General features: G+C 45.9%; 1 protein-coding gene across 1 annotated transcript; it reads right to left on the reverse strand.

The window, feature by feature from the left end:
* Positions 1–3,396: 3,396 nt before the first annotated feature.
* On the reverse strand, positions 3,397–54,694 carry MYL3 (myosin light chain 3). Its single transcript, XM_088450787.1, has 7 exons — positions 54,474–54,694; positions 31,367–31,394; positions 15,739–15,888; positions 11,812–11,985; positions 9,031–9,108; positions 4,129–4,161; positions 3,397–3,569 (listed from the first exon to the last, which is right to left on the reverse strand). Exons 1-6 carry the CDS (start codon positions 54,591–54,593, stop codon positions 4,133–4,135), a joined length of 579 nt encoding a protein of 192 aa, XP_088306913.1. The 5' UTR covers positions 54,594–54,694; the 3' UTR covers positions 3,397–3,569; positions 4,129–4,132.
* Between the last annotated feature and the right edge of the window lie 17,395 nt (positions 54,695–72,089).

A 72,089-nucleotide genomic window follows, 5' to 3' on the forward strand; every position in this document is an offset into this window, starting at 1 on the left:
ACCCTGCTCCTCCCACTATATAACTCTCATTCTGTGTCTTCCTGCTGCCTCCATTCCCCTCCTCACATCATGTCACTGCCCCTGTCACATGCAGCCCTGTCCTCACTGACACATCACTAATCTCCTGATATACTCTGTGCTGCTGGAGACCCTGCTCCTCCCACTATATAACTCCCAGTCTGTGGCTTCCTGCTGCCTCCATTCCCCTCCTCACATAATGTCACTGCCCCTGTCACATGCAGCCCTGTCCTCACTGACACATCACTAATCTCCTGATATACTCTGTGCTGCTGGAGACCCTGCTCCTCCCACTATATAACTCTCAGTCTGTGGCTTCCTGCTGCCTCCATTCCCCTCCTCACATCCTGTCACTGCCCCTGTCACATGCAGCCCTGTCCTCACTAACACATCACCCATCTCCTGATATACTCTGTACTGCTGGGGGACCCTGCTCCTCCCACTATATAACTCCCAGTCTGTGGCTTCCTGCTGCCTCCATTCCCCTCCTCACATCATGTCACTGCCCCTGTCACATGCATCCCTGTCTTCACTAACACATCACCCATCTCCTGATATACTCTGTGCTGCTGGGGGACCCTGCTCCTCCCACTATATAACTCTCAGTCTGTGGCTTCCTGCTGCCTCCATTCCCCTCCTCACATCCTGTCACTGCCCCTGTCACATGCAGCCCTGTCCTCACTAACACATCACCCATCTCCTGATATACTCTGTGCTGCTGGGGGACCCTGCTCCTCCCACTATATAACTCTCAGTCTGTGGCTTCCTGCTGCCTCCATTCCCCTCCTCACATCATGTCACTGCCCCTGTCACATGCATCCCTGTCTTCACTAACACATCACCCATCTCCTGATATACTCTGTGCTGCTGGGGGACCCTGCTCCTCCCACTATATAACTCTCAGTCTGTGGCTTCCTGCTGCCTCCATTCCCCTCCTCACATCATGTCACTGCCCCTGTCACATGCAGCCCTGTCTTCACTGACACATCACCCATCTCCTGATATACTGTGTGCTGCTGGGGGACCCTGCTCCTCCTACTATATAACTCTCAGTCTGTGGCTTCCTGCTGCCTCCATTCCCCTCCTCACATCCTGTCACTGCCCCTGTCACATGCAGCCCTGTCCTCACTAACACATCACCCATCTCCTGATATACTCTGTGCTGCTGGGGGACCCTGCTCCTCCTACTATATAACTCCCAGTCTGTGGCTTCCTGCTGCCTCCATTCCCCTCCTCACATCATGTCACTGCCCCTGTCACATGCATCCCTGTCTTCACTAACACATCACCAATCTCCTGATATACTCTGTGCTGCTGGGGGACCCTGCTCCTCCCACTATATAACTCTCAGTCTGTGGCTTCCTGCTGCCTCCATTCCCCTCCTCACATCCTGTCACTGCCCCTGTCACATGCAGCCCTGTCCTCACTAACACATCACCCATCTCCTGATATACTCTGTGCTGCTGGGGGACCCTGCTCCTCCTACTATATAACTCCCAGTCTGTGGCTTCCTGCTGCCTCCATTCCCCTCCTCACATCATGTCACTGACCCTGTCACATGCATCCCTGTCTTCACTAACACATCACCCATCTCCTGATATACTCTGTGCTGCTGGGGGACCCTGCTCCTCCCACTATATAACTCTCATTCTGTGGCTTCCTGCTGCCTCCATTCCCCTCCTCACATCATGTCACTGCCCCTGTCACATGCAGCCCTGTCCTCACTAACACATCACCCATCTCCTGATATACTCTGTGCTGCTGGGGGACCCTACCTCCCACTATATAACTCTCATTCTGTGGCTTCCTGCTGCCTCCATTCCCCTCCTCACATCCTGTCACTGCCCCTGTCACATGCAGCCCTGTCTTCACTGACACATCACCCATCTCCTGATATACTCTGTGCTGCTGGGGACCCTGCTCCTCCCACTATATAACTCTAAGTCTGTGGCTTTCTGCTGCCTCCATTCCCCTCCTCATATCATGTCACTGCCCCTGTCACATGCAGCCCTGTCCTCACTAACACATCACTCATCTCCTGATATACTCTGTGCTGCTGGGGACCCTGCTCCTCCCACTATATAACTCTCATTCTGTGTCTTCCTGCTGCCTCCATTCCCCTCCTCACATCATGTCACTGCCCCTGTCACTTGCAGCCCTGTCCTCACTGACACATCACTAATCTCCTGATATACTCTGTGCTGCTGGGGGACCCTGCTCCTCCCACTATATAACTGTCAGTCTGTGGCTTCCTGCTGCCTCCATTCCCCTCCTCACATCCTGTCACTGCCCCTTTCACATGCAGCCCTGTCCTCACTAACACATCACCCATCTCCTGATATACTCTGTGCTGCTGGGGGACCCTGCTCCTCCCACTATATAACTCTCAGTCTGTGGCTTCCTGCTGCCTCCATTCCCCTCCTCACATCCTGTCACTGCCCCTGTCACATGCAGCCCTGTCCTCACTAACACATCACCCATCTCCTGATATACTCTGTGCTGCTGGGGGACCCTACCTCCCACTATATAACTCTCATTCTGTGGCTTCCTGCTGCCTCCATTCCCCTCCTCACATCCTGTCACTGCCCCTGTCACATGCAGCCCTGTCCTCACTAACACATCACTCATCTCCTGTTTGTTAACACCCCCTATCATACACCCCGCAAGACAAGCCCACCGGAAATACCATGTGCTGCTGTACATTCTGATGTTTGTTGCAGCCTATACGGAATGTACCTTTGTTTTGAATCACACAGAGAATATGAGAACCAGAACATAGGGCTGCCCATGGGAAACACTGGGGCCTGGTATGAATAATGCATGGCTATACCGTGTGAGGGCATGGCCGTGCCACAATTCTGAATTGCTGGCCCCCTTCTCTGTGCTACGGTATATCAGGCGAATCAGGTCCATTATACTTTGGGGATTGTCGATGATAGCATAACCATCGATGGTCTAAAACCATAAATGATTGATCCATCAATGGTGACCGGTTGCGCAGACCACGTCCACCAGCCGCCTTTTGACTCCCACAGCTGTCGATTACCATCAGTGAATATTGATTGATAGTAAAACAAGTTACCATCGGTGTCAGATCATCAATGGTTGCCAATCACATTGATAGTTGGTAGTCGTCAATGGCCATCTCAAATATACTTTGCCCCTTGTAGACATCTCCTCATATAACAGTTTGCACCAAACTGAGCATGTGACTTTGGAAAGTGACATCTGCCCTGGTTTATAAATAACCTTTACTGTCTATTATTGTGCTATTGAGCAATGTCCCATTAATCACTGGCCTGTGAGGTTGGACATACAGCCTGTAAGGAAATAAACACTCAGCACAACACACTGACTACAGAGATTTATTTACTCTCCTTTGTACAAAGTTGTTTGTTTCCCCAAACATTGCAGAATAAACTAATGTGACTGACGGAGATTCTCAGAGCCAGCAGGCGGCCCCCCGGCCCGGCACAGTTATCACGCTGAGGCTGGGAGAGAAGGGTCTTTCCAGCGACCAAGATGAAGACTGTTACTTGGTATTTTCATGTCTGTAACAAAGTAACACAGGAGGAATAAGCAGGAGGAATAAGCAGGAGCAATAAGCAGGAGGAATAAGCAGGAGGAATAAGCAGGAGGAATAAGCAGGAGGAATAAGCAGGAGCAATAAGCAGGAGGAATAAGCAGGAGCAATAAGCAGGAGGAATAAGCAGGAGGAATAAGCAGGAGGAATAAGCAGGAGGAATAAGTAGGAGGAATAAACAGACCGTTACAGAGAAGGAAATAATGTTTATGGGGCATATTCATTATATCACTTTATCGGGAAAGAACATCATAATATTTTGGTGGCTTTACTACTAATTATCCTGCTCAGTTCTAAATCAGCTGTGTCTTGTTAGTGAGGAAAGAATAATAACAGAATAAGGAGAGTCAGAAAGAAATAATGATGGAATAAGACATATATATATATTATATATATATATACATATATATAGTTTAAATGCCGGCGGTCGGGAGGCCGGTGCTCTAGGGGGGAGGGATGGATTTAGGCTGCGGGGGGGGGGGGGGGTTCAGCCTTTTCCTCATCCTGTTACAGGGGGTTAGCCTTACCCGCTCAGCTGGCCATAATGTGCTTGACAAAGGCTGAAAGCAGAAAAAACATATATGTCACAGAAATACTGTATACCATCCAGCTGCAAAACGATTTCACTATACCATGGGAAAACATTCTCACTTTGCATTGCAGATCTAGCCCAGCACCCAAAGTTATGCACCATCTTTTTTAAATAATGACCCCCACCCATGACATACCATGCACAGACTTCTTCAGTGGCTGAGGCAGCACAGATATTGGGGGGTGACCCATCAGCCACTGAGCTGGTGTCTATACTGTTCAATGTAGCTTTCCTCCCAGGCTATCTATACCTAATACCGTGTGTTTTCAATGGGATTCTTGGATCTTCCTCTATTGTAGGCTAGTTCTCTATCCAATAATGCAAACTGGTTACCTGCACGGCCGGTGCAAGGTGTCTCAGCTCCCAAGGCAAAACATCAGTGTACTGACCGGCCCCTGCACACCCACGGGATCGGTATGAATGTCCGACGGTTCGAATCCTGACGCCGGAAGACCGGCAGCAGTGAAGATCCCAACAGATAAGTAACCTAACTATACCTAACCCTCTTCCCCCCCCTAACCCTCCCTTGGGTGAGCCTAACCTTCCCCCTAGTGCCTAACCGTAACCCCCCCCCCGTAAGTGCCTAAACCCCCCGTCCCCGCAGTCTAAATCTTACCCTCCCTCCCTAGTGCCTAACTCTAACCTCCTCCCAGGGGTGCCTAACTCTAACCCCCCATTCCCTTTGCCTAACCCTCCCGGGGGGGTGCCTAACCATAAGTCCACCCCGGGAGCCCCTAACCTCCCCGCGCCTGCCGCCCGGCTTACCTACGTTCGATATGCCGGGCAACGGGCTCCCGGCGTAGGGATAATGAAAGGTGTCGGGATTTCGACGCCTTTCATTAGTCCCCTGTCGGGATTGCACAGTCGGGAAGCCGGCGGTCGGCATTTCGACCATCGGCTTCCTGACTGCATACCACTCCCCCACCGCCACCAAGACCCTGGTTACCTGCATATCTGCGTAGTTGGCACAAATCATGCCAATCTACTCACATTTCCTATTGCACTTTATACTGTACATACGGTAGTAACCATTTATTCCATCATTCTCATGGCTATATGGATATTATACTGAAACATCATTTTGTCACAATTGCTCAGGCTTTACGAACTGATAAAGTTTGTACAAATCAAAAATCCGAGTTCTTTCACTGTACTTATTTATTGATGTTTTACCGAGTACTGTATATATAAAAATTATAATGTAATTTCCTATCTGCCCGCTTCTGCAAGACATGCATTGATTACTATGAGCATCAGTAAAAGGTATTTATCAATATGAGAGGTGGTGCGTCAGTGACAGGCATCTTACATATGCTTGTGTTTATAGGGCAGCACAGACGGTGTAATGGTTAGTGTTACTGCCTCACAGCACTGAGGTCGTGGGTTCGATTCCCACCACGGCCCTAACTGTGTGGAGTTTGTATATTCTCCCTGTGCTTGCGTGGGTTTCCTCCGGGTACTCCGGTTTCCTCCCACACTCCAAAAATATACTGGTAGGTTAATTGGCTCCAAAACCTAAAAAAATTAACCCTAGTGTGTATGTGTGTGAGCATGTGATAGGGAACATAGATTGTAAGCTCCACTGGGGCAGGGACTGATGTGAAAGGCCAACTATTCTCTGTAAAGCGCTGCGGAATATGTGTGCGCTATATAAATAACTGGTAATAAATAAATAATAAATAGGGATCTACAGGTAGCTAAAAAAACAAGTCTGCAATATCAATAATGACCACTAGGTGGTGCTGTCTCCTTTAATTTCAATCATATTGTAAGCATTGTATAACGTAGTTTGTAAACTAAACTATGACAGGATTATTATATACCATAGTTGGTTGTATATTATTGTATGTGGCACAGAACCACATTTAGTGAAATCAAAAGGCGGGATAGCAGCCATGAGAATCCTGCTACTGCCCCTATGATAATTCTCATTCTAGTAAACCTTTTACATTTGGAAACACCCTGTAAAATCCTGCGCTTGTGCCACTGCAAACAACAAATGACTAACCCCTTTCCTCTGGGTGTTCTCATAGAACATTGTCTTCATATTACATTACATTGTAAACGAGCGTTTTCAGCTGACACAGCCGATGACAGGAATCTGTCTGCTCGTCTTACCGCCAATGTTTCTAATGAAAATGTCCAAGTTTTTCTGAACATTCTAAACTTGTCTTCGGCCCCTGGAGGTTTTTGCTTTATTTTGTTATTCTTTGGCTGCAGCAATGAGAAAAGTTTGTTCGCTGTTAATGACGTTTTGTGCTGGGGCAGAGAAATGTCCAGTGACTTAAACCAAAAAACACTCCAAGACTGAACTTTTTATTTTGGAAACAAATAATACTATGAGGCGAATGGAAATATTACAGCTATGTATTATCCGACTGGAACTAGGTATTGGCAGTGCAAGTGGGAGTCTTTTCCTGTAAGGGAGTTGTGGTATTTTCTAGCTAAATAAGCAATAACAGAAGGCATTTATTATTATCATTATTATTATCATCATTATTACTATTATTATTACTATAAATTTTATTTATATGGTGCCACAATAGGTCGGAAGTGCTGTATGTAGGGGATAGATCAACAAATTTTTATGGGCGGATATGTACTAAAGTGAAAAATGCTGTAAAACCCCGAAAATTCAATTTCTGAGGTTTTACCGCATTCCCCATATGTACAAAGCACCAGAATGCATGGTCCTGGTAGGTAATGCCATCTTCAGGTGGCATTACCCAATTGAAGCCTATGGGCTTCTTATCGGGACGCCTGCCCTGAGAGTGATCCAATCAGATCCCTCCCATGTCACCCGGGCGCCCTCGGCATTCTGAGAATGCACAGAAGGACTATACATGGACTCGTGGTTGTTAAACCCGGAATTCTCTCTATACTAGAGCATCACAAAGGACAGCTCTTATCGGGAGATCTGTCCTTTCCAATTTTCAGCACATTTCTAGGTACATACCGCGGTAATCAACCTCGGTATGTACTGGATGAGAGACGGAATGTACCGCATTGCGGATGCGATGCTTAGTACATTCCCCCTATGGGCGGGATGTACTAAAGGAAAAATGCACTAAAACCCCGTTTTCTGGGTTTTTACCGCATTTCTATATGTACTAAGCCCCGCCCATCCTTTTATCGGTGCGGAGGGTAACGTTACCCTATAGAAGCCTACTTACCGCACCCCGCACCCGCCGCTTAGTACTGGCCCCCATTCACCTGAGTCTCCTTATCGCCGGCCTGCGCTCCTCCGCCTCCTCCTAATCTTCTTCCGGGTGCAGGGAGGGTGAGGAGAAGCCCGGGAACTTCCTGCTGGTGACCTGTGCAGGAAGTTCCTGGGGCTCGGAGGGGGCGGGGTCCCACGGACACCCCTTACCTGGCATTGGCTGCTTCGCAAAGGGCAGCTCTTATCGCAAGACCTGTGATACTAATCGCATATGTTAGTACATATGCAATCAGTAAGGTTGCGGTGACTGGCGGGATGGTCACCGCAACCTTAGAACATCCCGCCCTATATGTGAACGCAAGTGACAAAATAAAATTAATGCAAACAACTATTTTACATAAATACATGACTGATCCACACAGATGACATAATTATCCTGGGAAAAAAAATGGGAGACAAGTCCCTGCTCATTAAAGCTTACATTCTAGACGGGTGGACGGACATAAGGAAAGCAGCACTGTGGGAGGCAGAGACTGGAGATTTAGGAGGAGGTACTGTAGGTTTGAGTGAAAACATGAGTTAAGGACACATTTGAAGCCCTGGAGCCTGGTATAACGTGGCATTGGGAGTGTGGAGCCATTTCATAGGTGAGGAGCAAAAGCAAGAGAGGAAAGTGAGGGGGGTAGTCATGTTGAGGATAGACTGAAGAGAGATGAGGACAACAAGAACTCGGAGTAGGTTACAGTAATCCAGGAGGGCAAGTGAGAGCTTCCGTGGCTTCCAGAGTGTAACAATGTCTGGTCCTGGAGATAGTACAGAAGAGGCAGGGTTTGGAGAGATATGGAATATAAGGGAAGATGGAGAGGGTAAAGTTATGACACCCAGACAGCGCACTTGAGGGACAGAGTATTGTCAACTGAGAGGATACAATTGAGGGGGTTCATAATTTGGTGGTCAATAGGCTCGAAAATAAAAACCAGATCTCGGGTTTTGGATAGCATGTTAACAGGTCCAAATGAAATGGCACATGGCACTACAGGAACCAGAACACCCTCCAAATGCTGATACCATCTATGCCTCTGTTCTGAGAGGCATGGATGGGACCAGCATTATGAGAGTGTGCTGGTTCCTTTAGTACCATTTGGAGGATTCTGAGATTCCTCCAGGTGGGTTGGCTCTCAACTTAGATATATTAATGTATGTGCTATTATCATGTGAAATAACAGTATGTAATTATATGACCCAAAGTAGGTGCTATTATCATGTAGCGTTAGGGACACCGTTACAGAGACGCTTTGAAGCGGCCCGGTGCTTACACATGTCTTTGCAAATTTGTGCAACAAAGATCTCTGGATTTCTATTATCATGTAGTATTAAAATCTTATTGCTGATCTATTACAGTGTGCTGGGGGACATGTTTAGCACCTAGTTTTATGGGTAAAATGTTACTTCAAAGTCCAACCTACTTCCATTTTAGTACCACACACTGCACAACCAAGGCACAATTGGCACCAGACCCCATGAAACCCTTTGTAAAAATGCCCACTTTCCATCCCACTGTTCCCACCTTTGGATGCTCCAGTTTTTTTGAGGACTGCCCTTCTGAAATCCAGACAGTAGAAAAGTACCACACCAGTCATTGTGGTGGAGTGAGGAATTGGAATTCTCAGTAATTACCTTCATAGTTGATGCAACCATTGGCATCTTCTTGTCCGGACATCAGCTTGTCTACTTCTTCTTCTGTCATCCGTTCACCTAGGCATCAAACATCTCTCATCACAACCAAATATGCAAAAATAGACCCATCTACTGTACTATGGATAGAGGACACACTTATATTTTACTTCTATGGAGTATTATTGGTATTGGTAAGGGCTGTCATCAAAGGAGAGGGGAAGGAAGATCAAAGGGAAACTTAAATAGTAATATTGTTATGAATTATTTACTAGTCTAGAGAAGCATTCAGAGCTGCAGACTCTAATCTGTCTGACAGGGATGTGCATAAGAGCGGCAGGGGATACAATGTAATATTGAAAGCTGATGTAGTTAAACAACTACAAAGTATAAGCAGCGGCCAACCTGCAACATTGTCGCTTTTTATTAGGCACACGGTGTCAAAAGATCTTCAATTTATTTTGAGCTGCTTAGCCCTAATGTATCAAGAATAGTCACCTATTGCAGTGTAATACCTACCACTTCAGCCCGTATGTGTAGGCAGCATTTGCTCATTGTAGCAGGATACTAAGAAATTTGGCTACTAAACAAGAGGGTTGTTGTCAGTGGTAACTGGTATAACAATCAGCTGTGGTGGTTAGGATTTCACAGATGGGAATACACTATCAGATCTAGTGATAGGCAGGTGGTGGGACTTATATAGCCAATATACTGGAGTTCAATACTTTGCAGGGTCATGACCAACCAGTCATTATGACAGAGAATTTGCACCCATGATAAATTCACCCCAATGACATAAGTTCCCATATGGTTGGATAGGGATTCTGGGCCTGATTCAGACCCACTCGCGAGCGGCTGTCCGCTCGCAAGTGGGTCGATGTTATGGACTGAGCATGCGCACGACGGAGGGAGCTCCGTCGTGCGCATGCGCCAGATGCGACGAGCGAAGGAAAGTCCTTCGCTCGTTGTGTCCGATCAAAGGGGGCGTGCTGTCAATGTTGATTGACAGCACGCCCCCTTTGGTGGGCGTGCCTCCCTGACGGGGGCGTTCCCACGGGAACGCCTCCCGTCAGAAGCCGGCCCACTGACATCACTAGTGATGTCAGTGGGAGTGATTTTGGCTCTGATAGAGTCAAAATCACTCCGGAGCTTGTGGTTGAAAACCTCAACCGCAGGCTCCGGCTCGCAATTTCGATGGTCGCGATGGTCTCGACCATCGCGACCATCACAATGCACGCTCGTATAGCCTGTGGGTGGTGACCCACAGCTATACGAGCGTCCAGGAGGACGCTCCATGAAAATGGAGCCCGGCCCTCATTCAGAGCGTGCGCTCTGCTCAGAGCGTACAGCTCTGAATGAGGGCCTCTATGTATAAGGGTGTTCATGATATATATTAGGTTATCATTTATCCTTAATATATTTACCTGCCATTATACCACACTGCCAATTAACTGTTCACATTGGAACCCTATATTAATTATACAGTAATAATATATACAGTGGGACCTTCATTTTATTTCACCTTTTTTATCATTTTTTTTTTGTGTAATCACTATTATATGTATGTGTGTCTGGTATGAGTTTTAATATTTCAACTAAATAGTATTTTATATTAAAATCAATAAAAGTACATTTTTATTCTTAGTGTGTGCCACCTAGGACAACCCCTAGTTTTCTTTTTTTGTGATAGAGCTGCAGGACAGACTGACAATTCATATGACCTACTGTGTGTATTAGAGCCACAGCCATACAATCAGATGTATCATGGAATATACAGTAGAAGCACAAGACTGCTGAATCCTCATGTGGTCTCTTATCTATAATCTACAGTTAGGGCTCTATTGTTCATTCTTATAATGGGATTGTAAAAGTGTGTCTCATACTGCACACAGAAGTCAGGATGTCACTAATTATAAAAAATATAATCTACAGTAGACTGTTCATAGTGTTTCATTCACTCATATTTATTTTTCATTTACTGTAAATAAAAGTCAGGACACCAAAGTCTCCACAATGTTGGGCACACGACTCCAGTTGTCCAGCAATGAAAACACTCTATGTTCCCTATAGTGAAACGCGTGGTGATCTGGTTGCTAACACATACTTGTGTGGGGAACAGGGTTGGAGCTGCCTTACAGGGCTATACATGGAAATAGGGCCTGATTCAGAGCCGGACGCTCTGACCAGAGCGCTCGCTCTGAATCAGGGCCCTCCTCCATGAAAATGGAGCGGCCTCCTGGCCACTCGTATAGCTGTGGGTGACCACCCACAGCATATGCGAGCGGCCAAAAAGATGGTCGCAATGGTCTTGACCATCGGACTTGCGACGGAGACCCTGCGGTAGGGTCTCCCTGCCACAAGCCCTGGAGTGATTTTGGCTCTATCAGAGCCAAAATCACTCCCACTAACATCACTAGTGATGTCAGTGGGGCCGGCTTCAGACGGGAACGCCATGGGAACGCCTCCGTCTGGCCGTCACACCCCCGGCACGCCCACCAAAGGGGGCATGCTGTCAATCAACATCGACAGCACGCCCCCTTTGGTGCGAGACCCGGAGCGATGGAAAGCCCGTCACTCCCCGGGTCTCGCGCATGCACATGATGGAGCTCCCTCCATCATGCGCATGCGCAGTGGGGAACATCGACCCGCTTGCGAGCATACTGCCACTCGCGAGCGGGTCTGAATGACCCCCATAGTCATTAAAAGAAGGGTTTTGCCACAGGGAAAGGCAGCTTTAAATATCGCTAACATCATTTCAAGAAGTTACAATGCTTGTTGAAATACCTAGAGTAGCCAGTACGTGGCGTATTTCAGCACCCATGACAGTGCCGTTGCCTTCTTTGTCAAAGACACGTAGACCCTCCACAAAGTCCTCGTATGTTCCCTTCTCCTTGGACTTGGATATATGTTGTAACATCGGCAGGAATGTATCGAAATCCATCAGTTTTGTGTTGAGTTCTGTGAACAAACATCACAAAGGTTCAACTGATACTTCAGGACATAAGAAGAGTATTATCTGTGCAGCAGAATGTACATGATAAGGGATGGGGATGGCATCCGTGGCTCTGAGATGGACAGCCTGCGTTTGGTATTGGATTCTACCTACAGTCTTTGGGGTACAGCAGGAAGGTTAAGGAGAAATCAATCGTGAATTCTGGGGGAGATTTATCAAATCTTGGAGAGAGATATAAGCTGATTGGTTGCTTTGGTAAACTTCTCCACTTTAACTGTCATTTATACAGTCTGTGCTAGATTAATGACTGAAGCACATTGGGTTGCTATGAGCAACTTCTCCACTTTTTCTCTCTTCAAGATTTGAACTTTTTGTAAGCCCCATGTATCATGTCTGGCTTGTATAATACTATGTAGTTATCTTTGTATTGATTGTATGATTCCTAAGCCCATGTATAGTGAACAGCATGGTACTCCGTCACACTGTCAGGTCATCACAAGTCTTATGAGGGCCAACGCGTTTCTCCTGTCTGCTCTGATTATCCTGGTTACAGTAGTTCACTCCAATGGAAAAAGGCCAGCAGCAAAGTCACTATTGCACAGAAAGAGCAGGAAGGACATTTTCTTTGTTATACTTGAAAAGTTTCTAGTGTTTTCTAGTGATCAAAGTTACAAAGGAAAATGTAAGTAAATAGAATTAGTTTGAAACTAAAATTAAAACTAAACAGTATTTACCTATTAGTGATAATATATATTTGATAAATGCTACCTAGAAGCTGATGAGTTGCTAAGGGCAATTTCTCCACTTTCCAGAAGGTTTCATGCATGTTCCCAATAAGCCATAAAGTCACCGCACTGGGGACAGTGGGGGTGTTGCCATACACCAGCAAACTTTGATAACTGCTGCATATATTGAAATTATTTATATGGGTTTGAGTACTGCTTGCTTACCCTTTAGTCTCTCTCTCTCTCTTAACTACAGTATCAACCCATCAATGAAGTTTGGGCTCCCCTGAGTTAACTCAGGGGAGTGCTTATACCTTGCTGTGCTATCGCCTGCCTTGACGTCACTTAGCCGAATTTGCATATGCTGAGAACGAGCATACGCATCTAGCGACCGGGTCCTAAGTTTTGTATACAATAACTGGAGCATCATTACGGCCCCAGTGGGAGCTTAGTCAAAACACTGATTTGGACCCCTTCTGCCTCCTCAATATGTCAAAATACACAAATAAAAATAGGTTAGAGTAGTGGTTCTCAAACACGGTCCTCAAGATACCCTCACACTAAAGGTTTTAAGGATATCTATGCTTAGGCACAGATAATGTACTTAGGGCGTGATAATTTCAGACCCGCTCTCGAGCGCTGAGCGCTCGTAAGCGGGTCGATGGTGCCCTAGTGCGCATGCGCACGATGGAGGGAGCTCCGTCGTGTGCATGCGCGAGACCCAGGGAGCGACGGGGATGCCGTCGCTCCAGATCTCGCACCAAAGGGGGCGTGCTGTCGATGTTGATTGACAGCACGCCCCCTTTGGTGGGTGTGCCGGGGGCGTGGCTGCCAGACAGAGGCGTTCCCATGGGAATGCCTATCGTCTGGGTCCGGCCCCACTGACATCACTAGTGATGTCAGTGGGAGTGATTTTGGCTCTGATAGAGCCAAAATCACTCCAGGGCTTGCGGTCACAGAGACCCTACCGCAGGGTCTCGTCGCAAGCCCGATGGTCGCGATGGTCTTGACCAACGCGACCATCTTTTTGGCCGCTCGCATATGCTGTGGGTGGTCACCCACAGCTATGTGAGTGGCCAGGAGGCCACTCCAAGTTTAGGTAGGAGGGCCCTGATTCAGAGCGAGCGCTCTGGTCAGAGCGTCCGGCTCTGAATCAGGCCCTTAGTACCTCAGTGAGGGGCATAATTGGCAAAAAAAACATTTTCACTTAAATAATGTAATAAAAGGGTGTTTTCACAACTTTTTCACATTATTTAAGTATCACACAAATGTATGAAAGGGCAATTGAAGGATGATTCGCAAAATTCTCCTCCAAATCCTTGAATTCACATTTTGTTTTTAAGCAAATCACATTTTCTATACCTGTAAAGTGAAATGTGATCTGTTGAAATTTACTAAAGTAAAATGTGAAAAAAAAATACCAGGTGTGAGTCCTGCGGTAATAACGCTATCTGGAGATCAGGCTTCCCTCCATATCACCTACTCCAGCTCAGCCTTCCCTGCCTGCTGACAGGAGAGCAGAGCCCGAAATAGACTTCTATGATCAGCCTGTGTGGCTGATGGACCACAGGCTGATGACAGTGGAAAAAAAAAATAAACTCCCCTCCATTCCCTATCGGTGATCTGGTGAGCGCCTTGATGAACTAGTTATCTGATCACTGTGCCCTGGTCATCTGTTCTGTAAACTGAGATGCTGTGAAGTCCCAGCGGCATCCTGAGTTCACTTCAGGGATTAGATGACCAGGGTCACGCACAGCCATCAATGACCAGATCACCGAGGAGCACACCAGGCCACCGATCACCTGAACGGAGGTAAGTGTAAGCTGAGCAAAGGGATGGGAGGGCTGGCGGCGAAGACGCAGACACAGTCTCAGGGTATTTTTTTTTTACGCAAATACCCGGAGAAGAGCGGGGAGAGTATTTGCATGGACAGAGCATTCTCGCAAGCTCTGTCCCTACATGCAATATTTGATACATCCTTGCGATCTGAGATGCGGGTTGGGATAAATATGCCCCTTAATGTGATAATACCATCTGTGCCCAAGCATGGATATATTTAAAACCTGGACTGTTAGGCCACCTTGGGGACCTAGGGCCTGATTCAGAGCCGCTCGCTATTTGCGAGCGTACGCTCTGAATCAGGGCGGGGAGAATTATTCCTTCGGGAACGCCTCCGTTTGTTCAGCCACCCCCCTACCCGCCTACAAAACGGGGCGAGCTGTCGATCAACAAAGACAGCCGCCCCATTTTGCTGCGAGCTCCGGAGCAAGTGAAGGTCTCACTCACTACGGGGTGAGCGCACGTGCATTGCGCACGCCGCACGTGCGCACTGGGCAACCATCGACCCGCTTGCGAGCGGGTCTGAATCAGGCCCCTAATTTGAGAACCACTGAGATAGAGTAATGCAAGCCCCTGAATGGACACTGGGCCTGATTCAGACCCGCTCGTGAGTGCTGAGCGCTCGCAAGCGGGTTGATGGTGGCCTAGTGCGCATGCGCACGATGGAGCCGGCTCCGTTGTGCGCATGCGCGAGACCCGGATAGCGACGGGCAAGCCGTCGCTCCGGGTCTCGTACCAAAGGGGGCGTGCTGTCGATGGTGAGTGACAGCACGCCCCCTTTGGACGGCGGGCCGGGGGTGTGAATGCCCAGACGGAGGCGTTCCCATGGGAACACCTACCGTCTGGGGCCGGCTTGGGCTTGCGGCAACGAGACCGTACCACAAGGGTCTCTTCGCAAGCCCGATGATTGCGATGGTCTTGACCATCGCGACCATCTTCCTGCCCGCTCGCTATAGCTGTGGGTGGTCACCCACAGCTATGCGAGCGGGCAGGAGGCCGCTCTAAAAATCAGGAAGGCCAGCCCTGATTCAGAGCAATAGCTTAGGATACCTAATGGATGTTCGGATCTGTGTGTGATACAATTCGCTTTCCTACAAATATTTTTCTCCTTTCCTCTGAGAACTGGATCTGACAGGAGAGGAAAAACAAAGTCTGCTAGTAAAACATCAGAGAGAAGGGACATTACACACTTACCTTCTGGCTTTGGTCTGCCAAGAACTTTTAAAACTTCCGCGTTGGTTGGATTCTGTCCTAATGCCCTCAAAACATCTCCGCATTGTCCGTAGGTGATTTTCAGCTCACAGTTAGGGGTCCGATCAAACAGGGAAAAGGCTTCCTTAAATTCTGCCAAGGAAAAGAGTAATATTAGCATCTGTATCTTTGCCTATTTCTGCAATGGTTACTTTTTTGGTTATTATCCTAAATCTGAGCAAATATTTGGTTTGGTGGGACTATACACGTTACAATCACCCACATCATTTTTTATTATTAACTTGGTTTCCTGGAACTGCGCTCCCAACGCTAGTGTGGTCAGCCATCTGCAGAGTTAGGTGACCGCAGACTGGTGTGCTCAGGCCAAAACCTGCATGATGACTGGCGTTGGAAACAGCGCAAAGTAACGAGGATGACATGACAGCTCCAATGAAAAGCTCAGGAGAATCACCTGCTGGGAGAACGTTACTTTTCTAACAATCATTTCAAATAGGATCTGAGCACGTGAGCTGGAGATTGCACACAGCTTTGTGATAAACAACCTAAAGGAGTTTTACCCTTTTGGGGTTTGGCCACCCAGGACAGACCCAACAGATAACCACCCTCGTACCTGAATAGTACAGACTCATTACCCTCACAGCTGATGAGCTTGGACCTTCACATACAAAGGTTATTACACTACTGCAGCTGTGACAGCGTCTTTCACCGCAGTGTGACTGCGTGTTTCTGCTAATGCCGACGGGCTTCTTACAGAGATAATCTCCGGCTGCGGCAATAATCTGCCGCTGTTTGGGCGCCATCGGTTGCACATCAGTCGCACCCTTAGGGATTGCTCCAGCCCTATGCAGGCGCAGAATCTCTGTCTGAACATGGCCGCCGGTGGCAAAAGATGCCGTTGCTGATTGCGAAACACCCACGTCTGTGGGGCCACCCACCTGATACCACCCAGAAACGCCCCCTGAAATTGCCTCTCTCTGATTCCAAGTTTGTTCTGCTGCTTCCGGCGGTAATAATCGGGTGGCAGGAGCAGGGCGACTCAGACGTATGCGCTGACAAAAAAACATTGGCCACTTGCGTACGGCATTGACACCGCGTACACCTCTGAATCGGGCGCAGAAAGGTTCTGATGTGCAGATCTTAATGTAGCGTCATTTTGTACCGGTATAATAAGCGCATTTCCAGAGAAATGGAATAATAAGTTTTGCGTACAGGGACTTTGTTTTTTTTTTTAAAATTTCCTGATTTCTGATCACACTCATGATTAGGGGGCTGATTTCAGTATGGATGCAAACGGCGGTGTTTGCGCGATGCTGCGGAAGCCTGATTTACTACAGTGTGCTAATGCCAGTTTTCGTAGGGATAATGTGAAGATCCGTGCGGCATCCAGAGGGAGATGCTCCGCCCACTGTTTTTATTAGAGATGTGGGCAGAACCTCATGTTTTGGTTTTGAATCTGGATTCATCTTCATGTTGTGGTTTTGGATCTGGATTTATTTTTTAAGTTGATAAAAAGCTTTTAAAAGCAGCTAAGATCATGTCAATTTTGCAATCCAAAACCCGAAATTCGGATTTAAACAACAAGTTCCAAACCGCGGGAAGATCAGAACCGCCACTCGGATCTGTCCGGACTCATGATATTTGGGTGGATTTGGATTTCTGGAGAACCGAACCGCACATCTCTATTTTTTATGTCATCATTAGTATCGTCACTTGCACCTGCCCGAAGTACCCACCTGATCTATGTGCCTACCTGCCCTATGTGTCCACCTGCCCTATATGTCAAGAGATATATAAGAAACTGTCCTCCCTACGCCATACGCATGATTCTCCCGCAAAGCAGAACAGTTCCGTGCCATTGCATTGTCAATGCCCAGATTCTGCCCCAAAATGCCCATTGCATGCATAGACAGATCCAGCTAATATCCGTCTGACTCAGAATAGGATAAAGAGTTTTTATGTTTGTCATTGTGCACCAATGGCTTGTGCTCTTTTCCATGGACAAGGAATGTTTATATGGGATGTCTGCACACTATTTTTTTGTTACTTCTTTAAAAAAAAAAAAAAAGATTATAAAAAAAATAGGATAAAGATTTATAAAAATTTGTAAATTAGCTTCTGCACATGTGATAAATGCTGAAATGATTTGCATCTGTGCAAAGACACCCGTGATAGAACCCTGGAGAGTGAGAAAATCAAGGAGGGGAGAGTGAGTGAACCCTGGAAGAGGAGAGTTAGATAACCCTGGAGGGGAGAGTGAGAGAACCCTGAAGGGGAGAGTGAGAACACCCTGGAGGAGGAGAGTGAAAGAACCCTGGAGGGGAGAGTGAGAAAACCAAGAAGGGGAGAGTGAGAGAACCCTGAAAGGGAGAGTGAGAGAACCCTGGAGGGGAGAGTGAGAGAACCCTGAAGGGGAGAGTGAGAACACCCTGGAGGAGGAGAGTGAAAGAACCCTGGAGGAGGAGAGGGAAAGAACCCTGGAGGAGGAGAGTAAGAGAACCCTGAAAGGGGGAGTGACAGAACCCTGAAGAGGAGAGTGAGAAAACCAAGGAGGGGAGAGTAAGAGAACCCTGAAGTGGAGAATGAGAGAACCCTGGATGAGGAAAGTAAGATAACCCTGGAGGGGAGGAATGGGAGAACCCTGAAGAGGAGAGTGAGATAATCCTTAAGGGGAGAGTGAGATAATCCTGAAGAGGAGAGTGAGAGAACCCTGAAAGGAAAGTGAGATACACCTGAAGGGGAGAGAGAGAGAACCCTGGTGAGGAAAGACAGAACCCAAAAGGGGAGAGTGAGAGAACCCTGAATGAGGAGATTGAGAGAAACCTGAAGGGGAGAGTAAGAGAACCCTGCAAGAGGAGAGTGAGAGAACCATGCAGGGGAGAGTGAGAAACCCCTGGAAAAGGAGAGTGAGAAAACCTAAAGGGGAGAGTGAGAGAACCCTGAAAAAGCAGAGTGAGAGAACCCTGGAAGAGGAGAGTGAGTGAACCCTGGAAGAGGAGAGTGAGTGAACCCTGGAAGAGGAGAGTGAGTGAACCCTGGAAGAGAAGAGTGAGAGAACCCTGGAAGAGAAGAGTGAGAGAACCCTGGAAGAGAAGAGTGAGAGAACCCTAGAGGATAAGTGTGAGAAAACTCTGGAAGAGGAGAGTGAATGCTGGTGATCAGAATCCCAGCAGCAGAATCCCGACGGTGGAAATCCTAGTGCATGCAGTTAAGTATTTTAACCCTTCCCTTAACCCACAGCCTAACCCCAATCTTCCCCTTCGGCAATGTCTCTTTCGCCGCAGCCTAACCCTAACCCTCTTTCTAGTGCCTAGCTTAACCCTCTCCAAAAACTTAACATTAAGCCTCCCCCTTACCCTAATACCCAGTGATGGGATTGCATATTTTCAGACTAAATGTAAAAACTTTTTTTTTGTGTGGGGACAACCAATCAAATATTTATCTAAACTGTATCTATATATTTACAGAAAGATTGACCAAATACACCCTATGCTTTGACACAGCTTTACATATTTATAAGTCACAAAACACGGTCTGGGTTCCACACTAAGCGGCATAATCTTGACTGACTGCTATTTGAGTTTTGATTGAAATATAGAATATTACTTTATATCTGTATCTATCCAGATGACATTCGGAGAATGAGAGTTTTGCAGCTCAATAAATCATCCAGTTTAATTCAAACTTGTGTTCTTGCAAAAATATTGGAAGAAAAATGTGACATTTCCATATAAACCTCAGATTAATCACCAATGTCTGGATCTTATTGCTGGGTCCCTGATCTCAGTATAACTGCGACCGCAGCCTGCAACCAGGTTTATACTAAACCTATAAAACAATACAAAGGATTTACAGATCTTATAATATATTGTTTGGTATATTTAAAATGATTTTATTATATATGCAGTTGGCTCATAACAACAGCTCTCCATCTGTTTCCCATAGGAAGACTGAGAGAGTAACTAACCACGAGCAGGAGAAATATATTACACCCCTGAGCCAACGCTCGCCGCCATCTCATCAAACACTACTGCCCGCGTGCCGCCGGACAGAGTTTTATTCAGCAATTAATTCATTACAGCAAATTCATTTAAATAATTTTAAATCTATGCTTTACTTCGTAGTTACATATTTAATATGAGTGCGGTCAGCGCTACACATTTACACAGGACCGGCGCTAGGCTTCCAGCGCCGGTCCTGTGCTTCACAGCTGAGCCCATTCCCTCCCCCTGAGCGCTTGCCCAATAGCACCAGGAGGCGGGCTCAGGCAGTGCATAACACATGCATCGCCGCCAGCGCTGGCGGCGATGCGTGTGTTAAACAGCAGCCAATGAGAGTCAGATAGACTCTCATTGACTGCTGCAGCACCCACTGCAAGAGCCGGACTTCCGTCCGGCTCCTGCAGTGGGTAATGGGACTGGCGTCAGGACATCTGTCCCATAATGCTGAGCGCGCCAGCCCGGGCGGGAGCGGCGTCGCGAGCAGGACCAGGAGCAGAGATTCAGGTAAGTATATATTTATATATATATATATATATATATATATATTTTTTTTTTTTTAACCTATCTGCACAACGGGGGAGGGGGGTGGCTACTACTGGGGGGACCTCTACTGGGGGAGGGGTGGCTACTACTGGGGGCGCCATTGGTAGGACCTCTACTGGGGGGGCTACTCTACTGGGGACTACTACTTTGGGGGGAACTACCACTGGGGGCATTATAAAAGGGGCCTACTACTAGAGGCACTGCACTCAGGGGACCACTACTGGGGGCAATAATAGGAAGGGCCACTACAGGGGGCACTGGATAGGGGGGATCACTACAGGGTGCCTGCATAAGGGGACCACTACTGGGAAAACTGCATGGGGGAGGACTACTGCTGGGGGCACTATATAAAGGGCACTGCATAGGGGGGGGGACTACTACTGGGGGCACCATATAAAGGGCACTGCATAAGGGGATACCTCTACTGGTCGCACTGCATTTTTGTTGGGACTGCTACTGGGGGCACTGCATAACGGGGAACACTACGTGGGGCACTGCATTTGGGGGGGCAACAACTGGGGGTACTGAGTAAGGGGAACTAATTGGGGGCTGTATAATGGGGACCACTACTGGGGATACTGTATAAGGGGCACTACTATGGGCCTGCATAAGAGGGACCACAACTGCATACTGGGGGTACTGTATAAGGGGTACTACTGGGGTTAAGGTGCATATGGATAGGAATGTTCAGCGTGAAAATAAAGGGGTGTGTCATGTCGTGCACATCTCGGGATGTTGGGGGGGGCTCCCTTTTCAAATTTGCCCTGGGCTCCAAATACCCTAGTTACGCCACTGGCAGTTTGATATAAAGCATTATACCATTACTGCAGTGTAATATTTAATATTATACCATTACAGCAGTGTGATATGTAACATTTTACCATTACTGCAGTATAGTATGTAACATTACACCATCACTGACATGTGATATGTAATAAGATATGTAACACTAGCTGAAGTATCCGGCATCCCGAGATTAAATCTTATCTTAAAACTTAAAAAGTTATTAAGTTAGGAATCCCAGACCAATTGCCACCCCTCTGTGAAGTTTTCGTCCAAATTCCTTTACAGGGGTATTCAATATGAAACGAAAACTTTGCCGTCTATGCGTGTCGAAGTTTTCGCCGCACATCGGAACTTTTGCCGGCGAAAAAGTATCACGCACGCCCCCGATTATACCCGTATTCGATATGAAATCGGTGAAAATGGCATCCGGGGAATGTGAAATCTGCGAAAACTTCGCTGATTTTGGGGAAATCACCCTAACACCCCCAAAAAGATGCTCTGACATAGGGGATCACTCTGGATACCCCCGATTAGCCCTGCTGAAGGTTTTTGGGGTCTTTAAACAGGCTCAATAGCTGCTATTTTGGGGATTTGGGAAGGGGGTGAAGAATAGTATTTAGAAGGTTTTTTTTGCAGAAAATAAGTCGTCCCAGCAAATTTTGGGTACTTGAAAATGGGGGTGAGCATATTTAAAATTTGCTAAAGTGAAGTTTTAAAAAACATGACAAATCCACCTGCCGCAAACACCTGCAATGAAAAAATCACCTGGGGACCCCCCTAGATTGTAGTTCACTAGTTTTTAACTTTTAACTTTTTTTCGCCCCCAAAATGAAAGTGCTTTTTTTGGGGTCCTCTGAGGTATTTTGCAAAAAATTTTTGACACAGTTTACCTTTGGGGGACTGTCTGAAGGTTGCAGGGTGGTTTCCGAAATGTTGCACCCCAAAACCTCAATTCTGCACTTTTTTTCGCCACCCATTCCTTGGTGATACTTTTTCGTAGGGTCGAATGCAATATACTTTTCGCACCGGCGAAAAGTTTTCAAATTGAATACGGTGTAAAAGTAAAACCGGCAACAATGACGTCATCCGAGCGAAAACCTTGCAGAAACGGCGTTTTCGCTCCATGTTGAATACCCCTATTAGTGAAAGGCCCAGAACAGGCTCCCCGGGTCAAAGGTCTTCCCAAGTGTGCCTGGGTCAAAGTTCTGCCCAGCGTACACCAACGGGGAGGTCCAACCGGGGCATAATATTCAAGTTATTAAGTTAGGCATCCCAGACCAATTGCCACCCCTCTGTGAAGTTTTCATCCAAATCCATCCAGTGGAAGACTCAGAAGAGGCTCCCCGGACCAAAATGTTGCCCAGCGAACACTGACGGAAGGTCTGACTGGGACCTTAACCCCCCCTCTAAAACCTGGCCAAGATCCAACTAGACTACCTTGCGTTGGTTTCATCCCAATTGGTGCAGGGGTGTCCGAGTGCATAACCGGAAAGACAGACAAACAGACCAATTAATTTTATATATAAGATTATACCATTACTGCATTGTGACATGTAATATTATACCATTACTGCAGTGTGATATGTAATATTATACCATTACTGCAGTGTGATATGTAATATTATACCATTACTGCAGTGTGATATGTAATATTATACCATTACTGCAGTGTGATATGTAACATTATACCGTTACTGCATTGTGATATGTAACATTTTACCATTACTGCAGTGTGATATGTAACATTATACCATTACTGCAGTGTGATATGTAACATTATACCATTACTGCAGTGTGATACTGTGTGTAACATTACACCATTACTGCTGTGTGATATGTAACATTATACCATTACTGCAGTGTGATATGTAACATCATACCATTACTGCAGTGTGATATGTAACATTACACCATTACTGCTGTGTGATATGTAACATTATACCATTACTGCAGTGTGATATGTAACATTATACCGTTACTGCATTGTGATATGTAACATTATACCATTACTGCAGTGTAATACTGATATGTAACATTATACCATTACTGCAGTGTGATATGTAACATTATACCATTACTGCAGTGTGATATGTAACATTATACCATTACTGCAGTGTGATACTGTATGTAACATTACACCATTACTGCTGTGTGATATGTAACATTATACCATTACTGCAGTGTGATATGTAACATTATACAATTACTGCAGTGTGATATGTAACATTACACCATTACTGCTGTGTGATATGTAACATTATACCATTACTGCAGTGTGATATGTTACATTATAGCATTACTGCAGTGTGATATGGTACATGATACCATTACTGCTGTGTGATATGTTACATGATACCATTACTGCTGTGTGATATGTTACATGATACCATTACTGCTGTGTGATATGTAACATCATACCATTACTGCATTGTGATATGTAACATTATACCATTACTGCAGTGTGATACTGTATGTAACATTACACCATTACTGCTGTGTGATGTGTAACATTATACCATTACTGCAGTGTGATATGTAATATTATACCATTGCTGCAGTGTGATATGTTACATTATACCATTTCTGCTGTGTGATATGTTACATTATAGCATTACTGCACTGTGATATGTTACATGATACCATTACTGCTGTGTGATATGTAACATGATACCATTACTGCTGTGTGATACTGTATGTAACATTACACCATTACTGCAGTGCGATATGTTACATGATACCATTACTGCAGTGTGATATGTTACATGATACCGTTACTGCAGCGTGATATGTATCATCGTACCATTACTGCTGTGTGACATGTTACATTATACCATTACTGCAGTGTCATATGTAACATTACACCATTACTGCAGTCTGATATGTTACATTATACTAGGGGTGTGCACCGGCCATTTTTCGTGTTTTGTGTTTTGGTTTTGGATCTGGATCTTTCTTCTTGTTTTGGATCTGGATTGGTTTTGCCAAAACCACCCTTCGGTGTTTTGTGTTTTGGATCTGTATTTTTTTGAAAACAAGCATAAAAACAGCTAAAATCACAGAATGTGTTGGTTTTCCAGCTCCTATGCTATTATTAACCTCAATAACCTTAATTTCCACTCATTTCCAGTCTATTCTGAACACCTCACACCTCACAATAGTGTTTTTATGTCCAAAAGGTTGCACCGAGGTAGCTGGATGACTATGCTAAGCAACACGAGTGGGCGGCACAAACACGTGGCCCATCTAGGAGTGATACTGCAGTGGCAGACAGGATGGCAGTTTGAAAAACTAGGCCCCAAACAGTACATAATGCAAAGAAAAAAAAGAGGCGCAAGATGGAATTGTCCTTGGGCCCTGCCACCCACCCTTATGTTGTATAAACAGGACATGCACACTTTAACAAACCAATCATTTCAGCGCCAGGGTCTACCACACGACTGTGGCTGAAATGATTGGTTCGTTTGGGCCCCCACAAAACAAGCTGGCAATTAATGTGTCCCTGCACAAACTGGCTCTACGGAGGCAAGATGTCGTCCTCATCCTCCTCATCCACCGATTCCTCACCCTCTTCAGTGTTGTGTACATCCTCATCCTCACAGAGTATTAATTTGTCTCCACTAGAATCCACCACCACAGGTCCCTCTGTACGTTCTGGAGGCTGGTCTCCCTGGAAGAGTTGATAATTCATTTTTATGAACATCATCCTCTCCACATTTTGTGGAAGCAACCTCCTACGCCTTTCGCTGACAAGGTTCCCGGCTGCACTAAACACTCTTTCGGAGAACACACTGGAGGGGGGGCAACTCAGGTAAAATAGAGCCAGTTTGTACAGGGGCCTCCAAATTGCCTCTTTTTCCTGCCAGTACAGGTACGGACTGTCTGACATGCCTACTTGGATGCTGTCACCGATGTAATCCTCCACCATTCCGTCAATGGTGACAGTATCATATGCAGTTACAGTAGACTTGTCAGAAATTGTTGGCACGTCCTTCAGTCCGGACCAGATGTCCAAACCGGCCCTTGACTTATGACACAGGCGCATGCTTGGCGCTGCTGTTGTGTTGATGCACATGCGGCTACTGCGCATACTTTTCGCACACAAACACAGAAAAAATTTTTTATTTTATTTTTTGTGGAGTGCACTTTGGGGGTTACACCACCCTTTAACAGATAGACGCACGCTTGGCGCTGCTGCTTTGAGGATGCACGTACAGTGCACACAATTCACAAACACAGAAATTTTTTTTTATTTTTGTTGGAGGTACACTTTGGGGGTTACACCACCCTTTAACACACAGACGCACGCTTGTTGCTGCTGCTTTGAGGATGCAGGTGTGGCTACAGCCCACACAATTCACAAAGACAGGAAAAAAAAGAAGAATTTTTTATTTTTTGTAGAGCGCACTTTGGGGGTTACACCACCCTTTAACAGACGAGCCAGCCGGCCCTTTAGTTATGACACAGGCGCACGCTTGGCGCAACTTTGTTGATGCACGTGCGGCCACAGTGCACACAATTCACAAAGACAGAAAAAAAGAATTGTTTATTTTTTGTGGAGCGCACTTTGGGGGTTTCACCACCGTTTAACAAACAGATGCACGCTTAGCGCTGCTGCTTTGAGGATGCACGTACAGTGCACACAATTCACAAAAACAGAAAAAAAATTATATTTTTTGGAGTGCACTTTGGGGGTTACAGCACCCTTTAACGGACAAGCCAGCCGGCCCTTTACTTATGACACAGGCGCACGCTTGGCACTACTTTGTTGATGCACGTGCGGCTACTGCGCACACAATTCACAAACACAGAAAAAATATTTATTTTTTTGCACTTGGGGGGAGCACCCCTGATGGACAGAGCACCCCCTGGACAACACTACAGCACCCCTTTAGGACTGGGACACTGCACAGGACTTTGGAGTGGACACAGCCCCTATGGACAACTGACTGCACAACACAGTCCAGCCAGCCCCTATGGACTGTGGAGGAGTGGACACAGGGCCTGATTCAGAGCCGCTCGTAAGCGAGCGCTCAATTTAAATAGCCGGCCTCTTTTTCTGAACGAGTGAGCACAAATAGCGTCCGGCTCTGAATCAGGCCCACAGCCCCTATGGACAACAGCAGCACAGCACAACACAGCCAGCCCCTATAGACTTTGGAGGAGTGGACACAGCCCCTATGGACAACAGCAGCACAGCACAACACAACACAGCACTACACTACACTACACAGCCCAGCCAGCCCTAACTCCCACCCTCCATCTTCAATGTCCACAGCCGAATGAGAAACTGGCGCCGACGCGGGTACCTTATATAGAATCCAAAACCCGCGAGACCCGGAAGGCAGGATGATGACGTTTTGCCTCGATTTCAGATCCGAGTCAGGCGGGAAAAGTCGAGCCTGACTCGGATCGGCCTCGGATCGGGGGGGCTCTGGGTAGTTCGGATTTCAGAAATCCGAACCCGCTCACCCCTACATTATACCATTACTGCAGTGTGATAAGTAACATTATACCATTACTGCAGTGTGATATGTAACATTATACCATTACTGCATTGTGATATGTAACATTATACCATTACTGCAGTGTGATATGTTACATTATTATACCATTACTGCAGTGTGATATGTTACATGATACCATTACTGCATTGTGATATGTTACATGATACCATTACTGCTGTGTGATATGTTACATGATACCATTACTGCTGTGTGATATGTAACATTATACCATTACTGCAGTGTGATATGTTACAGTATACCATTACTGCAGTGTGATATGTTACATTATACCATTACTGCAGTGTAATATGTTACAGTATACCATTACTGCAGTGTGATATGTTACATTATACCATTACTGCAGTGTGATATGTAACACTATACCATTACTGCAGTGTGATATGTAACATTATACCATTACTGCAGTGTGATATGTTACATTATAGCATTACTGCAGTGTGATATGTAACATGATACCATTACTGCTGTGTGATATGTAACACTATACCATTACTGCAGTGTGATATGTAACATTATACCATTACTGCAGTGTCATATGTAACATTATACCATTACTGCAGTGTGATATGTAACATGATACCATTACTGCAGTGTGATATGTAACATGATACCATTACTGCTGTGTGATATGTTACATTATAGCATTACTGCAGTGTGATATGTAACATTACACCATTACTGCAGTGTCATATGTAACATTATACCATTACTGCTGTGTGATATGTAACATGATACCATTACTGCAGCGTGATACGTAACATGATACCATTATTGCTGTGTGATATGTTACATTATAGCATTACTGCAGTGTGATATGTAACATTATACCATTACTGCAGTGTGATACGTAACATGATACCATTACTGCAGTGTCATATGTAACATTATACCATTACTGCAGTGTGATACGTAACATGATACCATTACTGCTGTGTGATATGTAACATGATATAATTACTGCAGTGTGATACGTAACATGATACCATTACTGCTGTGTGATATGTAATATCTTTTGTGGCCTTTATTGCTCACACTGCTGTAACAGATGAATGGAGAGCTATGCCCGCAGTATTCTGAGAACCCCAAGCAATAACCTCTCCCTTTCTGAATAATAATCTTCTCTGCCCTGACATATACTGCAGGTGTAACGCTGGTAAGAATATTAGAGGAGGCATCTGATAGTTGCCTTCTTATTGTGCCTATGTTTGACACTCAGGGCAGGGTGATAAGGTGAAAAGGATGATTTATAATTCCACTTATTGGGGGGACATAAAAGAAATGCCAACCAACACAATTTATCAAAAAATTGCCCTCGCGATACTGCCCCAGAGCGGTCTCGAGGTATATACTGTATACATGCAGGAGCTGAGTAGCTGGCCCGCATATGTGCAGTGGTACGGAAAGCTTAGATTTGCGCTTTTAGTGATACTTTGGTGACAAAAAAAGATTTAAAAATAGATTAATTTTATTTAAAAAAAATGTAAAAATAATTCTTCCATGGGGAAAAAGCTAGAATTCATTTTCTCAGTATCGGGGTGGGTGCAGGTCTCACCAGAATTTCGTACACGTATTCGCATCCACCTGCGCTGAGGTTAGTGACACAACTGAGCTGTCTGCAGCTTACGTCCCCTGCACCACTGAATCCTTCACTCACCACTCGCTGGGGCCGAGGAATGCTGCGCGGCTGCCAGCCCCAATGTGTGGCATTTTATGCCATCTGTCTCCGTTTAGCTCTATTCTTTCTTTTTGCTGCTCTTTCGTTTCCACGTTTCGTTTTTTTTTTGTGTGGGAGGTTTGAACACAGAACGCGGTAAACCCTCCAGAACGTTAACTGCTCTTGGAGGGAATAGCCTTGAGCTGCAAATGATTATCTCTCGATTTCATGTTTCAAAAGTTCTCTGGATCGCAGAACAAAAATAACATGTGGTTGGAATTCTGAGGCTTTGTGAGCTTTAACGAGATAAATATGTACTTGCCTCATGTCTAATGATCTTAAAAACGTTATAAGAATTAAGTCTAAAGCTCATTAAGAATAAATCAGCTGTAGAGATGGAACTGTGTATTACCCAACACGAACAGCGCTATTACCGTACATGCACCGTGTATGGTCCACGAGAAAGTGGATTAGCCACAACGGCTCGTTACTTTCGTGCGTTAGGCAGACATGGGTGTAAATGTACTAACCAGCATTTTCTTTGCTGCTTAGCAAATCCTCACACATTGTCAGCGGGGTTTCACCTCCGAAGCGCCAGTTTGCAAGGCGACAATTCAAACTACAGTACAGGAGATATGCGGCTTTTTTTTTTTTTATAAAATCCTAAATTATATGGCAGATTAGGTTAAACTGCATAGTAAAAACGGATGGAAAACATACAGTTTTACCAAATACGTTTACTTTCAGCCTTTTCTGTGTATCCTTTACTTTCTGTTCTTACATACGATAAACGAAATGACTGTATAGGAGTGGAGAGGGTTAAACCTCCTAGGCTGTGGGGGGAATCATGTGATAATTAGGGCCTATGGGTTTTCAGAGTCGTAGGTATTAGCAGGGATATCAGAGTTTGTTGGAGGCGGAGTCAGCCTGTTTTGTTCCTGTCTTCCCACCCTCCATCCCTAAATTTTACGTTATGTGCTCTCTTTGATTGGCGTTTGGTGATTGTTTCACTGGCTATTTTAGGCGGGAAAGAACGGCAGGTTACCTATTAGCGCTGTGAATATTGGTTTACTTTTTGTTTCGCTCACCTTTGTTGACTGTTTTTGTTTGCTGGACCACCCCGCCGGGGGCAGCATCATCACCTTACCGGGTGGGTAGTCAAGGTAGAAGGCTTGAGTGTATGTGTTGTGGTTAGAGTGTTTATAGTGTTGGGTTTGGGCTGTTGTTAACCGTTCTTTCTTTGCCACCATATTTAAATTAATTTAATTAATTTTAGTAACTAAGGGGGAGATGTATCATCGGCAAAAATGCGGTAAAACCCCAGAGAATGCAGTTTTTGGGGGTTTTACCGCATTCCGCGTATGTATTAAGCAGCAGAATGGCTTCGCGTTGCTAGGTAACGCCACCTTCAGGTGGCGTTATCCAATAGAAGCCTATGGGCTTCTTAGAGCGACGCTCGGGGTTGGGAGGTATCCGGATGGATCCCTCCCATGAGCCCCCGCGGCCCGCGTCCTTCTGCGTATGCGCAGAAGGACTTCTGGGTGTTAAACCCGGAAGTCCCTCTGCCCGGCAGCATCGCAAAGGACAGCTCTCATCGAGAGAGCTGTTCTTTGCAATATTCTTGGTACATACCGCAGTATGTACGCGAAGTCGGGGGGATGTCCCGCATCGGCGATGTCGCCGATGATATATCTCCCCCTAATTCATTATCTGTTATTTAAATAAAATAGCTAACAAATTCTGCCAAACACAAGTCTCTGTGTCTTTATTTCAATTGAGTATGTGTTATTATCGCTTATTAACACGCGGGTCAATCCTCAGACAATAGGAGGTTTATTGATAGCTCAAACAGCGAGCAGCGTCAGCGAACTTGCTCGTGTCTTCAAAATTCAGCCAAAAATCACACTGTTTGCACATTTACCATAAAAAAAAAAATCAAGATGGCGGTATAAAAACAGGCAAATTCAAAACATGCTACTTTATGTGGTTTGGCCTTCAATAAAATTTCCATACTGCAAAATAGGCAAAAAACATGCAGTTTTGCAATACAGCACTTCGGTGAATGAACCTAGGCAGAGGTGTGTGGAGTGGGTGCTAGTTACTAAATAATGACTTCTTGATCACCTTGGGGTTTGATATGTGGGACATCTTCATCTGTCGTGTGTATTCCTAGGACATTTTATTGTGACTATTACACATGCGTCATAATTCAACAAGAAACCTGGTTTGTATCCTGTGAGCGCTAGATAAGAACAATCGCATCCGTTCTCCTGCTGTCCTGAGCAAGGCCGTAGAGAGCACGGATGGGCCTGGGTACTGGGGGGGCGTGGCTAAATTGTGGAGGCATAGCCACACCCACTACTGCACATCGATCGCTCCTGCCCCATCTCAGGCAGACAGAGAGAGACTGCTGCTGCCTCCCTAGCCCTCCGCAGACCAGCAGACAGCAGCGTGTGTTGTGCTGGGGAGAGAGGTTGCTGCTGCTGACAGGTAAGAAGTATACAGATGGGGGGAGGGGGGACCCAGACCCCTCCAAAAAACCTGGGGTCCCCCCTCCACCCCATCAGCTCCTTTAAACTGCTAGACACTCTCGAAATGCCGACCGCCGGCTTACCGACTGTCTAATCCCAGGCAGGGGTGTAATGATAGGCGTCGAAATTATTATCCCTACGGCAGGAGCCCGACATCTGGCATACCGAACGAAGGTAAGCCGGGCAGCCAGCGCGGACAGCTGCGGGAGCAGGGGGGGGGGGGGGAGAGTTGGTTAGGGGTTCCCGGGGGGGGGGGGACTTAGGAGGTTAGACACCCCACCGGAGGGTTAGGCTAGGGTAAGGGGGGTTAGGTAGCCCCGGGGGGAGGTTAGGGTTGGGCACCCCCCTCCGGGAGGGTTAGGTTTAGGCTGCGGGGAAGGGGGGGGATTAGGTTTAGGCATACCGTTCCCCTCCTGGGTGATGTGACCACCACCGTAACAAAATGCTAATAAACGTTGGGGTGCATGTTATGTATATGGAGTTATAACCGTTAATAGGTCAAGCACATTTCTTGCAATACATTCATATATACACTATTATAACAATATGACATGTGCACATATCTGGTCTTACCTTCAATCTGGTCTAATGAAAATTCAATCTGCGGAAATAAAAGAAAGTTTTATTTTGTTAAAACCATTTGTGACTAATAGAGACCATGTGCAAAATTGACATAAACCACACTTACCTACCCTCCCGATTTGGTCGGGAGCCTCCCGAAAATCGGGTGTCGCTCCCGACCTCCCGGGAAGGCAGGCAAGTCTCCCGGCTGCCGCCGACCCCTCGTGGCCCACCCCAATTGTTTGTAAAACCCCCGGCAGCGAAGGGGGGCGGTGACGCGATTCGCGTCATTTTGGCCCCGCCCCCTGCATCACACTGCCTGTAATATCGGCAGTGTGTAGCGGGGGCGGGGCCAAAACGTCGCACTCGCGTGGCTCCACCCCGCCCACAAAATGTGTCATCTGGCCGCCCCCGCCCCCGTTTGCTGCCCCCCCCCCCCCCCAGTAATGCCGATCTGGCTGCTCCCTCCCGGAAGGGGCAGCCAGATAGTCGGCAAGTATGACATAAACCTACATAATCAGGGGTGACGATAACAGTGGGCCTGATTCAGAGCTGGACGCTATTTGCGGACGGTCGTTCAGAAAAAGGGGCCGGCTATTTAAATTAAGCGCTCGCTCTTTGCGGTCTGTTGACGCCTCTATGTCTGAGCGAGCGAACGAAACATGCGCTCGCTATTTTGTAAAATGACGCTGCTTTGTTAATTATGCACACCCTTAAAACGCCCATTTTGACCGTTTGGCACGCCTGCGTTCGCATCTCCACTCCCCGTTTTCAAGCACCTTCCCGTTACCACCCACAAACGCCTCATCCTGTCACTCAAATTAGCAGGCACTCGCTATTTTGCGAGCGCACAATTTCCGACTGCAATGACTGGTTGGCTCATGCGCATTACGACCCATACGCATGCGCAGATGTGCGAACATCGCTCGGAGCGGCCGCTTACGAGCGGCTCTGAATCAGGCCCAGTGTTCAAACTAGAGAAGTGCGGGTCCAGTACTCAGAGAGCCAACAACAACTGAATTTAGGGGTTCCGAGTCGAACCAAGTCTGAGTTCGGATGTTCCTGTGGTCCTGTGATTTTAAAACCGAACTCGAGTTTGGATTGCATGAAGAACAGGTCAAAATTACGTCATTTAGCTTTTTTTTTTAAAATACAGATCCAAAAACCAAAACCAAAAACACACAGGTGGTTTTGCAAAACCAAATTACAAAGATGAATCCGGATCCAAAACCAAAACCAAAACCCAGGGGTCATCACACATCTCGAGTTCAAACCTTTTATTTTGTTTAAATTGAAGCCTAGAAGCAGATTCGTCCGCCAATGTTTGGCTTATCTAATATTCATGAGAATGTATCCTATCCATGCACAAGGGACTGGCTTACTAACAGCGCCTAACAATCATTGCCGGCGGTAGTTTGCTGGTGGCAAGGCGGACGTAAAGCGAGCAGGCTGCGTGCGGTAGAATAACTAGTGGACCTTGGAGTGCGACAATCCCCATCTTTATATGTTCACTGAGCGCAACTATAATATCATTTATTTAGCATTTTAAATATTATTCAATAATAAATAAATTTACCGCAAAAATCTCTTCCAGGCTCTTATTACGGCTACACAACCACCCAATTACCCTGCTGCTTTGGTATTACCTATAACCATATTATGGCTGTAACGTCCACATCAAAATATGCCAGTAATAACATAATGAACAAATGATTCCAAAACAAGATTAAATTAATAAGTATATTTAGCTACTTTGAAGAGATTCCCATCCCTTAAATCCTTCAGGGGCTCACATCAATGCACAATCTGACCCTGAGAGTTTTACTAGCTCATTTCCCGCTCTGGTAGAACTAGAACTTGGCATTGTGGTGCCCAAAGAACAATCGACACAACCTCAGACGCTGGGACTCTGTCCAGAGATGCGAGTGTTTCGTATTTGGTGTCCCGTCAGACCCGCGCTAACGAGCGTTCTGAAACTTTCAGCTTGTTATGAGAAATGTAAGAAAAGCAATAACACAAATGCACCTAAACAACGGCCATCCTGTGGTATCATTACACATTTCCCCAGAATGACTCAGTCTGGAGCAGAAATTTTATCTTCTAACAAATAAACACGGGACCACATCCTCCCAAATTGTCCGTTATGTATAAAAAAGAAGAAAAAAAATTCTCCAAATTACAAATAAAATGAAAAATGTTTCCATATGAAAGGAAACATATATTTTATTCTAGAGCTCGCAGTATGCTGTGCTTACTTTTCATCACGATCCAAGCCACAAGTACAAATGGTCTATCCTTGATGTACAGATCTGTCCTCATACATATAGCCTCAATACGCCACGCAGCGCGATTTTCCTGGCGTGAGTGAGCCGCCAGGTCCTGTGAAACCATGCTAGCGTCGGTCGTCTTTTTTCACCGAAAATGCGTACGCACCAGCAGACTGTGGTGATTCATTTGATACGTGACACTTGTATATCTGTGTGCGACTGAGTCTGTATATGAAGCACAACGGAACTTGGAATGAAAAGGAAGCTGTGGACGCTTGTGCGTTTGTAGCACTTCGTTAAAGACTAAGGCCCTCATTCAGAGCCGTTCGCTATTTGCGGTCGTTCGTTTTCTAAAAAGGGGTGGCTATTCAAATGAACCGTTCGCACTTTGCGGACTGTTCACGCCTCTAAGTCTGAACGACCGAGCAAAACATGCGAACGTAATTTTGAAAAATACGCCCCCTGGCCGCTCGCACCATACGTCATGTCCGCTATTTATTAGATTAATCGAGTACATCGACCAGCGTATGAACTGCTCGCTATTCTTGTGGTTGGTTTTTTCAACCACTATTTTGCGAGCAGTTCTGAGTTAAAAAAAAACAAGTGACGTGGTCAATGACGCTGCTGGATTAATTATGCACTCCCTTAAAACGCCCGTTTTGACCTTTAAGCACGCCTGCGATCGGATTTCCACTCCCCGTTTTCAAGCACCTTCCCCTGTTACCACCCACATACGCCTCATTCTGTCACTCAAAATAGCAGGCATTCGCTATTTTGCTAACACATGAATTTCGACCGCACTGACTGGTTCGCGCATGCGTATAACGATCCGTATGCATGCGCAGTTGGGCAAACATCGCTCGGAGCGAACGAGCTGCCGCTTACGAGTGGCTCTGAATCAGGCCCTAAGTATACTTATTGCATGCCAAATGAATCAGCACAGTCTGCTGGTACATCCTAGTTGCAACTTAGGCACATTTTCTGTGAAGAGAAAAGACACTAGCAGAGTTTCACGGGACCTGGCGTGCCAAAGAGGGTAAGTTTGGTGCGACTGCAGCAAATATCTTTAAGGACACATCTGTAGGATGGAAAAGCGATCCAAGTTACTGATCGTTGGACCTAGTATACCAGATCTAATACATCAGGACTCCAGCTTGGTGGAGGAACTTAAATGCTAAATAACTCCATCCAGTCTTTATCTCACCTGTCTTTTAAGGAAGACTTCATACTGTATGTCAATGGTCCAAATGGACCTCTTTACATTTGGCTACGCTTTCATATAGAAGGTCAGCGCCCTAAAACCCACCGGAGGTTTCTGGTCATAACAATGAACTTCCTGAAGGTTAGTGTAGCAAAAAGCATCTACACCCCCAAGGCCGGCACCCACAATGGTCTCGTCCTTCTAGACCATGCAAGTTAGACCACTGGCATATTAACACTTAGGGGTATATTTACTAAAGTGAGAGTTTCTAAAAGTGGACATGTGGCCTATAAGAACCAATCAGATTCTACGTAACATTTAACTAGCACCTTCAAGAAGATAATAGCTGGGGCAGATGTACTGAGCTCTGCAAAGTGATAAATTGGAAAGTGATAAACTACCAGCCAATCAGCTCCGAACTGGCATTTTTCAAACACAGCCTGTAACACAGGCTTGCCTACCCTCCCGATTTGGTCAGGAGCCTCCTGATTTTCTGGTGCTGCTCCCGACCCCCCAGAGAGGCAGGCAAGCCTCCCGACAGCCAGCAACCCTCCCGACCTCCCCCCAGAATAAACTAAAAACCCCCGCAGCAGGGGGGGGCAATGACACGATTCGCGCTGAATTGCATCATTGTGGCCCCGCCTCCTGCTTCACAATGCTGAAAATAACGGCATTGTGAAGAGGTGGTGGGGCCACGATGAAGCGATCACGTGGCCTCGCCCCCAGCTCCGCCCCCAATGTGATGTCACTGGCCGGGCACGCCCCCCGCTGTTAGCTGACAATCAGCTCCCTCCCGGTGGGGAGGGAACTGATTGTCGGCAAGTATGCTGTAACATGACAGTTAGGAGCTGAGTGGTTGGTGGCTTATCACTCTCCAATTTATCACTTTCCAGAGCTTAGTACATCTCCCAGAATCTGACTGCTTGCTCTGGGCAATATCTCCACTTCTAAAAACTCTCACTTTAGTAAATGGACCCCCTAGTGTGAGTGCAGGTGCTGACTATATTGACCTGTATGATATGTGCATCTTAGCTTGCACTCTAAAAATCAATAAGAGAGAGCAAATTTTCTGCTTGTACCAACAACTTTTCCATCACTAAAATGCAATCGTATAGGCATAATAACATCACCCGTCTTTTCGGTATGTAGCTGGCACCTTTGTGGGGACCTGGCATAGCATTTCATCATCGCACATTTTTACATCCAGCTAATTTACGGGACAGCCTAAGATGCAGAATCCGCTGAGTTTCTAGCAAGAGAAAAATGCTGCAATGAGAAAATATAATAATGTTTTCTCATTTACATCCATCTCCTGTGAAAAATCTAATTTGTGGCGCAAATCTTCCATTATTTTATCCTTTTCTGCTACTGAGTTGTAAAAACAAAAATAATTTTTTGCTCTGAGAATTTTTGGAGTGTGATGGATGAAACAGGCCGGGCGCGGTGACGGAGACAGGTTATTTGTTAGTAGGCGAGATGTTATACTCTACATTAGTCTACAGCAGGGGTTCCCAACCACGGTCCTCAAGGCACACTAACAGTCCAGGTTTTAAGGATGGCCATAGTTGAGCACAGGTGTCTTAATTAGTACCTCAGTTATTTTGATTTAACCATCTGTGCTCAATCATGGATATCACTAAAACCTGGACTGTTAAGTGTGCCTTGAGGGCCGAGGTTGTGAAACACTGGCCTACAGTGTTGGAGATCGGTCCAATGTAATCAGTGCTAAAAAAAGGTTTATTTCTGCTGGGATCTGGGTGATCAAGGTAAAGGGCCCCATACACGATCCGACGGCTGACACATCGGGCAATCTGCTACCCGACCGCCCGATATGCAGGCCCCCCTCCCCCACCCCCACTTAGACTAGCATGAGATCGTCCCTCGATTCTTCAGATCTCTTGTGCAGACAGAAAGACCTGGAGGAGCGACAGACGACCCCACAGGAGCGCGCAGTGCCCGATATCATGCCCACGCACAGAACGATATAGCTGCAATATCGTTCCAAACCATCGGATCGGCCGCTACAGTATATCGCTCCGTGTGTGGAGGCCTTAAATTGCTCAACGTCCAAACAAAATGTGTGATAAATTGAGGAATCTGTTGCTACATTGTAACCACTAGAGATGTGCGCATGTTTTGGTTTATTTGGTTTTGGATCCGAATTCATCTTTTTGTTTTGTTTTTAGATCTGTATTTAAAAAGAAAAAAGCTGCTAAAATTACGTCATTTTGAAGTATTAGCCTGCAATCCAAGATCCGAGTTCCAAACCGCGCGAAGATCCGAACCTGGACTTGGTTCGACTCGAAACCCCCACATTCGGTTGTTGTCGGTTCTCTTAGAACTGGACCCGCACATCTCTAGTAACCGCTGCCTTTAAATATCCGGAAGAGCATTTTCCTTATGTCAGTTAATCAAACAATTACAGGAACATTGAATTTTACAGCAAATATGAAACAACTGGCTTAACTAGAATGATCATTTTATTACCCATTTCGAGAACTCAGACTTACTGTAATAAGTTCTTGGCTCATTTCAGAGTCATTCTATGGTTTTTACATTGTTTAAACCAGTTAATTTGTGACTTCCACATAACAAATGAATGTGTGGACAAGTACTGGAGACCGGGCCCTGTCCCAAAAATTATCACAAAACTGATGTTTTATACTGAACACAGTCCAGGAAATTGGTCTCTTGTCCTAATATATTTAAAGTACTTTCTCAGTGATAACAGTGCTGAGTTTCCATGGGGCCTATTCATCATCACTTAATTTTTAGAAAAGCAGGTGAAAATTAACATTTTCACCTACAATTGTAAAAATTAAGTTATAAGGCCATTGATCAAGAAAATAAAGCAGGAGATATCACAGATATCTAGTACTTACTTTCCTCTCCCGGAATGGCCCAATGACCCCATACACTAGTATCACAGATATCTCCTACTTACTTTCCTCTCCCGGAATGGCCCACTGTCCCCATATACTAGTATCACAGATGTCTCCAGCTTACCTTCCTCTCCCGGAATGGCCCTCTGTCCCCATACACTAGTATCACAGATATCTCCTGCTTACCTTCCTCTCCCGGAATGGCCCTCTGTCCCCATACACTAGTATCACAGATATCTCCTGCTTACCTTCCTCTCCCGGAATGGCCCTCTGTCCCCATACACTAGTATCACAGATATCTCCTGCTTACCTTCCTCTCCCGGAATGGCCCGCTGTCCCCATATACTAGTATCACAGATGTCTCCTACTTACTTTCCTCTCCCGGAATGGCCCGCTGTCCCCATATACTAGTATCACAGATATCTCCTGCTTACCTTCCTCTCCCGGAATGGCCCGCTGTCCCCATACACTAGTAACACAGATATCTCCTGCTTACCTTCCTCTCCCGGAATAGCCCGCTGTCCCCATACACTAGTATCACAGATATCTCCTACTTACTTTCCTCTACCGGAATGGCCCACTGTCCCCATACACTATTATCACAGATATCTCCTGCTTACCTTCCTCTCCCGGAATGGCCCTCTGTCCCCCACACACTAGTATCACAGATATCTCCTGATTACCTTCCTCTCCCGGAATGGCCCTCTGTCCCCATACACTAGTATCACAGATATCTCCTGCTTACCTTCCTCTCCCGGAATGGCCCGCTGTCCCCATATACTAGTATCACAGATGTCTCCTGCTTACCATCCTCTCACGGAATGGCCCTCTGTCCCCATACACTAGTATCACAGATGTCTCCTGCTTACCTTCCTCTCCCAGAATGGCCCTCTGTCCCCATACACTAGTATCACAGATATCTCCTGCTTACCTTCCTCTCCCGGAATGGCCCTCTGTCCCCATACACTAGTATCACAGATATCTCCTGCTTACCTTCCTCTCCCGGAATGGCCCTCTGTCCCCATACACTAGTATCACAGATATCTCCTGCTTACCTTCCTCTCCCGGAATGGCCCGCTGTCCCCATATACTAGTATCACAGATGTCTCCTACTTACTTTCCTCTCCCGGAATGGCCCGCTGTCCCCATATACTAGTATCACAGATATCTCCTGCTTACCTTCCTCTCCCGGAATGGCCCGCTGTCCCCATACACTAGTAACACAGATATCTCCTGCTTACCTTCCTCTCCCGGAATAGCCCGCTGTCCCCATACACTAGTATCACAGATATCTCCTACTTACTTTCCTCTACCGGAATGGCCCACTGTCCCCATACACTATTATCACAGATATCTCCTGCTTACCTTCCTCTCCCGGAATGGCCCTCTGTCCCCCACACACTAGTATCACAGATATCTCCTGATTACCTATCTCTCCCGGAATGGCCCTCTGTCCCCATACACTAGTATCACAGATATCTCCTGCTTACCTTCCTCTCCCGGAATGGCCCGCTGTCCCCATACACTAGTATCACAGATATCTCCTGCTTACCTTCCTCTCCCGGAATGGCCCTCTGTCCCCATACACTAGTATCACAGATATCTCCTGCTTACCTTCCTCTCCCGGAATGGCCCGCTGTCCCCATATACTAGTATCACAGATGTCTCCTACTTACTTTCCTCTCCCGGAATGGCCCGCTGTCCCCATATACTAGTATCACAGATATCTCCTGCTTACCTTCCTCTCCCGGAATGGCCCGCTGTCCCCATACACTAGTAACACAGATATCTCCTGCTTACCTTCCTCTCCCGGAATAGCCCGCTGTCCCCATACACTAGTATCACAGATATCTCCTACTTACTTTCCTCTACCGGAATGGCCCACTGTCCCCATACACTATTATCACAGATATCTCCTGCTTACCTTCCTCTCCCGGAATGGCCCTCTGTCCCCCACACACTAGTATCACAGATATCTCCTGATTACCTTCCTCTCCCGGAATGGCCCTCTGTCCCCATACACTAGTATCACAGATATCTCCTGCTTACCTTCCTCTCCCGGAATGGCCCGCTGTCCCCATATACTAGTATCACAGATGTCTCCTGCTTACCATCCTCTCACGGAATGGCCCTCTGTCCCCATACACTAGTATCACAGATGTCTCCTGCTTACCTTCCTCTCCCAGAATGGCCCTCTGTCCCCATACACTAGTATCACAGATATCTCCTGCTTACCTTCCTCTCCCGGAATGGCTCGCTGTCCCCATACAGTAGTATCACAGATATCTCCTACTTACCTTTCTCTCCCGGAATGGCCAGCTGTCCCCATACACTAGTATCACAGACATCTCCTGCTTACCTTTCTCTCCCGGAATGGCCTGCTTTCCCCATACACTAGTATCACAGATATCTCCTGCTTACCTTCCTATCCCGGAATGGACCGCTGTCCCTACACTAGTATCACAGATATCTCCTGCTTACCTTCCTCTCCCGGAATAACCGGCTGTCCCCATACACTAGTATCAGTTATCTCCTGCTTACCTTCCTTTTGCGGAATTGCCCGCTGTCCCCATACACTAGTATCACAGATATCTCCTGCTTACCTTTCTCTCCCGGAATGGCCGTTGTCCCCATACACTAGTATCACAGATATCTCTACTTACCTTCCTTTTGCGGAATGGCCCGCTGTCCCCATACACTAGTATCACAGATATCTCCAGCTTACCTTCCTCTCCCGGAATGGCCCTCTGTCCCCATACACTAGTATCACAGATATCTCCTGCTTACCTTCCTCTCCCGGAATGGCCCTCTGTCCCCATACACTAGTATCACAGATATCTCCTGCTTACCTTCCTCTCCCGGAATGGCCCTCTGTCCCCATACACTAGTATCACAGATATCTCCTGCTTACCTTCCTCTCCCGGAATGGCCCGCTGTCCCCATATACTAGTATCACAGATGTCTCCTACTTACTTTCCTCTCCCGGAATGGCCCGCTGTCCCCATATACTAGTATCACAGATATCTCCTGCTTACCTTCCTCTCCCGGAATGGCCCGCTGTCCCCATACACTAGTAACACAGATATCTCCTGCTTACCTTCCTCTCCCGGAATAGCCCGCTGTCCCCATACACTAGTATCACAGATATCTCCTACTTACTTTCCTCTACCGGAATGGCCCACTGTCCCCATACACTATTATCACAGATATCTCCTGCTTACCTTCCTCTCCCGGAATGGCCCTCTGTCCCCCACACACTAGTATCACAGATATCTCCTGATTACCTTCCTCTCCCGGAATGGCCCTCTGTCCCCATACACTAGTATCACAGATATCTCCTGCTTACCTTCCTCTCCCGGAATGGCCCGCTGTCCCCATATACTAGTATCACAGATGTCTCCTGCTTACCATCCTCTCACGGAATGGCCCTCTGTCCCCATACACTAGTATCACAGATGTCTCCTGCTTACCTTCCTCTCCCAGAATGGCCCTCTGTCCCCATACACTAGTATCACAGATATCTCCTGCTTACCTTCCTCTCCCGGAATGGCTCGCTGTCCCCATACAGTAGTATCACAGATATCTCCTACTTACCTTTCTCTCCCGGAATGGCCAGCTGTCCCCATACACTAGTATCACAGACATCTCCTGCTTACCTTTCTCTCCCGGAATGGCCTGCTTTCCCCATACACTAGTATCACAGATATCTCCTGCTTACCTTCCTATCCCGGAATGGACCGCTGTCCCTACACTAGTATCACAGATATCTCCTGCTTACCTTCCTCTCCCGGAATAACCGGCTGTCCCCATACACTAGTATCAGTTATCTCCTGCTTACCTTCCTTTTGCGGAATTGCCCGCTGTCCCCATACACTAGTATCACAGATATCTCCTGCTTACCTTTCTCTCCCGGAATGGCCGTTGTCCCCATACACTAGTATCACAGATATCTCTACTTACCTTCCTTTTGCGGAATGGCCCGCTGTCCCCATACACTAGTATCACAGATATCTCCAGCTTACCTTCCTCTCCCGGAATGGCCCTCTGTCCCCATACACTAGTATCACAGATATCTCCTGCTTACCTTCCTCTCCCGGAATGGCCCTCTGTCCCCATACACTAGTATCACAGATATCTCCTGCTTACCTTCCTCTCCCGGAATGGCCCTCTGTCCCCATACACTAGTATCACAGATATCTCCTGCTTACCTTCCTCTCCCGGAATGGCCCGCTGTCCCCATATACTAGTATCACAGATGTCTCCTACTTACTTTCCTCTCCCGGAATGGCCCGCTGTCCCCATATACTAGTATCACAGATATCTCCTGCTTACCTTCCTCTCCCGGAATGGCCCGCTGTCCCCATACACTAGTAACACAGATATCTCCTGCTTACCTTCCTCTCCCGGAATAGCCCGCTGTCCCCATACACTAGTATCACAGATATCTCCTACTTACTTTCCTCTACCGGAATGGCCCACTGTCCCCATACACTATTATCACAGATATCTCCTGCTTACCTTCCTCTCCCGGAATGGCCCTCTGTCCCCCACACACTAGTATCACAGATATCTCCTGATTACCTTCCTCTCCCGGAATGGCCCTCTGTCCCCATACACTAGTATCACAGATATCTCCTGCTTACCTTCCTCTCCCGGAATGGCCCGCTGTCCCCATATACTAGTATCACAGATGTCTCCTGCTTACCATCCTCTCACGGAATGGCCCTCTGTCCCCATACACTAGTATCACAGATGTCTCCTGCTTACCTTCCTCTCCCAGAATGGCCCTCTGTCCCCATACACTAGTATCACAGATATCTCCTGCTTACCTTCCTCTCCCGGAATGGCTCGCTGTCCCCATACAGTAGTATCACAGATATCTCCTACTTACCTTTCTCTCCCGGAATGGCCAGCTGTCCCCATACACTAGTATCACAGACATCTCCTGCTTACCTTTCTCTCCCGGAATGGCCTGCTTTCCCCATACACTAGTATCACAGATATCTCCTGCTTACCTTCCTATCCCGGAATGGACCGCTGTCCCTACACTAGTATCACAGATATCTCCTGCTTACCTTCCTCTCCCGGAATAACCGGCTGTCCCCATACACTAGTATCAGTTATCTCCTGCTTACCTTCCTTTTGCGGAATTGCCCGCTGTCCCCATACACTAGTATCACAGATATCTCCTGCTTACCTTTCTCTCCCGGAATGGCCGTTGTCCCCATACACTAGTATCACAGATATCTCTACTTACCTTCCTTTTGCGGAATGGCCCGCTGTCCCCATACACTAGTATGGGGACAGAATTCATCAAGCCCCGAAAATCTAATATTTTCGGAGCTTGAGCGCGGGAGCATTCGCCATCTTCAGGGTATCCGGTTGTCTGATCGACCTCAGTTAGATCGACAAAACATACATCGACCACCGTACATCAACTCCATCGAGGTCCACAGGTACTGTACTATAGGTCGACAAACTATACAAACTGTAGATCGACTGCACCTCTATATCGACAAAAATTAGATCAACACGGACACTACATATGATCGAAACAAAGCATACCGACTATAAGAAGATCGACAACACACATAATAGACATAATAAAAGATCAAAACTAAATAGGTCGTCAGGTAAAAGATCGACATATAAATAGGTTGACAGTTAAAAGATCAACATATAAAAGATCGACGAGTCCAAGTTCGACACCAAATAGTTCGACAGTTAACAGATCAACATATCTAAGATTGAAGAGTCCTAGATCGAAACTATATAGATCAACAGTTAATAGATCGACAAATAAATGATCGACACATTACAGTTAGACAATACAAAAAGTTGTACATCCTAGATGCTGATCCGCTAATAGCACATCCCCCGCCATTACTTTCAACCGTGGCACTACAGGTCCCAGCCAGTCCTTACATCCCTGCAGGCGCTCCTGGCAATGCAAGCCCCAACATCCACCCTGCAGCCCTTATCCCTAATTGCTGGGCACTCCCATGCTCTACAGTGCACCACTTCATCAACCTCCCCCCTCCCCCATGCTCCCCGCTGTTCCTGGGTGTCTGGACCTGGGGGCATCTTCACACCGGCATAACAAGACGTCTAGATTAAGATGCGAAGAGGGATCCGGTCTCTGTCCGGCTCCTTCCGCTGGACGTCAGGACTCTTGTGCGCATGCGTGACCTGTAGGTTGCACATGTGTACTCACGTCACTACTCCAAAAGGAACATTGAAAAGATTCACTTCTCCAAAAAGGAGCAGTAAAGCCACTCGCGGGACAGCTGATTTTTGGATCAGTTGTCACTGCGCCAGACCCCGATAATTAACATCATGAAGAGGCCCCAATGTCTTTAACAATTTTTATCACAGCATTTGGGGCCTCTGGTGAACTCTGCGTGTTAACACTGGCTCGGGTCTGCTGTAAGTTCAGAACTCAGATTTAAAAACTGAATATCGGGTTTTGGAATTCATGTAAACAGGTCCAGATTACATTCATTTATCTGTCTTTTTTATAAATTTTAGAGAACTCCTAATCCAAAACAGAAAAGAACCAAAAGACGGGGTTCCGCGCACATCTCTACTTCTGCCTGCCCTAAACTAGGAACAAAAATCTACATCTCCTAAAAAGCATATTATTGCTTACAGCCTAGACCGCAGTTGCATGAACACGCCCTGATCTTTGTCTGCATGAGAATACCCATCACACCCAGTTGGGATGTAGTTATCAGACCAGCGGACGGCATGCTGAATCCTGACACCGAAAGTTCGACACGGGACTTCAGATAGGCGTGGAAATACTGATGCCTATCTTAATCCTGATACCGGAATCCAGAAGGACAGCAGCCCGATCGAGATGAGTCCAGGGCGCTCTTAGCTGTTAACCGCAGGGGGTCGGAGTTAGGTTTGGGCAGCGTAGCGGGACTGGAGAAAGGTTTTGGTGAGGAGGTTAGGGTTAGGCACAACTGTGGGGGTTAGGTACTAAGGGGGGAGGGTTAGGTTTAGGCACTAACAGGGATGGTTAGGGTGCTGGGTGGGGATGGTTAGGGTTAGGCTACAAGAAGGGAGGGTTAGGGGGAGAAGAGGGGAGGGTAAGTATACTTACCCGACCCCTGTCGGGATACCAACCATCGGGATGCAGCTGTCGGTATTTTGACAGGAGTCATCCCGACATCCAGCATTAGACACCCATTCCCACCCAGTTCTGTATAATAATTGTATAGATGCAATCAAAATGCACATAGTTCTGCATCACCTTTACTGGGGCTCATTATCTATGCATGCACAATGCAAAGTCATACAAGAAACACTCTGCAAATGGTCATACATGCAGCTACTGTATGTATCAGTCCTAACGCCATTGCCATGCATGATGTCCTGGTGACAGAGTGTGTCTGACATTGGACAATTATTTCCCGGAAGCCTGACAGTGGAATGTTCGAGGAAGGGATGGAAGTAACACTAATAGGGGTATTCAATATGGGAGCGAAAACATCGTTTTTGCGTTAATATCGCACTTTTGACGTCATAATCGCAGGTTTGACTTTTACACCGTATTCAATTTCAAAGACTTATCGCAGGTTCGAAAAGTCTTTGATTAAAAACGGGGATAACTTTTCACCATTGAATAGGTGTCGAAAAAAAGTGCAGAATTGGGGTTTAGGGGTGCAGGCTTAAAAAAAATAGCCTGCACCCCTGGGAATGACATTTAAAAAAGAACTGTGTCAAAAAAAGTTTTTAAAAAAAAATAGGGACACCCCAAAAAATGTATTTAAAAATTGGGGTGAAAAAAAAAAAATGGGAAAAAATTGTTAAACAATAGGGAAATAGGTTCAGGGCTATTCTGCAAGTATGCGGCAGATGTATTCTAGAATAGAATTATAGCGGCAGGTGCACAATTGCAGAATTTTTAAAAACTTACTTTAGGGACTTAAAAATATGCTAGTACCCATTTTCATGTACCCCAAATTTGATGGGACCACTTAAAAAACCGAAAAAAATTACCTAAGTGCTCTTCTGCATCACTTCTTCAATGTTGGGAAAAAACACCTGCTGCGGCTATTTAAATCCCCGACTTTCAATTACAGGCTAAACCGGGGGTACCCATAGTGTTCCCCCATGTTTTTACAACTTTAGGGGGGTCCTACAATTTTTTTAAGGAAAAATTTGTAACTTTACGCAAATCCAACTTCGGAGTTTCCCGTTTTCGTTAATTTCATATTGAATACGGGGATAAGCGTGCGCGTGCCTGGTACTTTAACGCAGGTAAAAACTCCGATATGAAACATAAACTTCGACAGCGAAGTTTACGTTTCATATTGAATACCCCTCTAAATCACCAAACACCTGTACCACTGAGTCCAGGAGCAGGAATTGTAGATACACTGACCACCAATGGCTTCACTGTCTAAATGAACTTACCCAATGGTAATTGTTGAAGAGGGGAATTAAATGACAAGGCTTGTAACATAAAACATGTGTATATAGGTAAAGTGAGAGAGATGTATGTCTATCTATCTATCTATCTATCTATCTATCTATCTATCTATCTATCTATCTCATATCTACAGTATATCCATCTATCTCATATCTATCTATCTCTATATACAGTATCTCATATCTATCTATCTATATATCTATCTCATATCTATCTATCTATCTATCTATCTATCTATCTATCAATCTATCTCATTTCTACCTATCTATCTCATATCTACCTATCTCTCATATCTATCTATCTCATATCTACCTATCTCTCATATCTATCTCATATCTATCTATCTCATATCTATCTATCTATCTCATCTCAGATAGATAGATAGATAGATAATCTATCTATCTATCTATCTATCTCATGTCTATCTATCTATCTATCTATCTATCTCATATCTATCTATCTCATGTCTACCTATCTCTCATATCTATCTATCTCATATCTATCTATCTATCTCATCTCTATCTATCTATCTCATGTCTATCTATCTATCTCATATCTATCTATCTCATATCTATCTATCTATCTCATGTCTATCTATCTATCTCATATCTATCTATCTCATGTCTTTCTATCTCTCTATCTATTCTATCTATCTATCTGGATCTCGTCAGAATGCCAATGGCCACAATACTGAGAAAGGCATCCCGACGGTAAATATTAGGGTTAGGTTTAGGGTTGGAGTTAGGCACTAGGGGGATGGTCAAGGTTAGGCTGCAGGAGGAGCGCGTTAAGCTTAAGATTTGGAATAAAATACCGAAATCCATTGTGATCTCGTACCCAACCCAATCCCACAACCACCTACATAACCGCTATAAGCTATACTACCCAATTACATCCCCTATACAACGTCCCTAGATAACTGTCCATACTGTATGTTCTCTTTATACAGTCACACATCCTGCTGACCCCAGACAAACATTCCTGTGTGATCGGATCATTACAGCCCACCAAGAGCCTCTGCCTTCTGGCAGGACCAACAAGCAATAGGTAGCACCTATCCTTGTGTATCAATGCCTATTTCCATATAGATTGGCGAGCAGGGCCCTCCTACCTCTATGTCTGTCTGTTATTACCCAGTCTTGTTCTATTTCTTTTTGTTCCCAATTGTAAAAGCACAACGGAATATGCTGGTGCTATATAAGTTAATGTTAAGAAATAAAATAATACATCTGTCTCATATAAACTAGAGATGAGCGGGTTCGGATTTACTCGGATCTCAAAACGGCATTTTATTGGCTATCGGCTATCACGTGTTTCGGATAGCCAATAGAATAAATCCAAACTAATCCGAACTTGCGGTAAAATGGCGATAAGAACCGAGTAAATCCGAACCCGCGCATCTCTAACATAAACTGGTGAAATGGACAGTTAATATGTTTTATAAAAGTATTATGTTGCAATTTTGAGCATCTTGCAAACGTCCCGCTGCTGCTTTGTGTATATGCTGCATACAATCCCTATTTGCTTCTGTTACTAGCCTCGTCTGTCTCCTGCCCTTACCCTTCTTCCTGATCACTACCTGCCCTTACCGTGTGCCCTATCTCTCTCTACCTTCGCTCTGGCTGCCTCTTACCAGTTTAACTACAAGTTAATATCATCCTTTTGGATTATGATGATGGACAGGACTCACGTCACCAGGGCCCGGTTCCCTCCGCTAGAGCTTCTGTGCGCAACATAAGCCCAAGTGAGACCCTTTCTGCAGCCATTGTGACAGCAGCTCCTTTGTTTCTATACCTTGCGGAATACATTGTCATTAAATGTCAAACATGAAATGTAAGTGTACAAAGGATAAGAACACAAAGACATTGTAAATATTTTTATCATTATTTTCTACATCAGATTGACCCTAGGAAGCTGCCTGTCAATCATGATGAGTCTAATAAACTGGCTACAGAATGACTTTAATAAGGAAATGATCTAAGTTCCGCTGCCTAAAGCAATGACCTGCCTATTACAGTGTCACTTTGTCTCCCAGCCCCAAAGTTCTGCCTGTGTTGTAATATTTAGTATTTACTATGAGGCTTTTTAGGTTACTAAGTTCAAGAGTCGTCTCAAAGTCAGAAAGAGCAATTAGGGGGAAGATCTGTGCCGGCAGAGCCCTTTGTGCCCGTCTCTTGGCGCAGTGCTAGAAGACTGTCGCTGTTATTAGAAGCACACCAAGTGACAGCAAAGTTATGGTGCTACTAACTTCATGGAAGTGCTGCATGAAGAGCCACAGTTAAAAGTTTAGAAGTTTGTAACAAATCTAGGTCATATATAGTGCCCGAGTCGGAGACAATGATGATGTTCACGTAAGTTGGCGATTTTTTGCAATTGTGCCTGCGTCAAGATCCATACAAAGTCTCACTGCACATGCGTCCCATGGTGTGTATGCGCAAAAGTCGCAGGAGCGATTGAGCTGCGCGGTCTCTAGAACGTATTGAGCATTCAGTACAGGGAGATGGCTGGGGGCAGACCAGCTGCCGACATAAAATGGGAGATGTGCCACACGGGCACGCCCTCCAAATAGCATTATTTAGGGGCTCGCCCCCAGCATGACATAAAACGAGAGATGTGCCATACGGGCGCGGCCCCCCCATAGCGTAATCCCCATAGCGTAATTTAGGGGCTCACCCCCAGCATGACATAAAATGGGAGATGTGCCATACAGGCGCGCCCCCTAAGTAGCGTAATTTAGGGGCGTGGTCTATGGAAATTATGTCACGCCTCCTTTTGGCCGCGTACTAGGGATCTAGGGCGCCAAAAAGTAATGGAACAGGGCGCTACACCTCCTGGAGCCGAACCCTGACAGTATGTAATAATAAACAACATGATCCCCGATTCTGCTCTCTGACCTCCCCAAGTGACTCTTGAGCTCATGAGACCTTGATAGACAGAAACTTTATAAGGCTACAGCCCCGATACTGGGCTGCAGGGCGAAAAAGGAATCTAAAGCTGCTATAAAATTAACTCATTAAAGTAGTATATTATATAAATAAAAAAGGGGAGGCAATCGGGAAGCCGACTGCCTAAATACCGGCAGCTGGCTTCCCGACTGCCATTTCCCGGCATTTCCCCGACGCCGGGAGACCGGCGCCCGGCATCCCGATCGTAGGGATGCCGGGCGCCGCGAGCGGACAGCCGCGGGGGGGGAGGGTTGGGTTTAGGGCTCCCGGGGGGGGACTTAGGATTAGGCATCCCCCCGGGGGACTTAGGTTAAGGCAGCAGGAAGGGGGTGGTTAGGGTTAGGCACTTAGAGGGGAGATTATGGTTAGGCACTTGGGGGGGAAGTTAGGGTTAGGCACCCCTAAGGAGGGTTAGGGTTAGGGGGGTTAGGTTAGTAAATACTTACCTATCCACGATCGGGATTTCCAGCGCTGTCGGACTTCCGCTGCGTCGCACTCTGCTCCTTTTGGGCTGCCGCTGACGGGAATCGAACCGCTGGCCTTGCGGCCGGCGGTATTTCATACCAATTCCTAAAAAAGCAACAAGTCTATATTTGAAGAGGGCATTATGGATTATGGACCTCATTCAGACCCGCTCACAAGTGGGTCGATGGTTGTGCATTGCGCACGCGCAGCGTGTGCAAGCCCCATAGCGAGTGAGAAATTCACCCGCTCCGGGGCTCGCTACAAACGGGCCGGCTGTCGATGTTGATCGACAGCTCGCCCCGTTTTGTAGGCGGGGTGGGGGGCGGGTGGCTGGACAAACAGAGGCGTACCTGAAGGAACCCCTGCCGTTTGTGGGCGGCCCTACTGACATCACCAGTGATGCCAGTAGTGAGCTTCTGGTTCTATTAGAGCCAAAAGCTCACTGGGGCTTGTGGCAGATGAGACCCTACCACAAGGGTCTCATCGCAAGCCCGATGGTCGGACCATCACCTGGCCGCTCGCAAAACCTGTGGGTGGCCACCCACAGCTTAGCGAGCGGCCAGGAGGCCGGCTTCCAAAAAAAAACGTCCGCCTTCATTCAGAGCGAGCGCTCGTTTTTTGCGAGCGGCTCTGAATGAGGTCCTATATTTGAAGAGGGCATTATGGATTATGGCCCTCATTCAGACCCACTGGCGAGCGGCTGTCCGCTCGCAAGTGGGTCAATGGTCTGCACTGCGCATGCGCACGACGGAGGGAGCTCCGTCGTGCGCATGCGCGAGACGCGACGAGCGAAGGACTTTCCTTCGCTCGTAGTGTCTCATCAAAGGGGGCGTGCTGTCGATGTTGACTGACAGCACGCCCCCTTTGGTGGGCGTGCCTGCCAGACGGAGGCGTTCCCAAGGGAACGCCTACCGTCTGAAGCCGGCCCCACTGACATCACTAGTGATGTCAGTGGGAGTGATTTTGGCTCTGATAGAGCCAAAATCACTCCAGGGCTTGCGGTTGAGAAACTCAACCGCAGGCTTCTGCTCGCAGTTTCGATGGTCGCGATGGTCAAGACCATCGCGACCATCATCCTGCACGCTCGTATATGCTGTGGTTGGTGACCCACAGCTATACGAGCGTCCAGGAGGACGCTCCATATTAATGGAGGTGGGCCCTGATTCAGAGCGAGCGCTCTGGTCAGAGCGTCCGGCTCTGAATCAGGGCCTATGTGCAGTGGGGCAGATTGTCAGTTCTTGCCCAAATGATTGGATGACACTTTAAAGTTTTAGCTTGAATAATAATGACGGCTTAGACTTCCAAATATGGGGGCAGCGGCAGGCTGACATCCAGACTCTGTCATGAAATAAAAGACTTTTAGGTCTAAAAAAAATAAATGTATAGCACATATAATATAAGCTGTATTACAGTATTATTAACATAAACAACGTATTGCACCTTGAGATGGCAGGTATCACCGTGGTATTTTGATATTAAGGTTCCCCAATAATTTTGCAGGTGACGCCAGCTCTGGCGGTTACACCATTAGCAAATTACTGAAAGTGATACAATTTGAGATAAAAAAAAAAACTTTATCCTCGTTCACCAGGACATCTGTAAATGTATATAGAGAAAGTGCAATACTTCTCAGCAAGTACACATAAGCCATAATAATGTACGTTAAGTGCAATAGCAGGCCCACATCTCCCTGCACCCAGCAGGCACAGATAATAATATATATAAATACACTCCCTTATCTTTCCTAATGCCCAGTGACTTATTCCTGGAGAGCCACTTTACAGCTATCGACGTTCCAGGCCGCAGTGCTCAGAGAGTGCTCCATGACATATATTTAGATTATGCTTATTATACTTAACGCTCTTAAGAGGGCTTATCCTGTCTTATCACTTAACCTTTCGCACATGCCTGATACGTTCAGCTAATGCTTTCAGCGACCCAACCTGCGACAGTCGCTCTGTTCTGTCATTTATCATGTGTCCATTGAAGCATCAGCAGCACACAGAGAGTTCTAAGGTAAAAGTATTGTATATTTAGCAAGCTACAAATTTATAGTACCCCTGGCACCCCCAAACAATAAAATCGTATTTAACCCTCCATATAATAAGCATTTTGCATCATTATCTCACATATGTACAAGGAACCTGACGTTCCAGATTTTTTTTTCAAACTGCAAATACGCGCTGTGCGCAAACTGTCGAGAAGCAAATGATGGAAAGGAAACAAGATAAGGGTCTATTCACTAAGCCTTGGAGCGAGATAAAGTGCCAACCAATCAGCTCCTAACTGTCACTTTACAGGCTGTGGCCCGTATTCAATTTGAGCTGAGCCGCAAAACTTCTTCGCCTCCCGGACTTTTCGTCTACATTGTGTGTTTTGCAGGCGGAAAAGTATCGCGCGCGCATGCCCGCTTATCCCCGTATTCAATTTGAAAGTAGGCGAAAATGGGACCCGGCGAAACTTATGTCAGATTTGGGGAAATCAGCCTGACACCCCCCAAAAGATGCTCTGACATGGGGGTTCCCTATGGTACCCCCCGATTTGGCGTGCTGAAGGTATTTGGTGTTTTGAAACGGGCTCAGTAGCTGCTAAATAGCGTTTTTGTATAAGTGATGCAGAATAGTATTCAGGAGTATTTTTTCCAGAAAATAACTTATCCCAGCAAATTTGGGGTACTTGAAAATGGGGGTCAGCATATTTAAAAGTTGCAAAAGTGAAGTTGAAAAATCATGGAAAATCCACCTTCCTCAAGCACCTGCAATCAAAAAAACACCTGGGGCATACTTGGGGACCCCCCCCAGAGTCAAGGTAGCTAGTTTTTAACTTTGTATCCCAACATTTTTTTCTTTCGCCCCCAAAATGAAAGTGATTTTTTGGGGTGTCCTTAAGTGTTTTTTTTTTTTTAAATTGACACAGTTTACCTTTGGGGGACTGTCTGAAGGCTGTAGGGAGGTTCCCGCAACGTTGCACCCCAAAACCCCAATTCTGCACTTTTTTCCGCCTGCTATTCATAGGCAAAACTTTTTTGCCTATTACATTGCATTGACTTTCCGCCTAAGGCCTAGGTGGAAAGTCTTTCAAATTGAATACGGGGTAAAAGCAAAACAGGCGAAAATGACGTCATCGGTGAAAAAGTATCGAGGATCCGGACTTTTCGCCTCAAATTGAATACGGGCCATTGTCTCCATTCTGGTTCCACCTAGAGGCATATTCACAAACAATGGGTGCAAACACCATTAATGTTGCAGTACATCTAACATTAATTATTTCATTATCCTGAGGGTACAGCAGATAGAAAATCAGTGTGGAGCAGCGAGCCCCCCCATACTGCTCCCTGGGGACAGGCACTAGAGAAGGTGGGGGAGGGGTCATCCTTTTTAATTGATGTTACAAAAACACATTTACTGCAGGGCTCGTTTGTAGGAGCATATCAGAGACAGAACGCAATGTGGTTACACTGCTCTGCAGACTGTGCAACCGGGTCCCTGTCTGTCTCTAATGCTCAGAAGAGTTGGTGGAATAACCGGAGTTACCAAAAAGTTGATTTGTTTTTAATGTTAGTTTTATTAGAGATGAGAACTCTGTGAGCGCTGATGACGAGTTGAATGCACATTCGTTCGGGGAGCGCACCGTGCGTGTTGTAGTCACGCTGGTGGGGGGGGAGAGATTGGGGGGCTGACACCGCATGCACAGACATCTCGTCGCTGTATTTTTTGCAAAAAATATAGAGACGTGTGTGAAGTGGATTCGCAGGGGCAAAGCTGTATCGCAAGCTCTGTCCCTGCTGGAGGATCTTCGTACATTCCTGTGATATTTCCTGAATTAACAGTGCAAATATAGGCTAAAATATCACACGACCACCGCATTTTTGAAATGAGGATGGTAGTAAATAGGGGCCTAAATCAGGGGAGTATCTATAATGAGTGCAGGGTGTGCGGTGCACACGGGCCCAGAGGGGCCCGCACCACACACCCTGCACCCATATTATTTAAAACTTACCTCTCCAAGGTCCCGCGCCGGATGTCGGCGCTGTACAAAAAGGGGAAAAATGTCTGCCGCGGCCATTTTTCTAGCGTTTTGCGCATGCGCAGTAGACTCCGGGCACACTCTAGTGCCCGGAGTCTACTAATGCTCCGGTGGCCAGCCAGCTGCGTCAGTTGGCTGCCGTCCGCCGGGCAGAGAGGATGCCCCTGGCCTAAATGATGGATAATAGTAGAAACATTGTTGTACAATGTCAGGCGCTCAGCTTATAGATACATAGCACTCCTTTAGCACCATTGTACGTGGGTAACTTACCAAGCTGTATATGAGTGGGAAGAAGAATCTTACCATATAAGCCACAGTATACAGAGTATAACAATGGATACTAAATATATATACCACCAACCAGTCCTGGAGTGGTCACTGTAACTTACAGACTAGTCCATGTTAGCGTTATTACATCGATGTTTGTTTTCTCCTGATGTTACACCTTTTTTTTAATGTACTCTTTTAAATTTCCAAGAGCAGGTCGGAATCAGTGACCCCATTTCAGAAATAAATAAAATAAATGTTTGGCAGCTGCTAGAAACTGTGTATCAACTTCATGTGGGAGATGTATCAAGCTTTCTATAGAGTGCAGAAGTGAGCATGTGGGTAAGTTGCCCATAGCAACCAATCAGCTTCATTTTTAGAATGTACAGTACTTGATAAGTTCTAGCTAGAAGCTGATTGGTTGCTATGGGTAACTTCTACACTCTTTAGAAGGTTAGAGACATTCCCCTCTAGGTGAGCACCATCACCCACTGTCATAGAAAAAAAATAGCGCTGGTTATACTTCGTATTTGTGGCGATACAGCCGTATGGTAGGTTATAGTCATCGCTGTACATGGTAATTAGAGAAACACTTAATTACGGCCACTAATCTCACATGGACTTACGGTGACAGAGGATGGATCAAAGCCCGGTTCCTTGGGAGCCTCGGGTTGGGGTGGTGGCGGCGGTGCGGCCTCTTCCTTCTTAGGTTCTGGCTTCTTGGGCTCTGGTTTCTTGGGTGGCATAGTGCTGGGTATAATATCTTGGTCACGGTGTGGAATGAAAGCTGACAAGGGAGCAAAATGCAGAGAACAATCTGGCCAAAAAGGTCTTTATGTGCTCAGCCCTTAAATGCCACCCAACCCATCCCTGCCCCTCCTCCTGTATAAGTGCCCAGACAGCTCTTGACAATAGAGGGACAGGAGAGACAGCTATATAAGGAGAGAACATCCACTCGGCTATTTTAGAGCAGGTGGACATAGCATTGTTACGAAATAGCCCGGAGAAGGGGGGGGGGGGGCTTGTAGTACCTTGCATGGGAGGCTGCTACCTTATCCGATGTTCTAGGTTTAGACACTGTACATTCTATTGCTCATTCCCCGACAGTGGACTTTTGTTCCTTATACTGTGCATCAATATTATTCGTGAAACACGTTCCATTCCTTCTGTGCGAACTAATGATGGGGACCCCTCTCGCTCTCAGTGACTCTGCAGCACCGAATAAACAATTTTACTGCACAATCATGAGAGCAATTGGCAAATGTCAATGTTTCGTGAGGGTCTCACTGGGCAAAAAAAAGAAAACATATTTTGTTGATTAAATGCAAAATAAATTGAACACAATTACACTAAAGATGTTTCGTACCCTTACTATGTATTTTCCAACTACTTTTTTTGTTGTTTGAACCAGTCACACGGGGCTATATTTACTAAAGTGAGAGTTTTTAGAAGTGAAGATGTTGCCCATAGCAACCAATCAGATTCTAGCTATTATCTTCTAGAAGGTGCTAGATAAATGTTAAATAGAATCTAGAAACTCGATCTCTAGTAAATATACTCCATAGAATCAGATTGCCAAATACAGTATTGTGCCAAAACTATTCTTCTCCGCTATTATTAATCGATTCGATTCATGGTATATAAACATATTTGTGATAATTATATTCTCTGCTTGGCAACAACTTTGAAAAAAAAAGGATTTTCTTTTAAGCGATCTTTTTAAACTTTAATATTAGAGAATTCTGTTAAACATCCTTTACCAAATTCCACAAACATTTAATTCATGTACCAATTTATCTGACACGTATACCGGGGCTACAGGTGTAATAATTCAATACTGTCATTCATAATAGTCATGTTTGAGCAATGGAACCATCAGTAAAACAGGAGCAAGTGACCTTGCAGAGGGCATCGTGATGTCATTGGTAGTTAACTATACTAACTGTCTTTTAAATGTTCCCAGAGAGGAGATGCAGGTGGGCGGTGATGAGGGGTGGGGCCAGATGATCAGCATCCTTAAGCCCTGCCCACTTTAGTAGGAAGTAGGTAGAGTGCGAGAATAGTGCCTACTCTTCCGGGGAGCCCGAAAAGTCAGGAGCCTCCCACAGGTCCTGGAAGGGACAGAATGTAGTTAACTAATAGTCTTTTGAAGAAAAAAAAAACAAGCTGCAGCATGATTTATATGCGTTTGGGGGCGGGGCATAAACGGCAGCATGTCACCCGTTTTCCAGGAGGGAAGAGACCAGGGTCTGCATGGGTGGATGTAGATTTCTTGGCCTCGCAGCTGCCAGGACCCAGCCAGGCTGCGGTAAGCTTCAGCTACCGCATCCTGGCCACAGAAGCAACCATCGCGACCGATGTTGCAATGGTGATTCCAGGCTGCAAGCTTGATCGCAGCGCTGGGATCGCATATGCAGAAAGGAGGTGTCTGTTTCCTACAGACACCTCCTGCTGCATTAGCATTTGAGAATTACAGAAAAGACATCTAGTTTTATGGAGCAGGACACAATAGAGATTATTGTAATCAGATAATAAGGGGGAGATTTAATAAAGCTTGGAGAGAGATACAATTGTGAGATAAAGGGCCTGATTCAGCAGGGAACGCAAGTCTGCATACACACGCACCCGGCCGCTGCGAGAATATGCTAATGAACCCGATCGCAATGACATCGCATCACAAGAACCAGACGCCCACCACTACATACAGTAATGCTGCCCACTTCCCTTTATTCACATCCGCAATACTTCGCTAGACAGCAAAAACATCGGTAACATCGAGATCCATTGGTATCATTATTATGCTATCATTATTATGCTAATAGTTTCAGGTCAGGTCAACTATTATGCTAATAATTAATTACCTGACCTGACTCAGGATTTGGGCCGCTTCCTGTGTGCATCTAGAGCTCTGGCTGCATCTTCCGTCACTGGGGCATAATTATGCACACCCCTGTAACGGTGTTCAAGCTCCCCGATCGCAGCGGGCGGTTCGCGCATGTGCACTGCATGCATACGCATGCGCAAAATGCAAACATTGGCCGGGTGCGTGTGAATTCGCGGCTGCGTTCCTTGCTGAGTCAGGCCCAGAGTACCAACCAAGCAGCTCCTAACTGTCGTTTTTCAAACACAGCCTGTAACATGACAGTTAGGAGCTGATTGGCTGGTAGTTTTATCTCTCACAATTTTATCTCTATCTAAGCTTTATTAAATATCCCCCTAAATGGTGGATATATGTTGTGCAGAGGAGTATACACCTATTTCCAATACACAAACAGGATATTAGTTGTTCATTAGCTTAGAGATGGTTTTGGAGTTTTATAGATTTAGGAACCTGTTTTTTGCCTTTAATGCTATATTGTAGTGGGGAAGCAAATTTCCAGGGACAATACAGCTACAGAAATAAAGAGCGTTTCCCCTCGCTCTCAACGTTCTATTAATAAGAATAAGCTAAAAAAGTATTTTAGGCAGAAACAAAGTGTATTTAATGTAAGTGCTGCTGTTACAGCGTTAGGAGGTAAGACATTCTATGATGGACGCAAGTTCAAGACATACTTACCAACTCTCCCTCATTGTCAGGGAGACTCCCAGAAATAGTAGCAATCTCCCTGTCTCCCTGAAGAGTCTAGCAATCTCCCTCATTTCATCCTTACCCCCATTATGAAGCTGTTATATTAAAAAACAGAGATATATACATTCAAATGGGATCATTAGTGTCATTTCCTTGCATTGGTTATTATAAGGCACAATGATCCCTGTGAATTTCTGCAAAGTATTAGAGTGTTTTCATCAACAAACAGATCTTACTGACTGCTTTTGGGCTGGTTTACATTTGGATGTAAGTCAGGTTTAGGACACGCCTCTCAGATGTATCAGTACACGCCCATCACATGTAGGACACGCCTCTCAGATTTATCAGGACACGCCCACTGTAACACGCGCCCATAGGTGCTGCTTTCACAATCTCCCTGAAATGCTTTTTCAAAAGTAGGCAAGTATGGTTCAAGAACATGTGCGCAATACACCCACTAGTTCTGAATCCGCAACCACAGTGAAAGCGGTAGGTAGCTATCTCTTTGCTTTTAGGCATTTGCCGGGACAGGACTCTTTCCAAAGCTCTGTCCCAGTGCCCCAACTATAATAAATGTAAGAGGTGACTTACATTTCTGCATTGCGAGTTGGGGGCGTTACTGAGTCGTACACCTCTGCACTATGCCCTTAAAGTCACAGGTTGATACAAGATTTATAATAGCTTCCATACTGTACTCTGAATAACTGCGCAAAGGCTTTTTTGTTATTAATTTCTGAAATAATGTCACTGATTTCTTACTGTAATGACCGCTGAGTACCCCCATAAAACCAGCACAGATTGTATCACTATTAGCAAAGCTATGCACGCCCCTATGTACATCCTTATTCAGCAGTGTCCTGGGCCACACACACACGGCTAGTTCATGTGATGTTTGTGAATTATTTACGGTCTCTATAGTAGCCATGATCAGTAAAATTAAAGACTGTTTTAAACATTTTATGTGCTGAATAGGGGGTTCTAGTCAGTGTTAACCTTCAATTAAGCTTTAATTCAAAATATATATATTTTTATTGTCTTCAATAATGTGCAGGAGTCATAGGGATCATCATGCATTGGCCGGGATGTACTAAGGTTGCGGTGACCATTCCGCCAGTCACCGCAACTTTACTAATCGCATATGTACTGACATATGTGATTAGTATCGCTAAGGACAGCTCTTGCGATAAGAACTGCCCTTAGTGAAGCAGCCGACGCCAGGTGACGGGGTCTCCGTGGGACCCCACCCCCTCCGAGCCCCGGGAGCTTCCTGCCGGTCACATGTGCAGGAAGTCCCAGGCTCCTCCTCCTCCTCCCTGCACCCGGAAGATTAGGAGGAAGAGGAGGAGGAGGAGGCAGAGGATCCAGGAGGAGCGCAGGCTGGCGACCAGTATACTAAGGTGAGTGGGGGCCAGTGCTGGGTGACTGCGGAGCGGCGGCGAAGCGTCGGGTGCAAGATGCGGTAAGAAGCCCATAGGCTTCTATAGGGTAATGCCAGCTTTTTCTGGCGTTACCCTCCGCACCGATAATAGGGCGGCCAGGGCTTAGTACATATGAAAATGCATTAAAAACCCCGAAAACAGGGTTTTTACCGCATTTTTCCTTTAGTACATCCCGCCCATTACGCTTGAACGACAGCTATTGTGGAACTACATGTTCCAGCATGCCTTGGCTGTCATTAAATTCTCTCATGAGCAGGGTCCTCCCGACCGGTCTGCATTTATTTTTGTTTGCATTGTATGTCCCTTATTTTTTGCACAGTATCCCCCGTATCCCCCTCTCTGCATTGCTGCGGAGCACTGAGGCCGATGACACATCACTGACAGTTTTGAGGTTGCAGAAAACATCTGGGACAGCAACAGGGGTCACTGAGTCACTGCTGCACTAAGTTATAGGCAAAACGTCTAAGTCTTAGGCCCAGTGGCGAGGCGCAGGGGTCGCTGAGCAGTGCCAGTGACTTCCCATAGGAGGCACGGCGCAGGGGTCGCTGAGCAGTGCCAGTGACTTCCCATAGGAGGCACGGCGCAGGGGTCGCTGAGCAGTGCCAGTGACTTCCCATAGGAGGCACGGCGCAGGGGTCGCTGAGCAGTGCCAGTGACTTCCCATAGGAGGCACGGCGCAGGGGTCGCTGAGCAGTGCCAGTGACTTCCCATAGGAGGAACGGCGCAGGGGTCGCTGAGCAGTGCCAGTGACTTCCCATAGGAGGCACGGCGCAGTAGTCGCTGAGCAGTGCCAGTGACTTCCCATAGGAGGCACGGCGCAGGGGTCGCTGAGCAGTGCCAGTGACTTCCCATAGGAGGCACGGCGCAGGGGTCGCTGAGCAGTGGCAGTGACTTCCCATAGGAGGCACGGCGCAGGGGTCGCTTAGCAGTGGCAGTGACTTCCCATAGGAGGCACGGCGCAGGGGTCGCTGAGCAGTGCCAGTGACTTCCCATAGGAGGCACGGCGCAGGGGTCGCTGAGCAGTGCCAGTGACTTCCCATAGGAGGCACGGCGCAGGGGTCGCTGAGCAGTGCCAGCGACTTCCCATAGGAGGCACGGCGCAGGGGTCGCTGAGCAGTGCCAGCGACTTCCCATAGGAGGCACGGCGCAGGGGTCGCTGAGCAGTACCAGTGACTTCCCATAGGAGGCACGGCGCAGGGGTCGCTGAGCAGTGGCAGTGACTTCCCATAGGAGGCACGGCGCAGGGGTCGCTGAGCAGTGGCAGTGACTTCCCATAGGAGGCACGGCGCAGGGGTCGCTGAGCAGTGCCAGTGACTTCCCATAGGAGGCACGGCGCAGGGGTCGCTGAGCAGTGCCAGTGACTTCCCATAGGAGGCACGGCGCAGGGGTCGCTGAGCAATGCCAGTGACTTCCCATAGGAGGCACGGCGCAGGGGTCGCTGAGCAGTGCCAGTGACTTCCCATAGGAGGCACGGCGCAGGGGTCGCTGAGCAGTGCCAGTGACTTCCCATAGGAGGCACGGCGCAGGGGTCGCTGAGCAGTGCCAGTGACTTCCCATAGGAGGCACGGCGCAGGGGTCGCTGAGCAGTGGCAGTGACTTCCCATAGGAGGCACGGCGCAGGGGTCGCTTAGCAGTGGCAGTGACTTCCCATAGGAGGCACGGCGCAGGGGTCGCTGAGCAGTGGCAGTGACTTCCCATAGGAGGCACGGCGCAGGGGTCGCTGAGCAGTGCCAGTGACTTCCCATAGGAGGCACGGCGCAGGGGTCGCTTAGCAGTGGCAGTGACTTCCCATCGGAGGCACGGCGCAGGGGTCGCTGAGCAGTGCCAGTGACTTCCCATAGGAGGCACGGCGCAGGGGTCGCTGAGCAGTGCCAGTGACTTCCCATAGGAGGCACGGCGCAGGGGTCGCTGAGCAGTGCCAGTGACTTCCCATAGGAGGCACGGCGCAGGGGTCGCTGAGCAGTGGCAGTGACTTCCCATAGGAGGCACAGTGCAGGGGTCGCTTAGCAGTGGCAGTGACTTCCCATAGGAGGCACGGCGCAGGGGTCGCTGAGCAGTGGCAGTGACTTCCCATAGGAGGCACGGCGCAGGGGTCGCTTAGCAGTGGCAGTGACTTCCCATAGGAGGCACGGCGCAGGGGTCGCTGAGCAGTGCCAGTGACTTCCCATAGGAGGCACGGCGCAGGGGTCGCTGAGCAGTGCCAGTGACTTCCCATAGGAGGCACGGCGCAGGGGTCGCTTAGCAGTGGCAGTGACTTCCCATAGGAGGCACGGCGCAGGGGTCGCTTAGCAGTGGCAGTGACTTCCCATAGGAGGCACGGCGCAGGGGTCGCTTAGCAGTGGCAGTGACTTCCCATAGGAGGCACGGCGCAGGGGTCGCTGAGCAGTGCCAGTGACTTCCCATAGGAGGCACGGCGCAGGGGTCGCTGAGCAGTGCCAGTGACTTCCCATAGGAGGCACGGCGCAGGGGTCGCTGAGCAGTGCCAGTGACTTCCCATAGGAGGCACGGCGCAGGGGTCGCTGAGCAGTGGCAGTGACTTCCCATAGGAGGCACGGCGCAGGGGTCGCTGAGCAGTGCCAGTGACTTCCCATAGGAGGCACGGCGCAGGGGTCGCTGAGCAGTGCCAGTGACTTCCCATAGGAGGCACGGCGCAGGGGTCGCTGAGCAGTGGCAGTGACTTCCCATAGGAGGCACGGCGCAGGGGTCGCTGAGCAGTGGCAGTGACTTCCCATAGGAGGCACGGCGCAGGGGTCGCTGAGCAGTACCAGTGACTTCCCATAGGAGGCACGGCGCAGGGGTCGCTGAGCAGTGCCAGTGACTTCCCATAGGAGGCACGGCGCAGGGGTCGCTGAGCAGTGCCAGTGACTTCCCATAGGAGGCACGGCGCAGGGGTCGCTGAGCAGTACCAGTGACTTCCCATAGGAGGCACTCCCTGTTAATCACATGCTGGATGAGCAGCCCCAGACGGAGATGTTTTATCCCACTGAGGCTGCCAGACGACACTGCCGTGGCAGAGAGAGCTTTCCACAGGGAGCCACTACCCTGCTATTGCGGCATCCCAACCAGGCTTCTAGGTGCTGCAGCCGATGCAATCCATTATAGCCAGCCAGCCTGTGAGCAAATGCAGGATTGTGGGGCGGGTGTATTAAACCTTGGAGTGAGTTAAAGTGGACGGAGATGAAGTAAGAATCAGCCGGCTCCTAACTGTCATATTTAAAATACAGCCTGTAAAGTGACAGTTAGGAGCTGATTGGTTGGTACTTTATCTCTCTCCACTTTATCTCTCTACAAGGCTTAGTACATAGAGTAGACCCCTGGGATCATGTGCATGCGCACATTTACAGATCCCCTGGCCGGAAAAGGCAGGAGTTTAGGTAAACTTTTCCTGCTCACCAAGGTCCTTATTCGGAGGTGTAAGTGTGGTACCCCAGACCCTGGGAGTACCACTTAAGCTAAAATAACTGTGTATGTCTCAAATATTTATGTATGATCACCTATGTACCAAACTGTACATTTCTCTGTATTTAAATTGGTCCTGCTACTGTTATGGTTGTATTTGATATTTAATGCCATTGACTGTACTCCCCTACTAAAGAAGAGGATGATGGTGTCACCCAGCTAGCTCATACTAATTAAGACTCATGGGGCACGGGACAAGGACTCTCCCACTGGACTTTAGAGGGGAGCCCTGCATACCCCTGAGTGACCAGTATACTGCCTCTCAGTAGCCTGGCAGAAGTGTTAAAAGGCACAGGGACAGACAGTTGCAGGGGTCCGGTGAGGTAACAGTGAGCGGACCTGTGCTACAGAGGTTACCTGGGTGTGTGTGTGTGTGTCTCTTCCCCTTCCCGGCTGTCAGTGAGGGGGACAGTAGAGTAGAGCAACTGTGTAAGGGAAGCTGTATATGATTGACAGCAGCTGGAGGTGGACCCGGGCAGAGCTGGCAGTAGGTGGCTGCCTGAACAACAGACTATTCCCAGTGGGTGGCAAAGTTGAGGAGAGTGCAGGGCGTGTCTATAATGGGTGCAGGGTGTGCGGGGCACACGGGACCCTGGGTCGCTGTATAAATGTACTACAGACAGGAACTTTCTATTAGGAGACTTGCCAGTTCTAATAAAGTGCAGGTCCAAAGCCCCTACAGACTACACAGGATTGCTAGTGAGAGAGGGAGACCCTATCCTCTGAAAGTGATTACAAAATCTCCTTTTTACTGTTGCAAAAGAAACTTACATGTTAGTTCCTCAAGTAATATATTACCTCCAAGATGGACAGAGCCAATTTAATGGAACAGCTTTCTCAATTTAAAAACAACCCGGGCCACAGAAAGTGCACCACAAGTAAAGTACAACCGGGATGTTATTGCTGAATGTAATTTGCATGCATGCAACATATAGGCAGGTAGAAAGGAATTTAGGTCAGCAATCTATTGTATTGTAAAATGTGTTATAATTTACTGATGGTATGGTTCCATTCTTAATGTGCTAGTTTCACCTAAACAACTCTATTTAGTATATAGCATATAGGAGTACTTTTTTATTGCTTTATGAGATCACTTAATCTGACACCTATAGCGAGACAACAGTATTTGTTTAAGGTAAATGAATTGGTGTCAGTGGTCCCATTGGAGGTTTTCAACTCTGTTGGATGTTCCAGAGAAGTAAAATATTCCTTTCGCTGTGTGAATTATTATCGAATGTCTAAATGACAACATTGTATATTGATGTGAGGATGTTAACCTTTACTTGATTCTTCCACACTTCTTGAAAACTGATTTCCTGCAAAATTGAAACACTTGTTCGAAACAAAAGTGGTGACATTCATTATCGGTATGACCCTCCTTACCTCTCTGACCTACCAAGTGAAACTCCAAACAAATTAGCGGATGTCACCTGACTTGGTAAGAATAAAAAACACATCATCACACTTTGGCAGTATCTGTCGGGGTATCACATAAGCACTGCTGATGTCGATCGTACAGTAGTGGATCGTTTTTTTGTGATACTGGTCATGTGTCCAAGTTGCACCACGTACGCGTTCCGGATTGTGGCCCTGATTCAGAGCCGGACGCTCTGACAGAGCGCTCGCTCTGAATCAGGGTCATCTCTCCTCCTTGTAGTCTTGCACTACAAGCCTTATTCTGATAGTCGGCCTAATCCCGGACAGTTTACTGGAAACCTGTGTCATCTGAGTATACTGTATAAAGACAGAAGTGCAGCTGATTTTGTAGTAGGAGATCCAAGAGGAACTGTACATCAAAATACTTTTATTATCTCTCTTAGCTGCAGGAAAGTTACTGTGCTTTTATGTTCTGCAGGAGAGACGCTCTGCAGCCATGATTGATCCTCCGTAGACCCTTCTGTGGGCTCCCCTGCTCCTCCCCCTCCTCCGCTTTTCCCGTAAAGCGAATGTCTGATAAGAACGTTAAGTGCCCCTAGATGCGTTGTGGAGGGGGAGGGGTGCAGATAGAGGTGGGAAGGAATTTTTAGCACTCACATATTTTTGAGAATCTTATCGGAAAAGTCAGCAAGGACATTGGTAGTGTAACTGCTGACCGGGGCAGGCCGTACAGAAAGTCACTATGCGTTTATTGCCAGTTATTTTTATGGAGCACGTATATACCGCAGCGCTGTACAGAGGGTAATTCAGTCATTCATATCAATCCCTGTCCCAGTGGAGCTTACTATCCATATTCCCTATCCCATGCACACATATGGGTTAGTTATTTGCCAGAAGCTAATTTACCCACCAGTATGTTTTTGGAGTGTCAGAGGAAACCCACGCAAACACTATACTGGCCCAAGATGTACAAGATTGTTTTGCAAACATAACCCAGTATAACAATATACAAGAAGTATGCTTTTAGAAACAAAAATAAACATCTTAGATTGCAAGCTCATATACCAGGGCTCATCCGTCTAAAGCAAAATGTAACTGTCATTCTATAAGTGTCACTATATAATCTCCCCAGTTCCAGGACTCTATAGCAACAGGGATGGGGAACCTCAGGCCCGGGGGCCGTATAAGGCCCACGGAATCACTTGGGCTGGCCCTCTGAGCTTATTTCTGCTAGCCTCATCTGGCTAGCAGGGTGCCTAGAATGGCATCCTGAAACAGAATCTATGCAGCAGTGCTGCCTGGAGCGTCCTCTGGACGCGTCAGATGGTCACACTGCTGCCCTTACAGCTCCCCGGATCATCCTCAGGATGCTCCAGGCATTGCTGCAATCACTGGCGGTTGTGGCCCACCCCTCGTGTGGTGTCACACGGAGGGGGCGTGGCTTGTACCACGCTCGCCAATAAGGTTATATATATCAAAATGGCCCTCGGCAGAAAAAAGGTTCCTCACCCCTGCTATAGATCGTGACTAGTGTATTAGAAATTACGAAATGTAGTTGGGTTAAGAGATTAATATAAATAACAATTTTTTATGTATTGGGAAATATTGATACATTAAAAAATATTCCACGATATGAAAGATTTTACCCTATTTTGGCTAATGTAAATAACGTATCTAATTGGCTTTTGCAACAAGTACCATATACTGTTTAATTGTGATTCCTTATTGACCTATTTATTACTATATATCTGCCAACATACGTGTTGATTTCCATAATTACAAACACAGGAAGATCTTGCTAGAAGTACGAGGGTTACTGAATACAACCTTATTGTGTAATATGCATTATTACCTCCATATTAGCCCCTGGGCTAAAGCAACTGCGCCTGTATTCCAGGAATGTGCGTTCCGCCTGCCATCCGTTTATTAGTGAGTCCCATGTGCGGAGGTTAGACAGATTCTATCATCTGGAATATGAACACTTTCTATTTGCAGAGCTCAGATGACAGAACTGACATTCTACTTTAATTTACATCACAGAGCTCTTCAATAACTACATGACCCCAGTGCTCAGTGACACTTCGGGAAATGAAAGATAAAAAGATTAGGTTTCATTGCTGCTGTAGCAGAGGTAACAGGACTCGTACAAAGGTCCCCTCCAAGCCACACGTCCCAAGCTATGGCAAAATAATTATAAATAAATATATAGAAAATAGTATATTATATATATATATAAAAAATAGTATATTTATATATATAAAACTTTTTTTTATAATATATATACATATAAAGTCTCTCTCTCTCTCTCTCTCTCCTCTCTCTCTCTCTCTCTCTCTCTCTCTCTCTCTCTCTCTCTCTCTCTCTCTCTCTCTCTCTCTCTCTCTCTCTCTCTCTCTCTCTCTCTCCTCTCTCTCTCTCTCTCTCTCTTCTCTCTCTCTCTCTCTCTCTCTCTCTATATATATATATATATATATATATATATATTAGAGATGTGAGTGAACCCCAGTGTTTTGAATTTGGTTTTGGATCTGGGTTCATCAAGTGTTTTAGTTTTGTTTTTGGATCTGAGTTTTTTTTTTTTTAATTGAAAAGAGGTTTTTAAAAACTGTTAAAATCATGTAATTTATGCAATCCAAAACAAGAAATTCAGATTTAAAATCTGAATTCCGACCGCTAAATCATCAAACCGCAACTCGAATTTACCCCGGATTCCCGAAATTCGGGTGGAATCCAGAGCTCACACCTCTTGATATAGACGTCTTACTGGGGTGCTCTTTAGGGAGACTATATTAGTGTCCTATGGATATACTTTTTTCACCCTCCTTGTATAAGCAGAAAGGCAGTCTCCAGATTTTTTCAAAAAGTATTTTTTTTTCATTTTATTAGATATAGAAACGGCAAATATGCCGCCAACATTTCGATTCATCCAGAATCTTTGTCAAGGCTTAATCTCATTCAACATCATTCCACTTTTACTGAGACCCCCCTCACTGAGAATCCAGCTGCACATCCCGCCATCCGTAGCCTATACACATACACCAGTCTCCGTGCTGCTGCGTCCGCCCTTCGGCCGAGTAGCGCTAATCTCCAACATGACGTCACTTTTTTCACACTGCAGCGCACCATCAAACTTGGGGGTATAGTTACTAAAGTGAGAGCTTTTAGAAGTGGAGATGTTGCCCATAGCGACCAATCAGATTCTACTTATCATTTATTTAGCACCTTCTGGAAGATAATAGCTAGAATCTGGTTGCCATGGGCAACATCTACACTTCTAAATACCTGCACTTTAGTAAATATACCCCTTGTAGTGTACAGGGGACTTAGAATTTATCTTTTCTTACAACCATGGGAATATAAATTCGCACAATGCTGTGTGGAGAAACGCACAGCTCGGCTCAGTCCTTTCGGTCCCCGGTCGCAGATCTTTTTGGTCAGATTAGCGTTTTTTCACACTGCTACAGCTGACAAGACCACTAGTGGTATACAGGGTAAAAAGACACAAACTGAGTAAATGATTGATCAAAAAAGGCGCTTGGCGCGGCATAGTCACATTTTTCACGGCACGCCAAATGGAGCTATATGGTGCAATTTAAGCATAGCTGTATGTGGACACATCTGTATAGACCTTAAATCAGTGTGTGGCCCTGTTCAGTACATCTATGTACACAGGCCCTGATTCAGAGCCGGACGCTATTTCAGAGCGTTCGCTCTGAATCAGGGCGCTTTTTTTTTTTGGAGCCGACCTACTGGCCACTTGCTAAGCTGTGGGTGACCACCCACAGCTTTTGCGAGTGGCCAGGTAATGATCGCGACCATCGGGCTTGCGACGAGACCCTTGTGGTAGGGTCTCGTTCACGCAAGCCCAAGTGAGCTTCCTGCTGTAATAGAGCAGGAAGTTCAACTACTGACATCACGAGTGATGTCAGTAGGGCCGCATTCAAACGGCAGGCGTTCCTTCGAGAATGCCCCTGTTCGGCCAACCACCCCCCCTCCCCGCTTACTACAAAATGGGGCGAACTGTCGATCAACATCGACAGCCGCCTCGTTTTGTTGCGGGCCCCAGAGCGAGTGATTTCTCACTCGCTCCGGGGCTCGTGTGCGCACTGCCCGGCCATCGACCCGCTTGCGAGCGCATAGCGTTTACTAGCAGGTCTGAATCAGGCCCACAGCTCATTAATGGGATTTTCTACACTGGCATTTTTGGGTGCAATGTACTGCGGAGCGGTTTAATGCAGACTATTACAGCACTACCTTCTCATTCAACTCAACTACAGTGTAATTAGATGGGCTGAGGGATTTGCTTTTCAAGTGTTTCATTAAAATTTTAATTATTTAGAAAGATCCAGAGTCAAAAAGGATTTATCCAAAGGGAAACTGCTGCTTGTCAGGTTAATTCAGAAGTTTCTCAGGGGAAAGGTTTAGACAGAGGTGAATGAAAAGCTGAATTAATAAAGTAGAAAATAAGGCCAAACCGTATCTCCTTCATTCTGCAGACAAACCAGCAATGAGTTCTACCAATGTAGTCAGATAAGTACGATATACTCAGATAAATATGGTATGTTCAGAAAAGTGTGATATATTCAGATAAATATGGTACAGTATGTTCAGATAAGTACGATATACTCAGATAAATATGGTATATTCAGATAAGTACGATATACTCAGATAAATATGGTATGTTCAGATAAGTACGATATACTCAGATAAATATGGTATATTCAGATAAGTACGATATACTCAGATAAATATGGTATATTCAGATAAGTATGATATGCTCAGATAAATATGGTATATTCAGATAAGTATGATATAGTCAGATAAATATGGTATGTTCAGATAAATTTGATATACTCAGATAAATATGTTATATTCAGATATGTATGATGTACTCAGATAAATAAGGTATGTTCAGATAAGTACGATATACTCAGATAAATATGTTATATTCAGATAAGTTTGATATACTCAGATAAATATGGTATGTTCAGAAAAGTGTGATATACTCAGATAAATATGGTATGTTCAGATAAGTACTATATACTCAGATAAATATTGAATATACAGATAAGTACGATATACTCAGATAAATATGGTACAGTATGTTCAGATAAGTACGATATACTCAGATAAATATGGTATATTCAGATAAGTACGATATACTCAGATAAATATGGTATGTTCAGAAAAGTGTGATATATTCAGATAAATATGGTACAGTATGTTCAGATAAGTACGATATACTCAGATAAATATGGTATATTCAGATAAGTACGATATACTCAGATAAATATGGTATGTTCAGATAAGTACGATATACTCAGATAAATATGGTATATTCAGATAAGTACGATATACTCAGATAAATATGGTATATTCAGATAAGTATGATATGCTCAGATAAATATGGTATATTCAGATAAGTATGATATAGTCAGATAAATATGGTATGTTCAGATAAATTTGATATACTCAGATAAATATGTTATATTCAGATATGTATGATGTACTCAGATAAATAAGGTATGTTCAGATAAGTACGATATACTCAGATAAATATGTTATATTCAGATAAGTTTGATATACTCAGATAAATATGGTATGTTCAGAAAAGTGTGATATACTCAGATAAATATGGTATGTTCAGATAAGTACTATATACTCAGATAAATATTGAATATACAGATAACTACGATATACTCAGATAAATATGGTACAGTATGTTCAGATAAGTACGATATACTCAGATAAATATGGTATATTCAGATAAGTACGATATACTCAGATAAATATGGTATGTTCAGAAAAGTGTGATATATTCAGATAAATATGGTACAGTATGTTCAGATAAGTACGATATACTCGGATAAATATGGTATATTCAGATAAGTACGATATACTCAGATAAATATGGTATGTTCAGATAAGTACGATATACTCAGATAAATATGGTATATTCAGATAAGTACGATATACTCAGATAAATATGGTATATTCAGATAAGTATGATATGCTCAGATAAATATGGTATATTCAGATAAGTATGATATAGTCAGATAAATATGGTATGTTCAGATAAATTTGATATACTCAGATAAATATGTTATATTCAGATATGTATGATGTACTCAGATAAATAAGGTATGTTCAGATAAGTACGATATACTCAGATAAATATGTTATATTCAGATAAGTTTGATATACTCAGATAAATATGGTATGTTCAGAAAAGTGTGATATATTCAGATAAATATGGTATGTTCAGATAAGTACTATATACTCAGATAAATATTGAATATACAGATAACTACGATATACTCAGATAAATATGGTACAGTATGTTCAGATAAGTACGATATACTCAGATAAATATGGTATATTCAGATAAGTACGATATACTCAGATAAATATGGTATGTTCAGATAAGTACGATATACTCAGATAAATATGTTATATTCAGATAAATTTGATATACTCAGATAAATATGTTATATTCAGATAAGTTTGATATACTCAGATAAATATGGTATGTTCAGATAAGTATGATGTACTCAGATAAATATGGTATATTCAGATAAGTACGATATACTCAGATAAATATGGTATGATCAGATAAGTACAATATACTCATATAAATATGGTATATTCAGATATGTATGATGTACTCAGATAAATCTGGTATATTCAGATAAGTATGATATACTCAGATAAATATGTTATATTCAGATAAATTTGATATACTCAGATAAATATGTTATATTCAGATAAGTACGATATACTCAGATAAATATGGTATATTCAGATAAGTTTGATCTACTCAGATAAATATGGTATGTTCAGATAAGTACGATATACTCAGATAAATATGTTATATTCAGATAAGTTTGATATACTCAGATAAATATGGTATATTCAGATAAGTTTGATATACTCATATATTCGATATATAAATATATAACAGCTCTCATTGTAAGAGACTGGCTTTCAAATTGTTTCCCATTAGTTCTGTAATTGTTGATTTACTCCAAATATTAACCTGAAACTATCAGGTTGCTGGAGGTCGCTATAAATAAACTAATGTCTGTTGTACAAACACACAATCTGAGAGGGTCATTTATTTTCTCACGCTGTCAGTGTAACGAGGCTACGTGAGGTTGATGCCAATGGCGTCTTAGTTTTGTTGTTTAGCAACAATTAAAAACATTTAAGAATGATTCACATAACATAGATACAGTAAGCAGTGGATGGCGCAATACACATTTATGTGATGTCAGAGCCACGCTTACGCCCTGATTGACTATAATCCGCATTTATAATGCAGTTGTAGTGTGATATTTTCAACTAAATTAACACTGCAAATTTAAGATATATCACTTGGATGTAGCAACATCGGCCTGCAGGGACAGGGCTTGTGATGTGTGCAGATGGCGTCCTGCATTATCGCACCGCAGCCTCTGCTATGTATTTAAGGGGTGGTGTGGGGGCAGCCGGAACGGACGCAGTTTCCTGACCCCGCAAGTTGGCCAGCCTTATTCAGTGGGCAGACGGACCGGTGCTGCCCACCATCGCGGCATATGGTCACAATGATTATCCCAACCTGTGACCTTGTTTGCAGTGCTGGGATCGCAAATGTCATACACCTCCTGCTGCATTTGTATATAAGCAAGGGCGGCATTGCAATTCCGTCCTAAGCTGAATCACCCCCTTTGTCCCCATAACATGGATAGTGGGGATGTACTGTGAATTTTTCAAAAACTATCTTTTAGTTTGTGTGAATACTGTATGTATCATATTTGCCTACTTTTGAAAAATTATTTCAGGGAGATTGTGAAAGTAACACCTATGAGCGGGGCGGTAAAGTGGGCATGTACTGCTACATCTGAGAGGCGTGTCATACATGTGAGGGGCATGTACTGCTACATCTGAGAGGCGTGTCATACATGTGAGGGGCATGTACTGCTACATCTGAGAGGCGTGTCATACATGTGAGGGGCATGTACTGCTACATCTGAGAGGCGTGTCATACATGTGAGGGGCATGTACTGCTACATCTGAGAGGCGTGTCATACATGTGAGGGGCATGTACTGCTACATCTGAGAGGCGTGTCATACATGTGAGGGGCATGTACTGCTACATCTGAGAGGTGTGTCATACATGTGAGGGGCATGTACTGCTACATCTGAGAGGCGTGTCATACATGTGAGGGGCATGTACTGCTACATCTGAGAGGTGTGTCATACATGTGAGGGGCATGTACTGCTACATCTGAGAGGTGTGTCATACATGTGAGGGGCATGTACTGCTACATCTGAGAGGTGTGTCATACATGTGAGGGGCATGTACTGCTACATCTGAGAGGCGTGTCATACATGTGAGGGGCATGTACTGCTACATCTGA

The sequence above is a fragment of the Taudactylus pleione genome, unplaced genomic scaffold (assembly GCF_031769625.1).
Source record: "Taudactylus pleione unplaced genomic scaffold, aTauple2 ptg000524l, whole genome shotgun sequence".
Taxonomy (NCBI): domain Eukaryota; kingdom Metazoa; phylum Chordata; class Amphibia; order Anura; family Myobatrachidae; genus Taudactylus; species Taudactylus pleione.

Bases quoted from the DNA above. Each gene is read 5' to 3' on its own strand.
- MYL3 (XM_088450787.1), bottom strand. From the start codon at position 54,593: ATGCCACCCAAGAAACCAGAGCCCAAGAAGCCAGAACCTAAGAAGGAA. The intron at 31,395-54,473 runs GTAAGTCCATGT...TTATTTCCGCAG, and splicing joins TTGATCCATCCTCTGTCACC to ATTGAATTTTCATTAGACCA. The intron at 4,162-9,030 runs GTAATTACTGAG...TTCTGCTTTCAG, and splicing joins TGGTTGCATCAACTATGAAG to CCTTTGTCAAGCACATTATG.